The sequence below is a fragment of the Anastrepha ludens genome, chromosome 3 (assembly GCF_028408465.1).
Source record: "Anastrepha ludens isolate Willacy chromosome 3, idAnaLude1.1, whole genome shotgun sequence".
NCBI classification, from domain to species: domain Eukaryota; kingdom Metazoa; phylum Arthropoda; class Insecta; order Diptera; family Tephritidae; genus Anastrepha; species Anastrepha ludens.
This window is the reverse complement of record NC_071499.1, coordinates 4,587,669-4,659,757: the sequence shown is the minus strand read 5'-3', so window position 1 is coordinate 4,659,757 and position 72,089 is coordinate 4,587,669.

Here is a 72,089-nt window from a genome sequence, read left to right as displayed (position 1 = left end):
AACGTATTTAGAGCCTTAGTAGGTGTTGTACATACTTAAGCATCCTGTTATCAGGAGGCAGGCTGTTCTTTGGACTCGATCAATTGTGGCTGCTCTACACCATTTTTCGAATATGTCTCTTAATACAACAAAGCTCAAAACTCACCATAAGCACCAGAAATTAGTCAAAATGACAAATTTGAGAAGGTTGGTTTCGTTAGTGGGTATTGAAGAAATTGTTTTGCATATAAGAACATACATATGTACAGTCTATGCAATGGAGACGTAACTGGAAAAATGCAAACTTAGAGTTCTGTTAAATAAAAAAATATCAATGCTGTTAAAACAGCGTAACCTTTTTGCAATACGCAAATTTAGAAAGAGTACGTTGTTTTTACTAAATGAGTTCCGCGTGTAAAAAACGATTTGAAGCAGTGTTCTTATGTACACGCCTTATAGGTTAAAAAATGTCACGCACATCTGCAGTTTAATATGGTTTGGAGAAAAATAAATCCATTAGTTTACCGGTAGATGACAGTGATCGATAAAGTACCGATCAAACAAAGTTTATGCTCGTTGCCAAGGGGACATTTCACACCGAAAAAATTCTTTTGCTGTTTCTTTTGCTTTGTTTGTTCCATTCAATTGAGAGTTACAGGGTGTTAACAATGGAAGTCAACGAAGAGAAAATTCTGTACATTTTACAGTTTCTGTGTTTCATAAAGACTAAAATGCAAGCCAGGCCGCTAAGATTACGAATGGTGTTTATGGGGTCGATACTGTAACAGTAAATTACGTGCAATTTTGGTTTCGTCGACTCCGTTCAGGCATTTTTGATGTTAAAGAAAATGTGGATAATGTTGATAAAATCACAGAAATTATCGAAGTTCACCAGGATGTTAGTAGTCGTAGCATGGCACAGGGGCTGACTATTATTTGAAGACGTTCATAAATAAAAGGGTGAAACGGTTAACCAAAGTTAGAAACGATGATGGCCTTCACGGACGAGGCTCAAAAAGAATGTACCTCTCGAAAGCAAGATCAGAAGATCACTGATTTGTTTGTGACAAAGTCGAACTTACCATTGGATGATGCTGAAGCAGAAAAGTGGTTTTAATATATCCAGAGACTACATTCAAGGACGCTTATGTGCAAAAGAGACCTAAAATACGGAGCGCTTTCATTAACGTACATTAAAAAATACTTACGTGGGGTAGGGAAAATTTAGAACGATCGGGCAAAAGTCATATTCACGGATAAATCCTTCTTTTAGGCAAAAAGTTGCATATTTTGGTACTGCCGCGTAACATTGGTACAATTACGTCCCGGATACTGTAGCAGGTTAAACTCCTACCTGTTTAGAATTGACCTCGACGTACTAAACCTATATCCAGCATGTGAAGGCACCCCGCACGACACTAACCACCTTCTCACATGCCCCAACAAACCCAGTCATCTAACACTCCTGGACCCAACCTTTCGAAACAGCAAGTTTCCTGAGCCTACCGTTAGACGAGCTAGCCTAAGACGACCGGTGATTTACACTACACTGACAGGGCAAAGTTACTGCTACAACAACAACAACTTTAATGAACTCCTAAGCATTCAGTTAAGGTTCAGGTTTGGGGCTCCAAAAAGGAGCCTACGAAGATCTGGTCTGGTGGTCAATCCTTGATAAGAAAACGTCAGTCAAGAGGTTAGATGCTATTCAAAGGGCGGCAAGTTTCTGTATTACTGGGGTGCTCAAAACAACGCCAATTTCGGCTCTAAATGTTATTTATTTATTTATTTGCATTTATTGTTAATTCACCTGTTTTGTAGACAACGCGTCGCCAAAGTGGCGCTAAGGTTGAGGAAATCATCGATGCTTAAGGCAAAAAACCAGGGACACTCACGCATATTTGGGATGTTTGGTATTCCTAATACCACCGATTTTTGTGACTCAATGAATACATGTCCAGACAGGTTCTATATCAACCATTTTCATTCCATAGGCGACTGGAAAATGGTGTAGTAAACAATGCAAGTGGGGTCAGTTTATATACAGATGGCTGAAAACTCAGTGATCAGGAGGTGGTGTATATACGCCAAATTACAGGCACCAATATATCCATTCACTTGCCCGATCATTACAGCCTACTCCAAGCCGAAATCTAATCACAGAAGGCCTTTTAGCGGTAAATAAAAGCGCTGTGGCAGGTACAGAAATCTGCATATACTCCGATAGTCAGGCAGCTCTGAAATCGATCCTATCATGGAAATAGTCATCTGAGATAGTAAAAGAGTGTTACAAATTATTAAAAACACTCGCACAGTATTTTTCTATTAATTCACTTTGGTTGGACACCGTAACATTAAAGGTAACTGTAAGGCAGATAAGTTAGCTAGATTGGGCTCCTCGCTCCACATTAGCCAGCACAATGTTGACATACCTATGTCCTTGGCAAGATGAACTTATAAACTTCTAATAGACAGGCGCACCATTAGTGTTGCTGATACCAACTGGAAATAGTTAAACACCTGCGCTATCAGTAGACAAAGGTTGTTGGAATGAACCCATGTGTCGCACTGAGAGTCTAATTGAATTAAGTAGGCGGGATCTAAGAATCATAGTAAGTGTCGTAACTGGGCACTGTCTAATAGGAAGATTACAGCTTCTTCAAAAATCTTCTATACGGGTGCATAGCTCTGCGTAGAAGATAGTTGAGATTGCTCTGCCTCGATTTTCTGGACAACATTGCCGATGTTGCGAATCTCAAACTAGCTAATAAAGGCACAATGGTTTAGAGTGGACCAAGTAGAGCAAGTATGCGATAGTTTCGGTGGCATCACAAGGGACCCCTAACTGTTTTAGGTGCATCGAAGGACAGCCACTTTACCCAATCTAACCTAACCTTAGTTGTAGTAACTACACATTTTGTTATTATAGATAGATAGAGGAGCTGTGGGTATGCGTAATTCCTCATTACTAAACTCGTATGCTCACACATGCCGATTACGAAACAATGAATCTATATGATCAGCATAAAAATCGAAACAGGCGATGTTAAGAAGCCACCCTCTAATAAAGGGTTTTTCAATAAGGGCGGGTAGATGTTGAAATGGAATAAAACAAGCTGTGTGTGAGTTATTGACAAAATTATTTTTTTATTTGAAAGGCGCATATATGCCATTAAGTGTGGAAAATGTGCCTCGTCACTAAAGATGATTTTTCGCCCAAAACTGGGGTTCTCTTCCAAACGATTCGAAGCCCAGTCAGCGAACAAACGGCGTTGTCTATGGTCATCAACTTTGAGCTCCTGGGTCAGTTGGATCTTTTACGGGTGTAGGCCCAAGTCCCAACGCAAAATTCGCCAAGTTGAAGTCTGCGAAAGGCCAAGTTCTTGTGCACGGCGAGGAATAGACTGCCTCGGATTCTGCTGTACACTTTCACGGACCGCGGCAATGTTCTCGGCTGATCTTGCGTTCCTTGAACGTACGGGTGTTGGCTGATTGTTTACTGACCCGGTCGCCTCAAATTTGGCCACCAAACGTTGAAGAGTCGACTTTGAAGGGCCACCACGTCTACAGAAAAATGGGCGCAATGCGCGCAACGTTTGCATTAATGAACACTCGTTTTGATTATAAAGTTTTATCATTTGAACGTGCTGTTCAATCGTGTAACTTGCCATGATGATTTGGCATACACAACTGAATAATAAACAAAAGATTTGACAGATGTCACCAAAACAAAATGGCTGCCACAGGGCGCCAAAATTGACTCGCGCCAATTGAAAAACCCTTTACAAAAATTATAGAATGTATGCAGTGAAGGAATATCTTACGTGCATTGCTCTTAATTTAGTACAAGAACAAATATTGGTGCCTTAAAAGTAGAAATTCTCTCTCTTATACAATACCTAAAGCTTACATATCTTACTGTTCAGATATGGCATTTCTACTTACACAAATTTGGAAATTGGCATCAGTACACGTGCGTACTAGCGGTGGGAGCGGGCGTGCAAGTTTTAGTAAGTACTCCACTTGTGCATCAAGTGAATAATGGCAAAAATATGTGCTCAGGCAAGAAATGCACTTACGCTGCTGCCCACGGAAATGTAATTTTGGAGGAACGGTGTGCGCGCCCTCACAAATTGTTTAAATAAACCAGATCCGCACATGCTTAAATAGAACTCACATCCATACATGTAAATATTTATGTGTTAAATGCTCAGTGCTACAAACATTAAGCAACAGTAAATTGTTCTTGGCAAAATGCAATATTCAGGCATAAAATGCATTTCGTAAGCAACAATCGGCGTGAGACATTTCATATTATACTGCACCGCGAATAGAAACTAAAATATACCAACGTAATATGTAATATGTGTGTATGAATATCTAAATATTGTTAGCTACAATTGCGAAGAATAGTTGCAGTTGCGTCAGCCTTTCGTGCTGAAACTACAAATTTGATTTCGCCTGCTGACGGTGGCAATGTGGTACTCCTAAAGTTTTTATCTAAATCATCTTAACAAGTACATAAATATATTTCCATATCTGAAGGAATTAGTTTCGCAACATCAGTAGAAACTCTAGGGAAGGTATTCTTAATGCATTTTTACTGCCGATTTATTTAATTTATCTATACTAATATTATAAAGAGGAGAACTTTGTTTGTTTGTAATGAATAGGCTCAAAAACTACTGGACCGATTTTAAAAATTCTTTCACCATTCGAAAGCTACATCATCCACGAGTAACATGGATTATATTTTATTTTGGAAATAGGGCTCGAGATATAGGTCAAAACGTGGACCCGGGTAACCTTCGGATGTGTATGTACAATATGGGTATCAAATGGAAGCTGTTGGTGAATGCTTTAGTTCAGAGTATTTCCATCCGCTCCGTGACTAGGGTCTCAAGATAGAGACCAAAACGTGGACCCTAGAATGTGTTTGTACAATATGGATATCAAATGAAAGCTGTTGATAAGTGCTTTAATACGGGGTAATTTTCATACCTATTGATGACTAGGGTCTCGAAATATATGCCAAAACGTGGACCCGCCGTGTCTTTGCACCGAATTAAACCAAACTTACGCACATTGTTAAGTAAGTATTGAAAATGGGTTTCGTAAAGTTTGGTTGTAATTCGGAGCACTGGCAACGGGTACAGCGTTCTTTTGAACCAGCCATAATGTCGCTTACTTTTTTAACGCTTGGGGCGGAACTGAACTGTCAAATTGACAGTGTGAGTTACAATGTGTCAATATTTCTTTCTGATTTGGATGGCATAAGGAAAAAACGTAAGTGCAACATGTAAAAATTGTTTTTGAATTTTTTTGGAGTGGATTTTGGAACAGTGAATAATTTCTTACGAAATTTGAGAATTTAATGTGAAATCCGAATGAAATTATGTGTTCGTGGAAACAAAATTTTTTTTCGTTTTTTTTTTGAAAAATATAAATGGATAATGGTTAAAAAAGCTCCAATGCTTAATAAAACATATAAATTGAAACGAAAAATTCATGGATGATCAGGAAAAAAGACGATTGTTTATTCATATGCGTTGATTTGAAATTTAAAAACAATCTTCTTTTTTCCCGATTTTCAATTTATATTTTATATTTACTCAAAAACAAATAGAAAAACAAAAAATATTGTTTATGCCAAAGCGCTTGAATAAAGAATAAAGAAATAAATAATATGAAAATCATATATTTTCTGTTCTAAACCATATCTATTCTATTTTAGTGTGCCCAGCGAAGGGGGCCGGGTTTGCTAGTTTAATAATATAGTAAAAAAGACACAGAGATAGTTAATCAGTGTTGATCGCTAAGTTATAGTATGTTAATATCTGATTCTTCTGCCTCATACACAACATTGGCTTACCTTTTTAATCACTCTGGTCAATTGTCTCTTATGCAGAGAAAGAAAGAAATTATTGACGTCGAAACCTCTGGTACCAGAGTAAATACTTAAGTATAAGCACCCGCCGTAGCCGAATGGGTTGGTGCATGACAGCCAATAGATAAGGTCTGGGATATGGGGCATGAAATCTCCCCTACAACGCCGTTCTCTTGTGCGTATATTTTTACGTCACAGCCAGAGCTGCTCCCACGGCTGAGACAATCATGTAATCTATAATTTCTGTTTAATATTCATTTGGTGCTGAGTGCTTGAGTAGTCTGAGTAAAACTAAGTAAAAAAATCCTTTCTGAATTTAATAGTGAGTACTTGAAACCAATGCTCGAAATACAAGGAGTCGATTATTCTCCTGTTCTGCAATGAGTTTAGGCTAATGCAAAATGTAGGAATGCTTTCTGGATTTGTTCAGCTCTATCAGCATGGATATTAAATGAAGGATTATATTTAGATTTATGGGATGTTTGCACTTGGACCTTGAAGGATGCGTTAGGATGCGATAGACAACACCTTCAGCGTATAGGGGTCGGAGGTGTCGGAGCAATGACGCCTAACAAATACAAGCATGGCATGGAAATAATAAAATTTATATCATTAGACAAAGTAAGCTTCGTATCGAATATTACACACAAGGCTTTAATTTCCCTAACCCGTGACAGAGGCGCGCTAGACATATGTTAAAAGGCGTCAATACAATTTACACGCTTAAAGAATGTATTTTTGAAAGACCTAATTCTGTTCAGGAATAGACGCAATTTTAAAGTATTCCGAATGGCGAAGTATTCTAAAGGAAATATTAAAAACAATATTTTCTAAAAGAGGAGGACAGTCAACAGAGCTAGTTATGATGTTAGTAACAAATGAGCACCTCAAAATAGATATTCTGTCCTCGAGTGTAAGAAGACCAATTAGTTGGCAACGAGAATAGTAAGAAGGTAGTTAGAGAAAAATATTGGAACATTTTTCTGAACTCACAGTTAGATTGAATTTTTGTGTAAGGCCTGCATACTCTAGTTTGTACCTATGTAATGCAAAATATAGAGATTTAAGTGTGTAGGTGTTCGTAATCGCCTGACAGTTTCGGCGGATAAAAGCTATCATCGAATACGAGCGCGAAAGAATATAATCGACATGGCTATTATATGTCAGCCTGGAATCAAATACAACGCTAAAGTCTTTCATTTGGCCATTTGATCACAGATTGCAAGGCATAGCCAGCAGCAGGTACTATAAGAAGTGGGCGAAGTGTTGGTATGCCTACTATTTATATGTCACATGAAACCTTCATTGGTATTAACCATCAACGGAGGATGGCATGAATGGTATTGAAACAACAGCTACAAGGCAACATCTCTCGGTTAAGTCGGGCTAATCCAGGACTAAAATGGTGAATGAAAATGAAAGAGAGCAATTTCAGCAGAAGCAAACGATGTGATAGCTTTCGCGAAGCCAATGTAGATAGTATCCATCTGAGACTTATTTTCAAAAACGAAAAACAAACGTGTCTGAAAATAGACAGATTTGTGACCATTAAGTAATTGGCGAATAACTCATTTTAACTTGCAGAAATGAGATTTTTAACGGCAAAGGGCAATTTACAATTTACAACCATCTCAAATAATTTGGAAATCGAAGATGGCCTTGAGGTCGGCCTGTACCTCAGGACATAATTTGTATTGCCCCTTTTAAAGACAGGGGTTGCAGACGTTTGTTTCCAAGTGTCAGTAAATATACTTGAGGTCAGGGAGTAATTGAAGAGAAAGGTAAGAACCTCAGTTAGGCATAATCAGTTTCTTAACAAAAACGAAACAAAGGTGCTAAGATTACCAGTACCTTCAATTACGTCCTTAGTTGAAATGTTTAATGACCCAAAGTTTAGCGATTATTCGATGGAGGAGCAGAACCGACTAAATTGCAATCCTGGTCATTTACAAAATTGGTGCAGATCTCGACGAAAGGTTTGCCGAATCAGAGGCAGAACTCGCAAGATAACCACTGTAGAAGACATTGAGGATTAAAATTTCATAGAGTCAATGAAACGCCAGAAAGGCACAAGCTTTAAAGCTTAAAATGAGATCTAGGTATAGAAATTTGTTTAAACAGTTACACTCTTTTCGAAAGTACCAAAAGTTAAGAAGGCGTCATTTAGGAGTCACTGGATGTTTTATTTTTATTTTTTCCTTGTTCTCTGCTCTCGGGAACATAGGTCCTCAACAAGACTATTCCATCGTACACGGTTCTGTGCTGTTGTTTTTGCAACAACCCATAAGATGTCGGCATCTGCTAGTTCGCGCAACATCGACTTTCTCCAAGTGTTTTTTGGTCGACGCCGTCCTCTGCTTCCTTGCGGGTTCCAGTCCAGTGCCATTCTCTTGATACTATCTGGTGGTTTTCTAAGCCTGTGACCTATTCATCGCCACTTTCTGGGTGTGATTTGCCTTAGGATGCCTTCCTCGTTCGTTAATATCCACAGTGCCTCGTTACTGATGGTGTTTGGCCAGAATATTCTGCAGATGATGATCAAAATTTAATAAAACGCAACTGAGTGAAGAAAAGTCACACTCTTTATAGCAGGTTTATTAATTCTCCGATCATCTGGTAATATACCAAAGTTATAAAATTCCAACTCAAGAGTGAAAGACTCATAATGCATTACATAAAATTTGCATTAATTTGATGCATTAAATAAAATTTAGACAATGTATGATTTTAAGATTTGTCTGTATTAACAAGTATGTCATTTTTAAAATCAGTTTCTTCGGAAAACCGGAATTTTTTTTAAATATAATATTGGCATCCTAGTATGTATGCATGTATATATGTAGGATTTGCGGTACTTTACTAACTTAGTACTAAAATCCAACTTCTTACTGTTGCATCGCAGAACATACTTTCATATCACAGGTTTGAGTAGATCATCAGGATCTCCGCAATATGTAAAGTGCGTTGTTAAAATAGCTTAATTAGTAGGAGTAAGAGAGATAGCATAGTATAGCATAGTAATGTTAGAATAATAATGGAAAGTAGAATGAAAGATACCTTAACCCTTAGTTGAATGCATACAAGTAAACTTAATATAATATTAACCTTTAGGTAAAAAGTTTGGTATATAAATATATTGTATAAATTATTATTATTATTATTATATAAATCAATATATTATATAAATTGTTTAATGTGGGTGTCTCCACATATATATATATAACTGGCGCGTACACCCTTTTTGGGTATTTGGCCGATCTCCTCCTTCTATTTGTGGTGTGTGTCTTGATGTTGTTCCAGAAATGGAGGGACCAACAGTTTCAAGCCGACTCCGAACGGCAGATATTTTTATGAGGAGCTTTTTCATGGCAGAAATACACTCGGAGGTTTGCCATTGCCTGCCGAGGGGCTACCGCTATTAGAAAAATGTTTTTCTTAATTTTGGTGTTTCACCGAGATTCGGAGCTACATTCTCTCTGTGAATTCCGAATGGTAGTCACGCACCAACCGATTCGGCTACGGCGGCCGCGTGCATGTAGGTATTGAATCCGAATCACCGTTTTGAGCTCACAGCACTTTTCTTCAACATTAAAACGATATCAAGATCAATTTAATACTTCAAGCAGCGAAAAGCAAAAATATATATTAATAACTTTGTCGTTAAAAAACTGTTTTCATTAAATCGACTTTTTTCGTAGCTCGAACTACGCTGAAATATTATTCAAACGAAAAAAGACAGCGGATGATGCCTTGGAGGCAGTTCCGACTGCCATAGTTGAAATTACTATATTATAAACACCTTAAGTATCAAACGGAATTTGCATAGTAATATAGAGCAACAAAATAAAATACAACAAATTTATGCAAAATGAGTGCTAAGCTACCCTGCGGGTTATTTGCCAAGCGAAAGGCAAACGCAGTTAGGTGAGCAGATAGTCAGACAGTCAGGCAGTCAGACAATCAGGCAGTGAGTTTGAAATATAATACGAAAACGAGCAATGCGAGTAGCAGAAAAGTGCAAATGTTGCCAACCTCGTTGGTTGTTATTCCATTATTTGGTGATTCAGTGCGCGAACGCATGTGGCCTTGTTGCATGTTCATCGGCAGACTGCAGCGCGAAAACGCAGAAAAAAACAAAAGTGGAGTGGTGGTTCTGCCGCAGCCCTGCACATTTTTCGCTAAAGCGCCTTTTTCGCCAAGGTTTTCGCAACTCCGCGGTTGGTACCCCATTGCGAGCTTTTGCATGCCTCTTCGATGGCATTGTATTTGTTTTTTATATTAAATTTTAGAATGTGTGATGTGTTGACACAAAGGACGTCTGAACGCTACTGCCATCTCTTTCAAAGCGAAGAAATTGAGTTAAATTTTATACGTGAGAATATTTCTGCTAGGAATTTTATGCGGGTGGAACATATGAGCATGTGGATGCGTATGGTAATGAGTGTAACTATAATCATGTAAATGTAATCCAACAAAGCGAATTTAAAGTTAATTTTTGAGTAGTTGAAGCAGTTGGTAACACACATGAGCGAAGTAAATTTCTTCTTTTTTTTTTTACTATAAGTCAAATGCCAAAACTTGCTCACCTTTGTACACTGCATACTGAAACTCGCTACAGTAGTAAAAAAAAATTTAATTTTAATTCAATGAAAGTATTTTAGTTTAAAGCTGAAGGCATGAAATATCTGAAAAAACGTGGCTTTGAAATATGTGTGTATATCTTTTAATTATAAATTCTGCTCAAAATTAAAAAATTGTAATCACCTTGTAAAATTGTTTCGTGCGAGTCTTCCGGAGAGTGGAACTTGCGAAATTCGTTCGTATTCAAGCTAATCTTCATTTTGCTTTTTAATGTCATTCACTGTGATTGCAAATGTACAGAATCAGCTGCTACCTTCTGCAAATTTTAATGATATTCAACGTTTTAGAAACAGTGTCGGCTACCAAACGAGTCTTCTTTGTAATATGGCGCGATGAGGAAATGTCTTCAAATTTTTTTTAGCCACGCAGTAATTTATATATGCTAATATGAACAATATGAGTAAACATAATGAGAATTAATGCCGAAATATAGGCATAAGATTAGAAAATTTCAACAGCAAATTAGTAGAGAAGTGGAACAGTGGAAATGTAGCCATAAAATTCACCAAAAATTGAAGAAACAAACAAGGAGTGGTTAGATAAAACCTCTTATATGCTAGTTGATTTGACAATCAACACATGAACTTGAAAGACCAGGGCCTAACAAAGAAAACACGTATTTTTGTTCAAAATTAGTTTTATTCGTCAATGGAATTTCCATCAAGAACAACGCAATCATTCCAGCGCCGCTCTAACATTTCTATACTACTTTTGTAGAACGATTTATCTTTTCCATCAAAAAAGGTCTCAGTTTCAGCAACCTCTTCATTCGAGCGAAATTTCTTACCACCGGATTTTTTTTAGGTCTGCAAACAGTCACTAATTGCTGGAAGCCGAATTTGGCGAATACGGTGAATGTGGGAACAATTCAAAGTTCAATTCATGTGGCTTTGCCATTGTTTTTATTGACTTGGGGCAAGGTGGATTATGTTGACGAAACAAAACAGTGAGCAAACGCGCCACCCACTTTCTCATAGTGAAATGCTCATGCAATATAAAGCCAACCCATTCTTCTGATATCTTTACGATGTTAGCTAACTCACGTAACTTCACTTTTTGATCATTCAAAATTATTTTGTGTATTTTTTTTTTGATGTTTTCTGGTGTAATCGCCTCATTTGGGCGTTTACTGCGTTGTGCATCGTTTTATTGCTGTCCCTGATAGAACGGAGTCCCCATAACACTTCTCAAACCATTGCTTTGCTTGAACGGAGTTTTTAACGAAACAGTGTAAAATTAAAAAACCCAATTCTTCTTGATCCTTTGTTTTGAAAATAACAAAAGTAGCATAACTTTTAACACAATAATTTACGAACTAATGAATAGAATATTACGAATTCTTAACAGCTATCTTTGTAAGGTTAGAACTAACAGAAAAGGAGGTGAATGCAATAAAACATCACGCATCACGTGATCTTGTAATATACAAAAACAATGTGGTAACTAAATTTAACTTGTTGGCAAAACTTTTAATTCTTTAGTCGTTTGAATTGGTTACTCAATTCGACTTGACGTTCCAAAAATATCTAGTTGAAAACCTCTTTCTCTCTCGCTATCTATTTCAATTTACATTCCTTGCCGGAAGCAATTTTCAGAATTAAGTAAAAGTTAAATGCCATATATAACTGGTTTATGCAAAAAGGTGGAATAACGGACCCATTTTACGCAGAAATCTTCCTTCTCATATGCTCGAACTAACATAGTTTTTGTATGTAGTATCTCCGCTCCAGTATCACCCAGTGAGCTAAGATCTTAATCGCTATGTGCTACCCTCCCCCAATTTCTTCCATAATTACGCTGACTGTTTAGTATCTGATCGACCAGATCGAGGTCTTCCTCTTTTATGTCCGTCAGCGCCATCTGACCGCCATAGCGGAATGTGTTGGTGCGTAACTACCATTCGGTAGTTCCTAGATACGAAACCCCGGGAAATTGCAACCCTCCGAGTGTATTTCTTCCATGAAAAAACTTCTTATAACAAACCATCTACCGTTCGGAAGCGATATAAAAGTGTAGGCCCCTATGTTTGAGAAAAACGGCAAGGCGCACGCCACGAAAAGTAATGGGAGCTCGGCCAAGCACCAAATAAAAGGAGATATTTAGCATTTTATAGTTTTTAATATCAATGAGTACTTCTTACCAGATAGGATTACTAGCTTATTGCTTACCAATATTTAATACACAGCGCTTTTATAAGTATAATCACCATCGGCTTGTATTAGAAACAATAACCATTATTTATATAGTAACCCTATAGGGAAATCCATTAGTACCATTTCCAGCGAATTCTTCTACTACTGCCACTCCTTCTCTATAACTTAAAAGAAACTACAAAAATTTCACAAAGCAATTAATAAGAAATGTTACCTGTGTCCTTCGCTGGTTGGGAACGAGTTAGTTGGTTTAAGTGGTGGTGATTCTTCGAGTAGTCAAGTACGTAGTCATGGGACGGTCTTTCCCTTAACCCTCAAACTCCTTCTCACCATAGTTTCTTTTGGTGTTTCCTCTTAAGATTTAGCTGGTTGGAGCAGAATTAAGTGGTTCAGCCGCTAGATATAAGACATACGCTGTTTTGGACCAAATGCTTGTTGAAAGGCTGCACTTTCTCGCATGTAGCCCACTGTGCAATGTTTTATGCGAACAAAGCCGGTGCTCTGTGGGCTAATAATAATAAAAATAATATTTAAGATGTATAGCCATTTATGTGGCCTAAGTTAAATTATCAAATGCAAATTGCTTATTGTTGTCCATTGGAGCACTCTAAATGGGTCAAAGTGGGATTTTTCGTTCGACCCAAATTGGGGGACATCAGAATTCGTTTTAGAGGTATGGTTCCTTCGGCAAAGTTTCTTACTTTGATCCCTAGAATACGATTTTCACAGAACAATGAGCGATTTTTAAATCGACCCGCCCTAATAAGAATAGTAAGTGCAATTTCACAACCCGTTAAAGGAAATAAAAATCGTTAATAAAAAAAAAAATTTTATCGAAATTAAAAAAAAAAACCAAAAAAAATTAGATATTATTACAGGTGTTCCACATCGCCATCGAAAAAAAAACTTTGGAAAATTTGAAAAATTATTAAATTATAAGAAAAAATCAAAATTAAAAAAACGAATGACTAATGACTAGAAAACTCCTTCCATTATACTTGGATGTGCCCATAATTATGAAACTTGCCTAAGTCATTTACAGGGTTGCCAATATCGACGGACCCATCTGGCAACCCTGTATCTTTTGACAGAGACGTCAGATCGCTTAATGACATACCGCGTTGAAAGTCAGTTCAAGCAAATTTTTACCATGGAACATTACACGCCACGCGAGCGCTCCCAAATTGTTGAAATTTACATTCAACAAAAGAAGTCAATTGAGAAAACTCAACGTGCGTATAAAAAATTAAATAATGTGAAAAGTGGGCCTTCTAAGAACACCATTAAACGTTTGTACGAAAGGTTTTCGACTGGTGATGCTCTTCAAAAACAAAACCGACCAAGACGTCGCCAAGGACATCCCAAAATCGCCGTTTTCAGCAGTTGGGCATTGCTCGGACCACTTTACAACGAATTATCCGCATTGATTTGCATTTATTCCCGTATAAGATTCAATTGACGCAAAGATTGTTACCTGCGGACAAGCCTCGTCGATTGGAATGGGCCCAAAGAGTCATCGAAATCCATCGGGTCCGTCGAATATGGGCAACCCTGTATTTCTTTTTTCGAGATATTTATTGTAGCAAATTACATTTGGATAGAACAAAAAATGTTTTTACATTATGCGACCTTTATTAGTCTTGATTAACCGAAATTTATTATGCAAAACAATTTTTTTTTTTAATTTCAAAATTAACTGAATGTCCTTTAAATGACCTAAATCAATAAAGGACTATGGGTTTTACTTGAAGCAATAAATATAGTGAAATAATTCATGAAAATTTATTAACTATTTTAAAATGGTAATCCATTTTTATCATTTCGAGTTTTTTAAATTCTTAAAATATATCTGAACAATTGTAGGGATGTATGTTGGTATGTTGATGTTTTTCTTCCGCTACTGGTCTAGTGGAGGTGTATAGTGAAATCAGCTTATCAGGTGAAAGTTCCGAAACGAGGAATTTAGAATCATCTAAAGAAATTTTATAGAACATTTTATAAAGTTGTGTTTTTTATAAATTAATTTCTTTACTCTTCTTGTTGTTGATTATTTTAATGATTTCGTTGCAATATAATCCTTTAATGCTCTGGATTGCATAAGTAATTTGCTTATTTATTTTCATTTCCATCTACCCAAAATCACGGTTACACGGTAAAAACGAATGACCTGACGCATTGGTCGACAGGTTAAAGTACATATTGGGAGGGATGTTTGGGAGATACCAAGAGATACATTTTATTCAAAATCCAAATATGACGCCTTGGTCTTTTTGTGCGACAAGGATTACTGATTTTGTATACCTCTCTGCTTTGATGCTGTTAAACTTTGAGACCATAAGTACCGAACTGGTGAGCAATTGGCAAAATCGTACAAGTTTTGAACCAGAAACTCCTTCTTTCACTAGTCAGCTGTTCTCTACAGAAAATAACCGGGCTCTTAATTCAGTTAATCTACACATCGACCACACAAACAATGAAATTCGATTCAATTTAATTCGAACTCGATTAGTGTTGATTGGCGGGTGCGATTTCGTAAACGTTGCCAGCGGCAGTTGAGCTGTGTTTGTGTGTGTGCTTATTTACGCACTTGTGTGAGTTCAATTATTATAATTGATAAGCCAAATTGCACATTTTGGTAATGCGAGACGATTTCGCAATAAATTTTTAAGTGCTTATGTAGTGGTGGGTCATTGATACATTTCAAATACCATTGACCCTGCTACATTTGTGTTTGCCGAGCTACGGTGTTGGTGTGATATGAAGAGGTATGTAAATACAAGTAGGTAGCTTAAATGTGGCATGTGCTTATGCCATGTGCTATTATTTGTATTTACGGCTGCGTCTTTGTGTGTTTTCACAGCTCACAACTAGCACTTAACAAATAAAGCGAAAAAATATACAAATTAAATGAAAGTTCAGTGAAAAAAGACAATAAATTTCATTAATTTTTTTGCTTATTTTTTTGTGTACTCACTAGCAATTGATAAAAGCCAGCTTTTGGTCAGAAAATTAAAAAGCAATTGAAATTTATTTAAAATACTTAAACTATCATATTTTGAGTGATAAATAACGAAAAATATAAATTTTAAAGAGAGCTCACCTCTACAACTCCAAAATGAATCACTCTTTCGGAAGATTTGTAATATTTGCAAATGGCTTCGTACGTCAATCACATTTGACACTTCTGAACTAGACAGCTACCGTACACAAACAGGCAAGCAATGAAGCGCGAAAAGGTCAAAATAAAGATTTCCATCAATCAAATTAATTTTTTTTTTGTTTAGTAAAAAAAATATTCAATAACAACATTGGTTGATTAATTTTGGATTTAAACAAAAAAGGCAATACAAAAGAATCTGTATCTGAAGCTTTGATTCAAATTCTGAAAAAAAATTTAATGATATAAATCGACGATAATTGAGATCCGAGTGCGATTTGGAATACTCTGCTGATATTCCTTTGCTGTCACATTCACCTTTGAATTTTGTTCGCTTCCGCCCAAACCATTCGCGGCCCAAGGTAACGGAGACTTGTAGTCGTCGCTTGTTTAGGGTCAACGGCAGACCAGCAGACAACTGGCAATGAGCCAAAGTTGATGAAATGTGATACTCCAGCAAATTGACCTGCTTGAGTTAGAGTCGAATCATCGATTGGTTTGAAGTTTTTGGAATTACATAAATACTGATTGTTAGGGGTTAGGCCAATCTAAGATAAAATCAATAATTTTTGCTTAAATATACCCCAAGCCTTAGAAAAAGCTTACTCAAATAATTAAGGAACAAAAAATCTCTTAATACTTCTGCTTGGGTCGAAAAAATCTGCTGTATTTTCTTTACTCGCGTTTAAAATTGAAAAAAATTTATGTTCGCTGTACCTTGAAAATTATATGACTCTTGGTCCACCGCGCACCCGTTCAAAAACAAAGAGTTGTGTCGAAATATTTTTGTAAATACACACACACACCTATTTCAGGAATCGAAAAGCTTGACCCACGTTTAGTCGATAGATTTGGATTCAACTCAGTTTATTCTTTTTCTTTGAAGACTCATTAAATGATTTTGGCCACCTTTAAAAAAACGCGTCAGTAATTTCTATAGCCAACACCAAAGCAAGCAAAGCCCCTTTCTGATTGTTACCGTTGTTTTTAGCATCACATCTTCATTCTCAGCATCCGCTGGTACTCCTGGATACGACTTGTCTTAGCTTGCTTATCAAAGATTATTATACTTCTCTACCTGCCCTTTTTGCCGCCGAGTGGCGTTTTTGCTATTATGAATCATCCTGAAATTTAAGCAGCAGACTTGTTTGCCCCATCAGCTTGAGATTAAATCCACGGTGAGCTGCAGATCGGTGGTTCAATTCATTCGACTGCACAATATTAGTAACCCATCAGAAACACCAACAAAAACCAAACATCTATTACATACTTTCGTTGTGTTTTGGAAGAAATATTTTCGCTTATTCATTAGCTTCACTTTCGCTGATAAGCAAGTAAACTCAGTAAAATGGTCTGCCTCGCAATTGTGTCACAAATCTTAACCTCCCGAACGTTGATGAATTTATGAGTTCAGTTTTGTTTTGCCACGCGCGCACACAAGGCGTCACTCTGGAAGGCGTTGGTAATTTCGCAAGCGAAACCGACGATTTAGACACAACCACAAATCATAGAGATATCATTATTTCCAACAACAATAATTCGTAGGCAGTACATTTTCGTGCAGACTCGAATTTGCATGCTTGCTTAACTTTTTGTACTTAATCATATTTTCTTTCTTTTTTGTTGCTTCAATTTTCTACTTAATTCAGGGGTAGGGGAAAACCTCAGAACGAGGTGCTGTTGACAAGCTTCTTTTGGCAATTGTTTACTGGATGGCCGCATAAGATTAATGACTTTGTGGGAGTATTTATGTGAATGCGTGGTTTTGAGTTATAAATCGAAGGGGAGGAGTTGCAAAATGTGGTTCTCTCTAATAGGTGTTGGACAATTTCTTAGAATTCAATAAACAAATAATTCATTTCTGCCATTCTTACATTTCGCCGATTTATTACACACAGATTGTATAACGAAGATAAGAGGATGAAGAGAGTAAATAAAGTTTATATGTATGTATGAATGTAACTTTATACATACATATATATAATATTGACCTGGGGATATCCCCTGAAAAATGATTGCATATTCGCATATAATGCGTATATCGCTCACGTATCTTGACAATAGGAAGAGGCGCGCGTGACTATCGCGAGAGAGGATTTTTTCCTACATATAAAGTAATGCTTTTCACATTTCTATATATTCTGATAAAATAAATTAATAATTAAAACTACAAAAAAACAAGTACTCATTTACTCTGCATAATCGTATAGCTGCATGTGTTAAAGATTTTGCAAGGGCCGCGTTATACTTTTTATCTAAAAGTACCGGACAAGCAGATGGGCTATCATAGTGAACATATAAATATTGCACCCATTTTATGGATGATTTAATGTTGAACTCGGATCTTATATTGCCAATCCTGGTGAATGAAGTTTACTTAGGTAATTTTACAGTTGAACTGCCTTAATCTAAATCTCAAATGATCAGTCTGTAGGTCAGCTCTATACTGATAAACAGAGCCGCTTGCGAAGTGGCAATGCTGATAGACTAAAAATATTAAACCAAGCGTATTAAAATATAGTTGGGTATAAAAATAAGTTGTTTGTTGTTGTGATTTTATTTATGTTTCTGCTCTTTTTTAATGAAAAATTCGTTAAAAAGTACTTTTTTTTGTATTCTTTGATCCGGGGAAAAAGTTCGATTCGGTTCGGCCTTAAACTTCGATTATCGGTCGTTCTCTGCTTATTATCATAAATACTACGCCACGTCTAAATCTTTTTAACTTGAAGTAAATTTGGAAACCATATTATGCTTGTCCTATTAGTAGGCCCGAATGTGTCCAGAAAGCTTTTGTGCGTTATGCTTTGCGTTCTTTAAATTTCACTGATCCAATTCAATCTCATAAAAGTCGGTGCTTGCTCATAAATCTAAAATCACTAGATATTAGAAGGACTATTCTCTCCATTACTTTCCTTTTCGACTTGATAAGTACGGTTATTGACTCCCCATCGCTACTCGAGAAAATCAATTTCAATATTCCTCAGCGAAGTTTACGGAGTCATGATTTTTTCTGGTTAGGGATGGTAAGAACTAATTATGCTTCCAATGCTCCGATTTCTAGAATTCTGAGTGATTTTAATTCGCTTTCAAATCATTCTGGCCTGGATTTTTCTTCCACAAAGGATCACTTCAAATTGATTCTAAATAAATTGTTGAACTAAATTCTTAGTATTATCTAATAATCTTCCTCTGTAAATTATAAGAAATTTTATCTTTTTCTTTCACTCATAACAATTGAAACCAGTTAATTATAAGTTTAATTTTACTTTGATTAATTTATTTAGCATTAATCTGTTTTCATAGTCTGTAAGAAATACTGTATTTTTTAGACTATTAATTAATTAAATAAATAAATAAATAAATTAAAGATCCACTAGTTATTTCCCAATTTACCACCGAATATCCAAATGTGCTTATGTATTAAATATAAGTAGTGTTCACCCCTTGGTTCAGATGCCATCAGTTATATCTCTTACTTGCCTTTTGCTCTTTATCTTTACCTATATCTGTATCTTTATTTATTTACCTTTGTAAATGAGGAAAGTCTCGACGTTTTAAAAGGTATTTTGAATATAGTGTCCTGATGGTTCACTTCTAAACTTGTCTGTAACTTTTTATAATTTTTCATAGAATTTCAGTTTAGCTTCGTGTTGGGCTGCAGTTTTTTAAAAATATGTGCATATTTTATGTAAGTAAAGCATCTTTTCGTCCACTGCCCCTATTCAAATTAATTTTCTAGCTTTCATACCATAAAAACCGCTATTTTTCCCTGCATTCACTTTCTAACAGCTAACTTTATTCATACATACGGCGAGAATAATGTACTCGTAGCGGCAAAAAGTGATTACTCTATTCAGTTGGTTAGTGCTACGTTGCGTATACGTAACCACCGAAAGCGCTTCTTTGGTAAAAAATTGTTTCGTTTTCCAGTTTTGTTCGTTTCTTTTTTGGTTGCAATGTGAATGCAAAAAGGTCGAATGATCATGAACTGAGTTGAAAGCTGCGTAAATCGTGCTTGTTTGACATACAAATTTCGACACACACACACACACGCACACACCGCATGAAATATGGCACAAGAATGAAAGAGCTGCGTTTTTGTAATGGATTCTTCACAAACGGCTTTTCAGTGGAATTTTTGTTAGCACAAAAACTAAATTTGGCTTCGTTATGTTGTCTATTTCCAGTTATTTGTACCTCTTTACTTTTTCAAACTGTTCAATTATCCGAATTTTACAGTACAATCTGAGCGAATGCTGCCTTTACAAGTTATACATATGCAAGTACGTACGTACATTAGGCCATTATTATGACTATATGCAGGTTCAATTAGGATTTTATATTTTATCGCACCAAAATTTTACTACTAGTACATTTTCTGTGTTTGGAAGAAGTACGCGCAGTCATACAGCAACGAATACATACATACCAATATTGAAAAACAAGTCTCCGAGTCTCAAATTAAAATCAGATTTAATTTCATTCTAATTGAAAATAACAAAAAAATGTGGTAAACATTTTACAACAATAGCCGTGATTCATTATTCATTCAACTGAAGTTCTTAAATTCTTTAGGATCATATAAAAGTCGAGAGTAATAATGGACTTCTGCTTACAGGTGCACTCGGCGAAATAAGCCCTTTGCTTTTAACAGAGCAGTTTATGAATTTTTTAGCGCAATCAATATCCGGTAATTTTTTTCACCATCCCCCTAATCTTGCCCATGCCTTGAGAAAATCATGAGGTTTTCAAAGACAATTTTTATATAATATTTGTTGCCTCTTCATGATGTTAAAATCATAAGAGGCAGTTTTAGCGCCAGCATAAAAAATTAGCCTCTAGGCTTACAAGGCGTTCGAAGTGCTGAACTCGATAGAATGAGGGGATGTATTCCAACATAAAAGTTTCCATGAACGAAAAACCGAGACGATTGTGTTGCTATGGAGGGGAAACATTCTTTGGAATTTCAAATGCCTTTAGATTTACTTGCGACCTGATATCGACTTAGTTCTCTATTTTGTCCTAACCAAGTTTGGACCCTACTTCGTATTCCTCCATCCGTGTAACTACCGTTGGGGATTCCTTCGCTGATGGGGAGTGACCAAATGCCTTTCAATGAAATTTTGTGTAGCTGTTCCCCACGGCCCAGCTGAGTTAGAATAGTAATTTCTAAACAACGACAAATTTTCGATCGATCCATCTTGAGGATTTTCTACCTTAAGTGGGTTTCATCTTAGTGCTTGAGTCGTCCCTTTCGGTTGCAAACTTCGGACAGAAAAATATAGAAACAATGTTTCGCACCATCAAAAAGATCCTCTGCACAGAATATGCAGTATGGAACGTCCTCATACTTGAACTTGTATAAGTATGATGTAAATCATTCAAGCCCCGTCAGTACTTGGGCCAGGTGGAGATCCACTTACCCACTGTTGGCTGCGTGATTACATCGCTCTTGCCACAGCATGCAACGAGCCATTCCTCACAACTCGTCTTAGTTGCTGTTCCACTCGCCAGCATATAAAGTCCTTCGGAGGAGCTTCTTCTCTTAGTGAGTTAACTTTTCAGCCTACTAATTTTGTTGAACAAAAATTCCGTCCCTGCCTCTCGTAGGTTGAAAATATAAAGCTTAGTGGTCGCTATAGGTGTATTAATTGCTGACGTCTTGCTGTATTTGACCACTACAGGGTCCAACACTCGAAGTGTAACCAATTAAGAAGGTCATAAATTAAGTTTGAAAAATTACGTTTATTCAATTCAAAGTAAAAAATATGTGAAAATAATACAAAATTAAGAATCCATTTACTTTTGCACGATATGACTACCTTTTGTCTTAACTATGGCCTTCAGCCATAGGGACGGTTACAACGTCCCAAACGATTACTTGTGGCGGGTGCTTTCTCCTGCTGGCCACTAGATGACTAAAATTCTCGCATGACCAGTCGGTCAAACAAACCCTATCGTTTTGGGAGCTTACGAGCTGCTCAATACGAAAAATTTTTTCGTCAGAAATTGACCCCTTTCGGCCAAGCGAAGCAACTCCTACGCTCTCACAAACATGACTTATTGCTGCGCGTTTCCTTGTAATGCTTGACTTTGAAATCATTTTTCAGTATGCAGCGGATGCTACTATCAGGTATTTTCAGTTCTTTCGCCCTTTGCTTGGCACTTCGTCGGGGATTTCGCTCAAGTCGCTTTTTCACTTTTCGAACCATTTCACGTGACGTGAACGTGAAACGTGACGTTTGATGGCTACCTCCATGACGTTTCGCGATGCTCCCAGGTAATGGTGCAATAAACGGAAACTTTATTTACCTTAAGGTGCTCGAGCTCACAAACAATCGTTGGTTGTGATTTTCCAGCCAAATATAATGCAATCACGCAATTACGTTTGAAATCCATTACTGATTTTCTTTTTTCGCGTTTACTCTCGGCCAAAGGCTTCCGCGCGCATGTAAATTAGACCAAACGCGCAAAATCAAGTTATATTATTATAGGTATAATTAAGAAGCTTAAAAAAATCGGTTCTTAGAAGAAACAAAGGCATGTCCGAATAGATTTGTGAATAGCATTTAATTCGATCTGAGCCCACATGACGGGTGCACTCCTTGCATACAGAGTTCTTATAAAGCCAATGGGGAAAAAATTTAAATTACAAAGCGCTCTCTATTGAGTGTTAAGATAGATTCGGTCTAGAAGGGGTGGGCTATCCACAACGCCATTAATAACATCAAACACGAGGGATAAAGATAAAATAGAGCGCCGAGATCGCAGAGATTTCAAATTGATAAGTAGGCATCTAGAAGGGTGTGAGGGTATGGGGTCATGAAAACGAACGAAACGCAGAGCAAAGCCAATGAAAACTATTTTGATACATACAATTCGAGTTATGTGATAGGCATGATAAGATCTCCATATAAGGGATGCGTATTATACTTTAGCCAGACGCACTAAACTACGAATATTCCGTATTGTTGTACTGAAACGAAACATGGCTGGTATCTAACACAATCACACAGAGGCTACAATCCTTCATCAACAAATGCCTCCGCATCATTTGCAGAATATTCTGGCCAAACACCATCAGTAACAACGCACTGTGGAGATTAACGAACGGCGATCCCATCCCATATAGCATCACGAGAATGGCACTGGACTGGAACCCGCAATGGAGCAGAGGTCACGGTCGACCAAAAGCATTTGGAGAAGGTCGATGTTGCGTGAACTAGCAGATGCCAACATCTCATGGGACGGTGCAAAAACAACAGCACAGAACCGTATACGATGGAAGTGGCCCTATGCTTTAAAGAGGAGTGAATAAGGGGGGAAAAAATTATACTTTAGAATGAATAATTAAGAGTAAAAGGCCCTATAAATTCTCTACTGTAGCACCTTATGAACGCTAATATAGCATATGACTTCGAAATAAATTAATTGATATAACTGCAAAAGTGAACTTTGCATCAAAAATAACTCCAAAGTCCAATATTTCACTGACCGATATAAGACAATAATTAGAGATAAAATAAGATGTCTTTAAAGAAGAAAACATTGAAAGAAGTAATGCGGTAGCATAACGAAGTATTTAAAACTAATTAATTATTATTACACCAAGAAAAAGTTGTATCAAACTTATTTTTGAACATTTGTGAATCGGATGAGTTTCTTTCATTGGAATAGACTTTACAGTTGTCAGTGTAAAGTAAAAACTGGGAATTTGAAAAACAGTATTTTATGTGGTTGATAATCAAGGCCAATAGCGAACGCCCCAGAATAATACCTTGGAGGACTTCAGGTGCTGCAAAAGAAGTATATGATTGATGATTGCTAACAACCACCGCCCACCTACGATTCAATAGGTAGGACTTTTGGCCCAAGCAATCGTAGATGGAAAATCCAAATATTACGTAATTATTCAATTGCAAAACTACGTAGAGTTCCTCGAATTGGCATGGGTGTGATTACAATTCTATTTATTTTTATTTGAAATTCCTGTACAATTTCGTCTTCGTATGTGCACTAAAATCATTATGAAGCATCAAAAATCAATTGTGGCTTATTATAGCCCGCAAACAAATTGCTGTCGAATAGTTTGTTTAAAAATCATATGAACAACAAATAATTTTAATTGTTTTGCGGTTACTGCAAACGCCCATTTTAATTGAATGTTTATGTTTCTACTTATATGTGTGGCTGTTCATAATTAAAAAGTTTTTTGTTTCCATATAAATTTGCAGATTCGTGTTAGATAATGAACGAATTATAATGAATTATACGAATTATAATTGTGGATATGCAAGTAGGGCAGCGCTAGCTTACACGTTTTATACTATTATTATTATGTTTAATATACTGTTCATTATTATATAATTAATATACTGTTCAGCCCTTGGGGGAACCTGTTATCCCTATAGGGCGCGTCCCCAGGTGGTGGATAGGGGAACGCCTCCCAGATATGGAAGGTAGGAGAGTAGGTCTCCCGCGAACCACACAGGTCGAAGACGTAAACTTCGTTAAAAAAACTCCCTTAACCCAAGGTGTGATGCGACCCGTGCCTATTGGGTGGGTTTGGCAGCCGGGGGATAAAACTAGGCTGTCTTTTAACGGAGCCCTCCTGACACCAGGCCGCCTCAGGTTGTAACGGTGGCCTTACCATGGTATGGGGCGCTGCCATGGCGGACCGTTTATTTCCCCTAAATCCTCATTGGTCACCGCACATGGCGACATGTGCAGCCTTCTGGAAGGGCAGGTGACCGTACGAAACAGTATGAACAAACAACAAAAACAAACAAAAACTTCGGATAACGCTACAAAGAAGACGGACAAACGGACGGACACAAACCCACAACGAACGGATATACGGACGCACCCATTGACACAACAGATTGGCAAATGGACAACACGGACCGACACTAACGAACTGAGGAAGTTGGGAACTTCCTCAGAGGACGAACTCTTGGCCTCCAGCCAAGAGACGGTTGATGGCAAAGCTGTGGGCCACAGCACGCCATCAACCCTAAATCAACCATCTACATCCGCTGATGCCAAGGGGCAAAAGCGCCAAAACGCTAAAAAAGGCCCGTCCAGGTATAAGCTTTACCAGAGGTCTCTGACTATTCTCGGAAGAATAAGAAAAAATGAGGCCGAAGGGAAAACTCATCCAAAGTACGCGGCCGATAAGGCAAGGTGCCAAAAGGTGGTCGATGAGTACCTGGCGTTCCAGGCCACCCAGAAGGCAGAAGCCGTGAAACGCAATCGTTCGCAGGACGAAAGCGACAAACCAACGAAGAAGCACAAAGTGTCGGTTCACACAGCTTCAATAGCAAAACCAACCAAACGCTCATTTAATGAGGTGGCACGGGATCACCTGCAAATAGCGTTGGTTGACGAAATAACTAACCGCGGTAAACCTGCATCGGATAAGTGGTCCGAAATCGAGGCACGGCTGTCACGCATTGTCGTCGATCACGTCATGGCAAACCCGGAGGGTCATGTGCCAGGATTTGATTCAATGGAGGTGGTCCGCGGATACAGGGTGATCAAGTGCGATGATCAACTCTCCCTTAACTTCCTGCAAACAGTTGTGGGCAAAATCCAGAGCGACTGGGAAGGTTTGAGGCTCAAACTAATCCCGGCCAGCGAAATCCCTCGACGGCCAAGGGCTCGCATCTGGATTCCGAACATGGAATTCGAAGCTAGGCAACTTATTCCATACCTGCAGGCACACAACCGCACTGTTCCGATGGATGACTGGAGCATCATCAAAGCGGAGGCTCCGCAAAAGAACAGTGTGTCCTTCCTTCTCCAAATATCGGAGGAGAGTATCGAGCCACTGGGAAAAGTGGACAATAAACTTCGGTTCGGCGTCAGGAAAACGCAACTGAAGATATTCCGATCTGCAAATCCGGAGGATGAACAGGACGAGGTGGACGGCGCCAACGAGTTGCTCACAGGCATGCAACTTGACGACGCCGCATCTACCAAAAACGATGGCGCTAATGAGCAGCACCCAGGAGTGCAGCTTGGCGACGCCGTCAAATTGTAAAGCGACCAGCTGCATGGGTCTCAAGGTTGTCCAAATAAACCTGCAGCACTCGCGGACTGCAACGGACAACCTAACCGTTCTCCTGGCGGAGGAGGACGTCGCCATCGCTTTAATCCAGGAGCCCTGGGTGCGGAGCACCGAGGTGAAGGGGTTTACTGGGAACAACCACAACCTTTTCTACAAACGGACTGAAGGTAACCCCAGATCTTGTATTGTAGCTAAGAAACATTTGAACATATTTTTAATCCCATCATACTGTTCACAGGATGTGACGGCTGTGGAGGTAGAAGCCGCTGACGGTGTCGGCATCATATTGGCTTCCATCTACATGGCACATGATCGGCCAGCACCACCCGAGGAGGCTCGTCGGCTCGTGCGTGAAACCAGAAACAAGAACCTGCTGCTCGGATGCGATGCCAACGCGAGGCATGCGTTGTGGGGAAGCTCCGAGACAAGCAACCGAGGTGAGTCTTTACATAATTTTATTATTAATACTAACTTATCGGTATACAACAGGGGTAACACTCCCACTTTCATCTTTCCTAGTACGGAGTACTTCAGAGGATGGGACGAAGTGATTGATGTTACTCTGCTGTCTGAAAATAGCTCAGTAAGGGTAGATAATTGGAGGGTATCCAATAAAAGGTCCTTTTCTGATCATAGTTGGATCCTGTACGATTTGGATCTTAAGGTAGATCCACCCCTACCGTATCGAAATCCTTTACGAACCAACTGGAAGAGGTTCAAAAATGTAGTAAACAAGAGGATAGGACAGACTCCTATCCCTCAAATCACTCTCACGGAAAACCTTGAGAGTAGGGTCATAACACTGGAAATGGCATTTAGTAGGGCCTACAAAACGTCCTGCCCCATAAAATTTAGCAAAAAAACTCACCCTCCTTGGTGGAGCAGTAAGCTCTTAAAACTAAGGGAAAAATCTAGATCAACGTTTAACCTCAGCTACTCGACGGGAAATTGGGAATTGTATAGAGAAAGTCTGAGACAGTACAAGAAGGCAATCAGGGCCGCCAAAAAAGAGAGCTGGAGGGAATTTTGTTCGTCAATCGAATCCACCAGGGATTCTGCTAGGCTCAGCCGTGTTCTTTCCAAAGACCACTCAATGGCTTCTTGGGTCAAGAAACCTGATGGAACTTGGACTGCTACAGCAGAAGAATCGCTAGAGCTTCTGCTAAACACGCATTTTCCGGGATGCAGCGCTTACGAAAGTGAGAGGGGAAACATTAGGCGGAGCCTACACACAGCATCTTGCAAATGAAATTATTACGAAAGAAAAAGTTGCATGGGCAATCAAATCTTTCTCACCCTTTAAATCTCCGGGGCCAGATGGGATCATTCCAAAGATGTTACAGGAAACCTTGGACTGTATCCTACCATGGCTAGAGGAAATTTTTAAAGCGTGTTTAAACTTAGGCCATATTCCAGATAGCTGGAAACTAGTCAAGGTCGTCTTCATACCAAAAGTAGGTAGAAGAGGACATGAATCAGCGAAGGACTTCAGGCCAATCAGTCTTTCGTCTTTCCTGTTAAAAACTTTTGAAAGACTTTTGGATACGCACCTCAGAAGCTCTTTGGAGAGCTCTGGTATATCAACTGCACAATACGCATACCTCAAAGGCAAATCTACGGAGACAGCGCTTCACGAGGTAATCGGAACAATAGAGGGCTCTCTAGAGACCAAACATTATAACATGGCGGCGTTCTTAGATATCGAAGGCGCCTTTAACAATGTTAGCACAGATGCCATCCAACGGGCGTTGATAGACCTGGAGGTGGACAGTTGCATCAGTAACTGGGTCATCTCCATGCTAGAAACCAGGATCATCAAAGCTAATATGGGTAATATCAACATAACCAAGAAGGTCCACGGGGGCACTCCACAAGGGGGAGTATTATCTCCACTTCTTTGGCTATGGGTGATTAGCAAAATCTTAATAAAACTTGACGGAGGTGGGGTAAAAGTGGTGGCGTACGCTGATGATGTGGTGGTAATGGTGTCAGGACTGTGTCCAAATACGATCAGTGGGATCATCCAAAGGGCGTTAGGCGAGCTTAACTCTTGGGCCACAGGATGTGGGCTAAGTTTAAACCCGCGTAAAACAGAACTTATGCTTTTTACCACCAGATACAAGGTACCAACTTTTACCCTACCAAATATCAACGGACAAACTCTGTCTTTATCAACCAGTGCAAAGTACTTAGGGGTAATTTTGGACTCCAAACTTAGCTGGAAGTTAAACATCGAAGAACGGGTAAGGAAAGCAGAAATTGCTTTATATGCCTGCAAACGTATGCTTGGAAGAAGATGGGGTCTTCAACCTAAGCATACATTATGGCTGTATAAGGCGGTTATACGACCCATTTTAAAGTATGGTTCGGTAGTTTGGTGGAAAGCTCTAGGGAGAGAGTACAATACCAAATTACTCGGCAGAATACAAAGATCAGCCTGTGCAATAACGGTCGGTGCAATTAGATCATGTCCTAGAGAGGCTCTCAATGCACTGACACACGTTATTCCAATAGACCTACATATAAAGAAGACGGCAACCATAAGTGCATTTAGGTTAAATGAAGCGGGTCGCTGGAAAGGAAAAACTTATGGTCACGCTAGTCTGTTATCGCGACAAACTCAGTTAACCTCGGTGAAGACTGACTACATCGTCCCGATGGTAACGTTCAATAGGAATTTTGCCACTCTCTTTCCATCTAAAAAAGAATGGAATAAGGGATTCTCTCTAAACAACTTCGATACCACAGTCTATACAGATGGCAGTAAAAAGGACTGTGGTGTTGGAGCTGGTATATATTCTCATAGACTTGGAATTGAAAAATCTGTGCGTCTCCCTAATACCAGCAGCGATTGGGGAAGCCTGTAGGTTACTAATCGCAGATTTCTCTTTTAAGGGCAATATCGCTATTCTTTCGGATAGCCAAGCCGCAATCCAGGCGCTGGACGCGACTATAACAACCTCTAAAGTGGTGGAGCAAAGTAGGAATAGCCTCACCAACTTGAGTGAAAACCATAGAGTAACCTTGATTTGGGTCCCGGGACACCGGAACATAGAAGGTAACGAAAAAGCTGATGAACTGGCAAGAGGGGGATCTGCCATGAATAGCGCTCTTGCAGTACCAGTATTCTCTCCACTAGGTGCGGTCAAGAATGCAATTTCCCTAAAATACCTCCGAATTGCAGATTGTAGATGGAGAGGCCAGACGAAATGCAAAATCAGCAGAACGTTATGGCCCACCTACAACCTCAAGCAATCGTTGACATTAATAAACATGAAACGACGGGACACCTGCAGACTTACGGCAGTCATAACTGGCTTCTGGTCTATCGGAGAACAGGCATCCAAAATGGGCATCCCTCACAACACATACTGTCATAGTTGCAAACAACCGGAGGAAAAAGAAACAATCTTCCATTTCCTCTGTGAATGCCCTGCCCTATGGAAGGACAGAATGTTAACCCTGGGCAAACCGCTGTTCGAGAGTCTCGAGCAACTGTCTGGCGTAGACGTCAACAACCTAATAAGGTTCCTAAACCGCACAGACTGGATATAGTCCTGCTGCAAATAACTGTTAAACAATTTGGTAACGAGGATGTGGCAACAAAATGGTGCGGAAGCGCTAGTTGGATTCTGGATGAATCACCACTCTAACCAACCAACCAACCAATACTGTTCAGAAGCCACTCTAAACCACGAGTCCAACGTTGCTCCCGCTATTGAAAACTTCCTTGGCATTCCACTTAATTCATTCAACACAGTGGTTACACCTTCCCCTTTCATATGCCACTTCAATGAGCTCTCTTGCGGAACGACTTCGTCCAGGGAAATGAGAATATTTCGCAACGGGCGAGAAGTATGCAGTAGCAAATGGAAAATCACCAATATTTCTTTCAGTCAGGACTCGGACATCCCTGCCACTTCCCTCTTATTCCATTTATTGCCGACATTGTTTAAGGATCTCAGTGTCATATTCAACTATCAAAGTTTCACCTCCTGTGACTCATCCAATTTCCGCCATCATTATGAAGGTGCAACAACTAATCTCCGAAGAATGTGAGTCACTCATTTCCACGACTAAAAAAGTTACCTTCGGTACGCCCATCAAAAGTCGTACAAGAATGGCTATGGACTTCAAACTTGTAGAACTACAGCTCTGGAACAAAAGGAATATTGGAAAGACGAGATGTATTTATCTTCGTAAATGACACATTGCTGGCAGTTCTTGGCTTTTAACTCGTAATCAGTGCATATTTTTTCAAAAACAAGAAAATGCAGATATGGTTGATAAAATCGGTCAATACCCATTGTGATATGCTTAATAGTTTTTTCGTGAGGGATCCCTATTTTTCGCTCTTGTAGCTTGGTCTACTAGCACATTACACAGATCCTATTATTATTATTATTAGAAGGCCATTACGCACTGCGATCTACTGTGCAAGGTCTATTTTTGTAACCCTAAAGCTTTAGGCTTTTTTTAAATCTTAGCACAATTTTGGGCTTGTTCCTCCAAAGATTGCATGGAGATATTACAGTACCACCAAGGTAGTGAAGTCTTTGTCTGCTTAATGCAGGACATTCATAAAGCACATGTTCTGAGCTTTCTATGTCCCTTTCGCAAAAGCGGCAGACATTGGTTTCAGGTAGACCAATATTATTTAAATGATACCTCAGTCTGCAGTGACCTATAAAATACCTTGTAAAAAGACGCAGATATACTCTCTTTAGTGAGAGTAGCTTGTCAGATATTTCTTTGCTACGAGTTAGAAATTGTTTGGTCTAACGCTGACCGGCACAGTTTAGCCAATGTGCAGCAAATTTCCTTTCCTCCCGTTTCCTAAGAAATTCGTTAATACGTTTTTGTGAGTCCACAGAAAGGCTCGAGACCAATAAGTTGCATATTTGCTCCTTGTTTTGCAAGGTTATCAGCCATTTAATTTCCCTCATGTCCTTCATGTCCCGGAATCCAGCCTAGTGTTACTGTATTGAGATTCCCTAACGTTTTGAGAAGGGTTATGCAATCATTTGCCAATTTAGAGGTGACAGTTGTTGATAGAAGGTCTTTTAGAGTCGCTTGGCTATCTGGAAGTATGCAAATGTGAGTATCTCTTATTTTTCTGCGAAGGCCTTCTCTCACACATGTTTCAATGGCATGTATTTCTGTCTGGAATATTGTTGGGTAGAGTTCCACCGGAATCGATTATTTAAATGTATGCCAATTAATTCCTGCCCCTGCTCTACCATTTTTCAATTTTGACCCGTCAGGGAAACATATCTGAGATTCAGGTTTGAAATTGATAGAATTAGTTCTCCAGGCTGTATGCTCGTTAATATCATAATACCTTGGAAGTTCCTGAATAGTATTTGTTTGGGTGACAGTATGTCATCCCTATGAAGAATGGGATTATGTGGGAAGCCTTCTAGGATATTTAAATGTCCTTTCACATCCTCACTTTTAAGCTCAGATATACCTTTTAATCTTAAGGCACTCGAGCTTACAAAATATATTTGTAAGAAGTTATTATTAGTTCTCGGTAGAGCTGATGCCCAGCATTAGTGCCACCGTTTGGAAGAACATTCTGGTGACCTGACAATGTCTTGTATATCGAATATTTCTCTGACTTCTTCATTACGTAATGCTGCGTTGTCGTAATGGGAAAGGAAAATCTATCGTCCTCTTCAATCCGAACGAATGCGAAACACAAAGAAATAAACCGATTTGACTGAGACTTGGTGGGCATTTTTGCTGAAAAGCCCCAGCCGTCAGTGAAGACAGAGGAAACAGCTTTGGCGCAGATTTTCCCGTCGTTCTATTCCTGCCTACTTGGAAAGATTACCCTGGTACGACCTTCAAATTCCCCTTTGTGGATAGAGAGATCAAATCACGACCTGTGGTATATTGAATTAAAAGTAATTAAATTTGCAGGCTTTTGCTTCCACCCCATTTTTCATCCAACTTAAAAGTTCTGGCACATTTATGAAGCTAAAACTTTTTCTTTTTTTGCAAAGATATGAAAATTTTGATTTATAGTTCAAAAAATTTTAATTTTAATTTAAAAAATTTCTCATGCCTAACTCATCTAGGAAAATAATATAGTAAAACATTCTACATGTAAATTGAATGGAATTCCCTTGATAATTAAAAGTTCATCGCATGAGACTAAAATGCGTGAGGGAGTAAATATTCACAAGCTATGTGTAAACAAGTGTAATCAATACTAATATAAAAGAAGTGCCCTACTAGTCGTTGAGCATCATTTTTGGATTATTATTCGAGGCCTTGGCGGCTTTAGAACTAAAAACAACAGAAAATCTATGGATGTCAGTAAAACCAAAATACGGAGGTTAGTGAACACCTGCAGAGCGTTGATAAATTGTCCGAATATGTTAATAATTGCATATGACTTAAACGCGAACTCAATTGCGTAAAGGAGGTAATATTTTGCTGAAAAATCTACAAAGTTTCATCTATTGAAATTCACTTTGTTTTTATTGTTTTCCCATATGCACACACAAACTCGTTGTAAGCTACTTCTCAAACTCTTCAGTGTTGAACTTGACACGAAGGTTTGCCACAAGCAATGCATTAATGTGCACCATCAGCACTTTTTACTCACTTTGCCACATTTTCTGCCAATCACTGGCGCATAAATGCTGTCATTTGACAAACCAAGAGACTGAATTAGATGTATGCTGCTATTAAAAGCAGACAGTGAAGTGAAAAGTACGCATTGCACTCTAACTTGTTGAACTATAATGGCTGTGGCATCGTGAAATGCTGAAATGTGGAAATGCTGCATCAACACAAAATGCGCTAATACACCCGTAGCAAAAAATTACTTTTAAACTACAACTCAGACGCATGTAAGTACTATGTATGGAGAAGATTATTTGCAGTGAATGTTGCTACAAGTTCACGGCTTCTTCGATTGGCGCTAAATCGCTAACATAAATTTCATTATAACTGACACTTTTGCGCTTCGCACTTTTTAGTTTACTTGCCGCAGTGCATTTGACAGCATATCTCTGCGTCTTACATAGGTAAGTAGCAGTTGCATGCACATGCAGGGTTGCACCGGAAACACATGCATACATATGCATTTTAAGTTTCTGCATCGCAGCTTTCACATTAGCGCTGTTGAGGGGAGCCGAGGTCTGCCAAAGCAAAAGTTTCGAAGAATTAAAATTCTGCTTGCGCTCATAATGAACTCGTCGATTTGTGTGCGTGTGTGCCTATGTTAAGTGACTACCTTAAACTTGGCAAAATATTAATGAAAGTCTGTGAAAGGTCGTCGTGTAAAATACCCGCTGTGAGGCAGCAAAGTTCATCGCTGAACTTGGCAGGACACGACAAAGTTTATTGCTGAGATAGCCTTTGCAATCTTTTGCAGAACTTCTGTGCAAATGTTTGCGATGTGATAAAGTGACAAAAGCGGCGATTGCTCTTAAAACGGGTAGCATTGGACATTTAAAGGGTTCGAAAAAACTGAAAATTATGTTTGAGAAATTTCAATGAACGCTGCTATGCAGTGATTAACAGTTGGGAAAGGTTTTAACTTTAAAAAGAAAATTTCAAACAATTTTAGGAAGAGCAAGCATTGCGACTTGTCTCATAATCCGCTGGTGTATTGGTTTTATGACTTCTTTCTATTTGTACTTTATTACATTTTATTTTTATTTCATTTCGTTTTTATTGACTGACTTTCATGAACTGCTTGGCCCAAAGCACTTATCCTTTATTATTATTGCAATATATTTCTGGAGTGGATTTATGCGCCTTCTAAATTCGCTTCTAGTTGCCGTTACTGGCTTAAGTGATAACGGTGCAAGTGAAAAGCAAATCACTAACGGCAATTTATTTGTTGCTAAATCTCTCCGTTTGCACAGTTTCAAGGTGCTTGTGTCAACCATGCAATATGTTATTGCTGTCCTTTTCTGACAATTGTGTAATTTTAGAAATTTCCTCAACCAAGCAAAGTAATGCGGGTAAGAGAAGCTTCAAGAGTTTATTATTTCTCCATCTGCGCATTAGGTTTATTGCTTTTCTTGAGTTGTTGAGCTAATAAAAAATTGGGGTGTACAGCCGTACCAAGTTAAGAAGCTATGCGGCCTTAGAAATTTAAAAAAATATTGATTTTATATATAAAAGTACAAAGTGAAGTCCAAAATAAACAATACTAGCGTCATAAACATGTGTTTGATGGCGCCACCTTCTTAATGAGTTAGTGCGATGGAAGTTACATCCCGAGCTGACTTCCGGTGAAAGCTTGGACACATTCGGTTCAGGGGAAGCGAAATAATTCCGTCTAAATTGTCAGTATGTTTGTGTCATCGATACAAAAATGAGTTTCAAACAAAGACCTAATATCAAGTTTTCTTTTAAAATCGGTAAAACGTATACCGAAACTTTTGAATGGATAAAAAAATTTATGGCGATCATTTTCTATCTCGTGCCAAAGTTCATTAGTGGTTTACACGTTTCAGAGATGGTTGTGAGGACATAAATGACAATGAACATACGGGCTGCCCAAAGATAGTAATCACCAAAAACTCCATCGAAATTGTTCGTAAATTCATCAATGAAATTCATGGAATCGGAGTTGAATATCTCCAAAACATCGATTTATTATATTTTAACTGATCATTTGGACTTACGAAGGGTCTGTGCACGTTTCATTCCGCACAAGTTAACTGAGGACCAAAAATTTGGTCAGAATTCAACATTCGAAAGACTTCATTAAAGAGGCGTGAAAAGACGAGAACTTCCCTTACAACATTGTAGCTGGTGATGAAACGTGGTGTTTCCAACATGAACCTGAAACTAGGCGTCAAAGTGCCGAATGCAATGCCCCAACCGAGCAACCACCCAAAAAATCGCGTTTGGAGAAGTCAAAAATCAAGTGAATGCTCATTTGTTTTTACGATTCGAAGGGAATTGTCCACAAGGAGTTCGTGCTAATGGGCCAAACCATCAATGAAATTTTCTATCTTGGCGTTTTGAAGCGTTTGTTGCATCGCATTCGTCGAATTCGCCCTGACTACCGGATGATAATGCACCATCTCATCGATCCACTCTTGTGACTGATTTTTTGATGTAACCATCAATGACTCGCCGCCTTCGCCTGATATGGCTACCTGTGACTTCTACCTTTTCGGAAAACTGCATTTGGCTATGAAAGGAAAAGGCCATCCAAAAGGCGTGTACCGACATCTTGAAGGACGTTCTGGTCAATGACCTGAAATACTCACGGCTTTTAGATCTCGCAAAGTAGTGCATCGGGGCCAGAAGAGACTATTTAAAAAAACTTAAACTCGAAGTTATCAGAACAAAGCTCCGTCGTTTCTATTTTATCTCAGTCTTGCTTATGTATATATATATATTTTTTTTTTTGCCGGAAGTCCAAGTAGCCTTTCTTAGTTGATTAGTTTTTTTAAATTAAAAGTAAAGTAAATAAATAAATAATTGGCGCCGACACTTTTCTTAGGTGTATGGCTGACAACATTCCCAACATTTTTCCACAAATGATGGGACCTACTAAGTCGACTCCAAGCGGCAGTGTTCTTTTTTTTTATGAGGAGTAATTGGGGAGGTTTTTTACTGGGAGGTTTGGCGTTCCCTGGCGAGAGACGATTTCTATTAGCTGCCATTCCGCCACCTTCTAAGTAAAACAAAATATGTTTTTTCTCAATAAAAGGTATAGGAGGTATACGACCTCCTTAAGAAGAACATATTTAAGAGGTTATGGTGGGAAAATTACATAAATATTTATCCTTTTAACTTTGCCCCAACCCCTTTCAGTGCGGTGTTTACTACACCAATATCCTTAAATATACTTTTGCTGAAGCTATATTTGTCAAGTCAGCTCGCCTCATCATTGGGCCAAGTCTTCATTGAACGACATTTTCAACGTATATGCACAATTAAATTTTTTATGAAAGTACAATCAAATTGTTTTTGTTATTTAGATCTCTTCATTTATGGGAAAACGTCAATACTCACACTATAAACAGGAAGAGGAGCTCGGTCAAATACACAACAAAGGGTGTAAGCGCCAATTATATTTATATATGCACATACGGTTGTTAAAATAGATACTCCCATACAAGGTTTTTCAATTAACAAAAGTAGAATTTGTATTGTATGTGGTTTTTATTTCATAGATTAATATAACAAATACAAATAAGAGTTCAAAGATCTTTTTTAAAACTTAAACTGGTGACAATAGGAACAATAAGGAAATATTCAAGTGATCATTAAAATAATGCAAAATGGAAATATATACGAGGCCTAATGATATTTAAAATGTTTTTTTTTTTTTTAATGATCGAAGTTTAAGAATAACCCGCAAAATCGATTAAGCGGTCATCGCGCCAATTAAGAAGAAGAATCAATAATCACTGCGTTCTCCATGATTGTCAATGATTTTTTGTATTCGATTTGACATGGGTTCCTGGCTTTTGAGATATTGAAGGTAACTGCAGAGCCGATGAACTAGCGAGACTCGGCACCAAATTGACCAATGAGTACGTAGACAATGACCCAAGCATGCCCTTGCAAATATGTGCGCTCCTTATGCTTGAGGAAATCGTAAGAGCAACGAATGGAAAGATGGCCTAATGAAGCCGCGTACAGAATTGCCCGACAATTGTGGCCGACTCTCAATGATAAACGCACGGAATATCTGCTAAGCCAAAATAAACACAAAGAAACACAGTTTTGGCACACTGATTTCAGTTATAATGGGGCTTTGCTTAATGGGCAGGATTTCCCAGAGAATGGGAGTGCAAACAAATGAATTTTGTTTAAGTTGTCTAGATGGAAGAAGAGGAAGAGACGATCCCGCTCCTTCTGTGCCTTTATTTCTCTATTCAGACGTAGGTTTACCATTATAGGGAGACAACTCTTTAATGAATTGGAAGATCTCAGTTCTGCAGAAAACAGTGATATTCTAAGATTTGTAAGAAGAACACACTGGTTTCAGCAGAGAAAGGATAAGTTTCCTTCGAGGCACCACTTCAAAACTCCCATAAAGAGTTCAATGGGGTTAAGTCGGGCGACTGGTTTAGCCAATTCATAAATGGAACATTATTTTGCAAAAACTCACGTATCAACATCGAGGTGTTTTTTGGGTCGTCATTTTGCATAAAAATCCACCAAAGTAGCATATTCTCCCCAACAACTGGCAGCATCTCTTCTTGAAGTCTGTCGCTGACTAGTTTTTTGACGTGAACAGTGGTGAGAACCTTCGTCCTTTAGGACATTTGAAGTTTCTCCCAGCAGCATTTCCAAAGAAATTAATTTTTTGTTTCAGCGCTCCAAAGTATGTTATACCATTTATTCACATTTTTAGTCCACACTGTTACTTCTGCTCTTGAGCAAAACTTTTCCTCTACCTTATATTTCTTGTGTATCTATCGCGTTCGACAGCGCGAGTTATGAGTTATATGCACCCTGTAATTAATTTCAAAACTATATAAAGGTATGTACGTAAGTATGTATGCAATGTAATTTATTTCCAATCTAACTTAGGCATTCACATTTTTTCCCCCTGTTCACTCCTCTCGGAAGCATAGGGTCTTGACGAGACCCAGTCTTTCGTTGGCTTCGTTTATCTATTTTAATTTCTGACAGGGTAAGTGATTAGCCTGCCGGTAGCAGTCCTAAGCAATGGGAATGCCCACCTGTCGCCGCTTAAGAAGAACGCCTTGTTATTGCTTGAAGCGCCATCTGTGTTTCACATTTTTCTGGCAGAAGGTTCGCACAGATGATTGATGACTTCGCTAAATTTCGTGTGTCTGCGGTATTACAGCGATCGTCCGCTTCCACTTGCTGGTGCCACTGGTGCAACGCCACTGATTTTGCTTGTTTTAGCAAGCACAATGCAAATAATGCGCTAACTATTGTGCGGGAGTAAGGATGAAAAGGATAAGTTTTGGGGTTAAGGAATGATTTTTTTTTCTTCTAAAACAGGGAAAGTAGGTAAATCAGAAAAGTTCAAGGACCATGCTTTACGTGGGATTCGAGCCCACAACCTTTGGGATGGCAGGCTAGTGCACATACGCTACCGTACGCACTACCGAGACCATAAATGAAAAGAAATAACCCAACTTGTTTTACCATTTTCGCTTCTGCTTTAGACAAGTTAGCATTGCTCTTTATAACAATACGCATTCTATTGGTGAGTTCAGTTCTTAAAATTAATTGGTAATATGGTTTTTCTTTAAAGAAAAGGATCAATTCATTCAAGTTACGCTCTTCTTCAGAGAAAAGGCTTGGTCGAAGAAAAGCGTTTCAGGAACCATTAAAAAAATTATGCAGCTTATGGCATCTGCATTAAAGGATTGTTTTCCATAATTGAGCATTATTTCATTGTCGCACTAAAAATATGACATTTTGTAATTTTTATTAGCTCTTATAGAGCCAGCATTTCATTGCCATGATACTACAAATAAATTATTCCAAACATTTCCATACACCATCACTCCACCCTAATGCATATTTATAAGCATTAGAAATTATACCAAGTAAATAAAATGGCATAACCATTAAATGACTATTACCAACAACGATTAGAGGTATAAATCAAGTGGGAGGAAAGTAGAAGAAAATGGTTAAAACAACCAACGTGGTTTATTTTGGCGTTTATTACGGTAATTATAGCGGTATTTAAGCTAAGCAGAAGGTATGAACAACACAATAGCGGCTTATCTGTATTACCCATCTGAAGTCAGTTTGACAATGTAACGAGCCAGACTACACAAAACTGTTTTTGCTTAGCTCTCAGTCTGTGGTGTTTTGCTGCTGAATTGCAGCCTTTTGTGTGCTCCCTCAAAAAATAGTTACCTTTAAATAAACAGAATGAGAGCTGAACTCAAATCTACAAATGGGAAATGATAAAGAGAATAAGAAAAAAGTTTTTATACGTTTTATAAGTGAGAGAGCTAAGCAGCTAAGGAATCCGAGCAAGAGCTCTGGATCGCTGTGCATATTGTTTTTCCAGCAGCCAAGTAGCATTTGATAAAAGGTATGTCGGCGATGTTTTCCTTACTATTGTCGCGCTGACAGCTGAGGATAAAAAACGAATCACATGAAGGATGCCTTTTATGATTTGCGCCCAATAGTTAAAACGCAGGAATAAGTATAGGAAGACTAAAGGAAATGCTTTTATTGTTTTTATCTAATATTTCTTACGCTCTGAATACCATTTAAGCAGCTTCAATATTTCCCGACTCTTGGAAGAGGATCACGATTATACCTACAAAGAAACCGAATGGTAACTACCACCCGATTCCAATATTGCCTTTTCTACCTAAAGTTCTTGAGCGTATCATACATCGCCAGATAAACACATTTCCGAATAGCAACGCTTTGATGAATACATTGCAGTTGGGGCATACATAGATCCAGCCGGAGCTGTACCACCGCACTCTTAAAACTGTTGGATGACAAAAATCGTGTGGCTCTTCTTAATTTACTCGATCATTGTAAAGCATTTAACTTAACACTAATTTAATTGTCCAACATTGGCTTGTAGAAATATAGCTCAGTGACCAATTACAAGCAGTGTATCGAGGTAACACCAAATACCTACTAATGTATGCTTGACTTCAACTAAATAAAAATAAGTAAATAAAATAAAATATTCCCCTTGGAAGTCAATATACTTCTGCATTTGCTTGAAATAATTTTCAAAATACTTTCGCCACTCAGAAGTGAATACGAACTGTTTCATGACTGCGCCAGCTTATTCAGGCGTTAGAAAACTTTGATCTCGAATTTTATCTTTATCTTAAGATGACCGACCTTTTAATTCGATTTTTGAATGTTCTAAACCTCTCTTGTATGAGCCCATACGTGAGATTTCGCATTGTAATAATTCGTTTTCGCGATGGGTTTTCCTTAATTCTCTGAAAGCTTCTGGCAAACAAATGGTTGCGTACCACTTGAAGTAATCCTAGATAGTAAGCTTACCTGGAAGAAGCACATCGTGCAGAAGGTCTCTCGAACACTAAAAATCTTCTGGCAGTGTAAGAGAACCTGCGGTGTTGCACTGGCTGTACATCACCCTGATTATACCCATTATTACACACGCCTTTGTAGTATGGTGGAAAGCCACAATGGTCAATATGTGTGCTTGGGTATCACAGGTACCATGAGTACGACATCTGGTGATACCCTGAATGCCATTCTGAACTTGCAACCTCTAGATCTTCAAATTTGAAAGGAAGTAATGAAGGCGGCGTACAGGCTCAAGTTAAACGGAGTATGGGGAAATAAAGTAAGCACTGGCCACTGTCAGATATACCACCAGTTGTCGGAGCGGTGCACACTGTTCCCGATGCCAATGACAATCGGGTGCTTGTCGTTGGCTTCGGTAGGAAGTATGATGTTTTGATCACAGATAGAGATCAATGGTTAGGTCCAGAGAACCTATTAACGGGATATCAGCACACTTCTACACCAACGGATACAAAACTTGTGATGAAAGTGGATCTGGATGGTACTTAGACGAAGACACTAAGTACTCCTATGCCACAGGACAGATGACCACGGTATTCCTTACGGAAGTCTATGCTATCTTGAATTTGGCGTACTGGCTAATTGAGAAAAAGTGGCGGAGCAACAGTGTTGGAATTTTTAGTGACAGTCAAGCTGCACTGAAAGACCTTGCTAACGCACGCTGCTCTTCGAAGTTAGTCGGTGAATGTAAGACAAAACTGCACAGTGTTGCAACACGCAACAGAGTTAGTCTTATTTGGCAGTCTGGACATTGTGGCATTGCAGGGAACGAGTTAGCTGATAAATTGACTAATGAAGGCTCTGCAAGTATGCCACTAGGTCCTGAACCCTTTCTAGGATGCACAGCATCGATTGATTATGACACAGCATCCATTTTTGGGTGGCCTTTACGAAATTCATCCTACAATAATCAACGTTTCACAGTCGCTAAGTGGAAGGAAGTTGATCAATCGCACGAACTTTATCGAATTACTTCCATTTTTTGGGGGTGATGAGTTTTTAAATTCTCGGGGAAAAAATAAAGCTCATTTAATGCTTTCCTAATAGCATCCGTACTTTCACTGCATAAATCGGCCAAACATAATTTCGCCTGCACAGTTTCACCATTTTTCCAGTATATGCCAGTATTCGTCCAGCTACTCAACCTGATATTCCCAGCCAGATCGCTAGAGGTTACTGGACATGATTGTTGCTCATAAGTCGAACGGGTAAAAGTTTCTATTAAAAACTGTAGGAGAAGAAACTATTTGTACGTCAAAGAATCTAGTGGAATTCTGAATCCAAAGTGTCTATTCAGTTCAACTTCCAAGCCAACGGCTAGCCCTGACAACATACTTGAATACCTAGGGAAATACTCAGTGATCGCAAACGAACTCTTACATTGCTATAAGGTTTTTAAAAGTGTGATCGGGTATCATTTCAAAGGTCAATAACGACACTGATTTATTAAGAAATTATAGTTGAAATAATAAAACACTTAAATTCAAACGTGGGGTCGCTTGAACTTCTGTTTCAAAACTGAATTGTCCAATCTCCGCCTGCGTTGGTTCTTAGTAAGTAGTAAGTGTCGTAGTGTTGCCAACAGTATTTGACAAAAGTACGTCCCAACCGACTTTCTAAAATGAGGTGCCGTTATTTGCATGTATCTAAGATCTAGCCCGCTAATGCCACTATGCATCCATTTATTTTTTTTTCTCAACAAAAGTAAAATCATGAGAAAATATTAAACAAACTCCTAATACTATTTTAAACATGAACACAAACATATCGACGTGAGCTTGTCGCTGCGAGAAATCAGTGAACTCATTGAGCGAAAGCGTTCAGTCATCATTGCACACTACAACACCTTTGCTGATTAAATTTTCGCTGGCGGGAACAATGGAAACCAAAAGTGCGCAAAATATGGGTAAATGGCGCAATGAATGAACGACAGCTAAAAACAGTTCGATGCACTCACAAAAGGCGCGTCGAGAGCGTGGAGTTGATTACCATTTGCAGGTAGCAATGGCCGTACAAGGTAATGGAAATGTGTCAAAGGGCTGGAAAGGAAGTGAAATCAGCTACCCCACATGCCACTTGTTAACACATTCGTGATAATAAAAAGCAATAAAATTTGCTAGCGGGATGTTAAACATGCTGTCGAGAGGAGGATTGCTCGTGCGCAGAGTTTTGAAGGGCAAGTAAAGTGGTAATTAGTAAGTTTTGTACAAATTTGTTGTTATAAAAAAATATCAGCGAAATTTGCACTCATAAACGAAAGTAGAAAAGTTTTAGACAGGAATAAAAAAGGGAAGCGATAGAAGTAGACTGGGTAAGCTTCAGGACTAGATTTGGCAATGTCAGCGTAATTTTTGCGAAAGCTTCCCGTTTAAGTCAAATCGGAGTATGAGAAACGATAACTTTTTTTTTATTATTTCTCTGTTAATACTTTTTGATTAAATAACGCTGAGGCAACAAGCAAACGTATGTTTCTACGTCAAAACTAATTTCCATTTCGCTTAAAAAGAGCAGCTGTCAATATGTTTGTCAGGGAAGTGAGTTGTACTATGAGCTGTAAAAATCTTGTTTCTTTAGTGAGTGAAGAGGAAAAGGAGTGATTAGTTGATTGATTGATGTTAAAGAGTCAAATTCAGACATGGGGGGAAAATAATACGTTTTCTTTTCAGAATTTTTCGAGGAAAAATATTTATAACCGAAAAATATATATAAAATATATATACCCTATTGTCAGAAACGAACCACACACGTGGGAACCGATCCACATTTTTTTCTCATATTGGTAGGGCTGTAAGACACACAACTGTCACTTTTTCGCGCCATCGGATTATTAGTGTCTGCCTGGCCTGCCGGAAATGTGGGCAAACAATTCTTGGACTTTGCATGAGGATAACGCGCCATCGCACCGATCCCAAATTGTGCTGGATTATAATAACTATTTGACCAAACACCAAGTAAATACCATCGTGCAAGCAGAGCATTCACTTGATATAGCCGCGTGCGACTAATTTTTTGTTTCCCAAGTTGATGTTACCACTTCGTGGAAGGAGATTTCAGTCGATAGAGGAGATCAAAGAGAATACGACGAAGGCGCTGAAGGCCATCCCTTCGTCGGCCTACCAGGGGTGCATGGACGACTGGGTTAAACTTTGTCACATGTGTGTTGCTTCAGACGGGTCATAATTTGAAGGAGATAAAATAAATTTGCCTGAAATTTAACTCTGTTTCGTTTTATTTAAACATTCCCGGTACTTTCAGATCATTGCGTATGTGTATGGTATATATCGTTTACGTGGATTGTTTATGATGGATTTTCGAAAATAAAAAACGTTTATTATATAATACATATTTGTAAAGAACCCTTTAGGCCTCGACGTTGACTTAAAACAAAAAATATAACAATTTTGATTACTTTATATTACACTATTTTTATTCAAATTAAAGATAAAAACAAACAAACTTTACTGGCTACTAGGACCAAAATCAACACTTAATCTAAATAACAAAATATTAATATATAAGGCTATACTAAAGCCAGTATGGACCTACGCGGTACAACTGTGGGGAACTGCTTGCAATTCTAACATAGAAATTCTGCAAAGATATTAGTCAAAAACTTTAAGGCTTATCACAAGTGCACCCTGGTTCGTCACAAATAAAGCCATACATACTGATCTAAAAATTCCCTTTATAAAAGATGAAATTAAAAAAATTACCACAAAATATTTACAGAGATTAAGTTATCACGATAACCCGCTAGCAATTGCATTACTTGATGAAACTAATGAAATTAATAGACTTAAAAGACATCATGTATTAGACATTCCATTCAGAACCTAATAGATAAATCTAATATTAAAATGTATTAAAATCTAACACATAAGTCTGAATATAAGTGTACATTAATCGTAGTATACATATATATCATTATTGACCTCAATGGAGCTCAATAATATAAGTTAAATTGTTAATAGTTAGATAATTTGCTTATTATTTTAAAAATAGATTGCAAATAAACGACAAAAAAAAAAAAAAAAAAAAAAAAAATTATGACTCTTACGAATGATATCTGAAATACGGCTTCATTTAAATGCCCACCATGAGCACGTCAAAAGGTTATCCTAAGAGAACTAAAATTTTCAAGACCTTTATCACACATTATTGCATTGAGCTCAGTAATCTTGATCTGGTTGCTGCGTTTCAGCTCTGGAATTGTTGTTGACGTTTTCGCATAAACTTAGGTTTTCAAAACACTCGAAGAAATATAGTCTGGTGGAGTAAGATCGAATGATTTAGGTGACCAGTTTATGTCACCATTACGTGAAATTAATCGGCCGAGAAATTTAAATCGGAATGATGCAATACTTTTCCGTGTTGTTCCATCCTGTTAAAAATAAAGATCGTCTGTGTCTAAAAAGTCTTTAATTAGTTATCTGTAGCGATGTCCGTTGACAGTAACAGCTCTTTCATTTTCATCTTCGAAAAATTGTTCCAATTATTCTACAAGCCCAAAAACCATACATTTCACATTTTAGTGGATGTGATGATTTTTCTGAAACTACTCACTAGACGTCGCAATTTTGTTTGTTGACAAATCCATGTGGCATGAAATGAGCTTCATCATTAAAGATGATTTTGCGTGAAAACCTAGCATCATATCCAAAGAGCCAATTCACGAAATTTTTGCGTTCATAATGCCTTGTTGGCTTCAGCTCTTGTGTTAATTGAATCATTTAAAGATGTAAATGCAAATCAAATCTGCAATACGATTCATGAATTCCTTATTGTTTAGAACGTCGAGATATCGAGGTTAAATGCTATTCGGCAACACTTTGCGCTATGTTCTCAATAGAATGTCTTGTTTTTGGTCTGTCAGTACTTTTTCTATTATCAACAAAACCAGTTTCTTGAAATTTTTTCACTAACGTTGGAATTGATGACTTATTTGGACAATTATTTCCACCAAAAAAGGTACGAATTTTGCGATATGTTGTTTTTAAAGACGAGCATTTCCTTCATAAGTTTCAATAATTTTAACGCGTTGTTCTGTCGTCTGTCTACTTGACAAATGTCGAGGATGACGGTGCCGGCTAGGAGTTATCCACTACCGATATCTTGGCGTCACTAAGATTCCAAATGTCCAGTTATTCACATAATTTTTTTGATTTTCTGTGTTGATAGAGAATGTTGAGCTGTTAACACTAAACCTACCATGGACCGGTCAAATGACCCATTTTAAACTTTTTGTCAGAAGTTCTTAGAAATAACATTATTAAATCGTCATTTGCCTTCACGACTTTTATTAAAAAATACATCGAATGTATTTTTCAAGATTTACTCTTCTCTTGCTAATTGTTTTACCGAGAAATATATGTGATCTTAATAATATATATAATACTTTAAAGACGGGTCATTTGACCCACATTGGTATGAATAGGAATACATAAAATACCGGTAGGTTTAGTGTTAAAAAGTGCTTCGATCGTCGATTTGCTATCAGTGCATATAAAAAAGTTTGCTTGCTCTTTGGAGGCAAATATTACTGCAGTTGATTCGGCGATAAAAATTGAGCAGTGGGCATATATTCGATGATAATATGATAGTTGCACCCAAGGATGATAGATTTAAAGGCTTCGCTCTTTAACTGTGGTGAAAAAGTATATTGTGATTGATTTGGCAGCCAAATTATCTACGATTAGTTCACACGTATTCACACACTCGTCAGATCAGTCATTATTCAGACGGCAACAAAGCAACATGAGCGAAGACTGTATTGATTTTTCGTGTTATAAGATTTCGGATCTTTTCTTTGCAATACTTTTGGTGTCATCATCATATTATCGTATATAACTCTATCTTGGGTCTTCAGGTGGGAACTTGCACTAATGGTTCTTCTGACGGCAGTATGGTAAGATTATTGTACAAGTTTGAGATGAGCCTCTTCGCAATATCCGTAAATGGCTAGTCTAAAGTTAATTTTTCCTAATATTAAGGCTCTAGTTGCATTTAAAAAAGTACTTGTTTGGGCCAATGAATGTCTGTGTTTTAATGTGTGCCAATTTTGGAATATAGGAATATATATTTTTGAAATTATACTAGAGCTCCGAGAAAGCTGACACCTCAGAAATTCGCTTCAAAAATGTAGATATTTGATGAAATAACAACTTCTCCACGTGCTTTTATTTTATTTTTTTTTTCATACTATAAACTAAAGAAAGATACTTATTTATTTATTTATTTGAAATATAACTATAAATAAAAAAAAATAATAATTGGCGCGTACACTTCTGTTAGGTGCTTGGCCGAGCTCCTCCTCCTATTTGTGGTGTGCGTCTTGATGTTGTTCCACAAATGGAGGGACCTACAGTTTCAAGCCGACTCCGAACGGCAGATATTTTTATGAGGAGCTTTTTCATGGCAGAAATACACTCGAAGGTTTGCAATTGGTTCCACAGGATATAGAATGTGTGCTCACATGCCGCTCGGGCAGAACGATTTCAATAATTTCATGAACGTTGTTCTTTCTTGTCTTACCACAACAGAATTGCTGGAATTATCCTTTTATTTTTTTTTTTTTATTTCTTAATAAAGTCAAAAAACAGCAAATGTTCTTAAGGACTAAAACGATAGCTAAAAACAGTAAAATAAAATGCAATTAAAAAATTTAGAAAACACACATTTTAGAAAACACACTCTTTGGAAAAAATAAAATCAAGCAAAATACGAGATCAAGTATCTTGAATTCAAAATCTCGTTTCTTTCTTGCGTAATTCGTACTGAGGGTCTTCACATAAAAAGGAAAATTAAAACGAATTATTCTTGCAGGAATACCAAACTGAATAGCTCGCAGTAATGCGGAGCAATTGATTACGCGACATACTAAATTATGCACAAAATACACGCAAAGAATGGCCCTTCTGCTTTCGATGGACTTAGGGTAAATCAAAATTAGGCGAGAATTATACGGAGGGTGGGAGTAGAGCAATTCAGGAAACAAAGGGCATATTTAAAGAAAACCTTTTGAATACCTCAACACTATCAACAGTAAATTTGTGATGCGGGCTCCAGATGAATGCAACCTTTTGAAGCCTTGGACGAACAAAAGACGTATAGAGTAATTTCAGGGTGTAGGGATCTTTGAAATTAGAGCTATTTCGACGAACAAAGCCCAAGGCAGCATATGATTTATTTATATATGTATTTGATATTGAAATGATAAAATTGATGTGGTTAATCATCAAGTGACATCGAAGATTAAATCAAGGTATTTGATCATGTCCCACTGTTACTATACCACGTTTGTACTAAGTTAAGTATGATAGATAGTTTGGAGAGCGGGACGTAATAGCACTTATTGATATTGAGCTGTAAGTGAGACCGAAAACGCATAAGTACAATCTATTGATCTCTAATGGACCCCTAGAAACATATTTAGAGCTATTAAATGAAGAGAAATTTTGTAGGTCGTTCGCGTACAGCAAGAATATAGAAAACCAAAATCAACTGCGTATATCACTTATAAAAGGGATAAAGTGTAAAAGTCTTAAGATATTTCCCTGAGGTAAGCCAGACGATTCAAAAAAGAGAATAGAAGAAACCTAGTTGATTGGGACCACACAGCACCTTTTACTCAGAAATATAAAGAAGAAGCGAAACGTGACTAGCTTTCAAAAGCAGTGTACTCTGCCCAGCTTGTGAAAAGGAGGATGAACGGCGGACCACTTCCTGTGCGTCTGTCCGCCTTCGCTCAAATCAAGTGTGAGGTCTTTGGCACTGATGTGTTAAGAAGCGCTCATCTTGGCTCCGGCACCACAAGATCTACTCAGATTTCTTCGGAGATCGGGTAGATTTAAAGAAAATTAAAAGGGAATCCAAGTTTAGTACAATGGCCTTAATTAATGTCTGAGTGCTGCGCTTGCTAGTTGTCCCAACCAAAAAAAACAAAGCTTTCGAAATAGAATGCAATGATACATTTTGTCGAATGCTTTAGAAAAATTCTTGTAAATACTGAAACGTGCCAATGCAGTATTCACTAAAGACCACTAGGATAGCGCTAGGATAGTATGCGTGACCATCCAGCGCCACAGCTATGCTAGTGAGGTGAGATTGAACTCTAAACGGCGAAATATATTTTTTCTTTCTCTATACTCTCGAAAAGTGTAGAAATTGGGGACGGCTTGGATATTGGCTTGTAGTTAAGAATATTGTTCTTTTTGCCACTCTTGAAAATTGGGGTAATTCATGTCAGGTATCTAGAAATACTCTTATACTTAATGATGTGTTGAAAATAAATTTCAGCGGTGTTATTATATTATAGAGCTGGACTTTTTTTTCGAAAGGCGGGGTGAAGACGATCAATGTCAGTTCGTGCTTCGTATTTTCATCTTGGTCGCAGTGATGCTGAATAATGCTTTTTATAATTTATAAATAGTGCACTTTTATAATGAAACGCCGCAGCGAATGCTGTAATATTGTAACTTCGCCAAAAAAGAAATTAGTTTGAAGGGTACTACCACCTTTAAATCGCTTTATCAAAATAAACGGTTCTCTATATAAATCTAGCCGAAAAGATTCAGAACTTTTCACTTCAGCTATTACTATTTTTAAGTCTTGCAATTAGGAAATGCCATCATTCTGATTTTCCCCTTATCTTATCTTATTACATTACTTCAACTTTTTCTTTTATTTTTTTATTTATTTATTACAAAAAAAAAGTGTTTATTTTTTACTTTCGTTGAGTTGGAAACGGGAGATGTTGAAAAGGTAGCTGAAAAACAGTTCATTTTGCAAAGATGCCAGCGATTTACTCAAAAAGTCAAAAACATGAGCCGACAGCGAAGCAACATAAATTATTGTCTATAGCGCACTTGAGCTGGGCGATGTTGCATACACCTACTCATATTCATACCGTGGAAACCATAGAAGAGAATATCGGCAAGCATCGCTTTGCATCCCTTCCAGTGCTCACTACTCTCGCAGATTCTGGTGCATATTTTTCAAGTGAAGTTTTATTTTCATATCCGCTGTACATTTTCTGCCAACCGCTTCGTTGACATACAAATGCGAGATATTGCCTTTTTAGCGACGTCAATGTGTTGGTGAGCTAACCGACAACTGCCTCAATTATAATTCACGTTCCTCGCAATACATTCACCTTCTCGCAGCTGTCGCCTACTTTTTTAATACGCAATTTGTTTCGGTCTCTGATTTTTTTTGTCAGTTTTCAATGTTTTTTTTTAATTCTTATTGCATTTCAGTTCTGTTGAAATTGTGCCACACTTTTGGTATCCAACTTAATAATTACTGCTGTAGTTAATTTTCTTTTTTCTTCTTTATTTTCTTATTTCTGTAGTTGCATTCATGTAATTGCTGTCTTGTTCATTTGCAACAGCTCTGCCCCCACTAAAGTCAATGTCCTCTGAAAATGGCTTGTGTGCCGAGTGCATCATTGTATGCTAGCAAATCATCAACTGTCCAGATTTTCTGTCCGTATATAGGCGTGTATGTAAATATATTCATTAAAGCAATGTTTTGGAAAAAATATTCTTCATTAGTTATTTGACTGCTTTTTTCAACACCAAAGCAAAAAATTAAAAAGAAAGTATGGCAGGCAAATATAACAGTACATTGGCAGTTCCTCTAGCCATGCGGCAGCGTTGTGTCGAGTGACTGGTTGAGTTGTCCCACATATTTTATCGACCCATTTTGGTTACAGGTCCTCCACTCCCGCACGCTTGAGCGTACACCCCAGTGGATAATAATAGTAGTTATTACTATTGTAACAGTTTCATTGCTTCTGTGTTATTTTTTATGTTTTCTTTTCATTGCTCTCACCCTTTCTCATCCCTTTCATTTCATGATTCAAAGTTTGCTTGTATTGCTGTTTTATTAGTTTGTTTTCGGTATTTCTTTCATTTGAAATTAATACCATTTCGCTGGTTTTTTTGTTTTTTTTTTTCTTTTGTTTTTGGTTTATTATTGCTATTGCTGCACTTTTCTTTGTAATTACTTTCGCGCAGACTGCAGTTTTGGTCACCGGATAAGTTCGAAGACTTTCAAGGGGCGCAACTGGTGCGACACTATTGCAAATCGTAATTTTTTTCTTCAGAAATCAAAAGTAATGCTTTATAATAAATTTACAATGATTTACAATAGTTAAATCAAAACTTTTGCTTATTTTTTTAAATGATATTTTTAAAATTGCCCAATTCCCAATCAACTTGAATCATTCTTAGCTTATTTAGTATTTCTTTCTCATGAATTTCGTGTTTTTGAATTGGAGGAAAGCGACGTGAACTGCCTGATTTTTAAATGTAATTGAATTTCTTTCCACAAAATCCTGGTTTGTTAAGACTCTAATTTTTCTTCCCTATCGCGACTTCTTAACAAGCAAATGTCTTCTACTTTAAAAAAACATTTTTTTTTTTCATAATTTTAGGCAGTATGAGAGCCGCAATCATAGTACGTTAGGTTGGGTTGTAGCGGTTGTTCACTATGGGACACACTCAGGCTTATAGCCCATGGAAACACCGCGTGGGGAAATTGTCCCTATCTCTCCTAAAACCAGTTTTCAAAAAACTTATAAGATTCCTGATTTCAACAAAACTAAGATCTACAAATTCATTAAAGAATTGTCTTCCTTAAAATGTAAGTCTGGATAGATCAGGACAGTGACACAAAAAATACGGGATCGTCTCTTCCTCTTCGTCATCTAGGCAACTTCTGCTAAAGTCATGTGTTTTCGAACCCATCCTCTGGGCGTAACTGCCGATTAAATAATGCCCCATTATAACTGAAATCATTGTGCGAAGACTGTGCATATCTCGTCTTAGCAGAGATTCTGCGCATTTAGCATTAAGAGTCGGCCACAATTGTCAAGCGAGTTTTTCATTTGCTGCTCTTACAATTTCCTCAAAGATGAGTAGCTAACATGTGTACAAGGGGATGCCTATATCACTGTGTACGTAGAATAGATTGGATTCGATTTGCGGGGGGTTGGACAGGTCCAAGCACTTAGTCAAGAAGACTATTGTACTACAACTGGATAGATTACAGTAGAAGGAATAGAGAGACAGATATTGTATGGATGGTACCGACTGAAAAATTGGTGTGAGATCATTGTTCCGCGAATCTTTTGGATTCATTGATGAATCTTAAGAGGTCCGGAAGGGGAGGGTATAAACTTTAACCATACTCAATCAATCGCAAACAAGAAGCTAAATTCTGATTCTAGAAAACGCCTGACAGCTACAGGTTATAGGATATTAGCATATTAGGTCGTCAATGATTCCCATGGTAGCAACATGCTGACCACAGGCGTTGTGCCCTGTGATTACACCCCCTAGTCCTTTCGGGTTCTTCCTACTAAGTTTCAATGTAAAGAGAAAGATCGATAGGTTCCTGTTTGGTTCTTTCAGAAAGCACTTGGCTACTCTGCAGACCTAATAAAGTCGTCATAGTTCAAGCGATGCAGAATTAACTCCTACAAAGGGTCCAGGACCTAGTGGTATGCTTGCAGAGCCTTCATTAGCCAGCAATTGTCTATGTACTCATCGATTAATTTAATGCCGAGTTTCACTAGTTTATCGGCTCTGCAGTTACCCTCAATGTCACAATGGCCAGAACCCACGCAAGAGTGCAGCATTTCGTGGCTTCTTTGGAGGTTCTCGACTGCTTTGTCAGGGACTCTATCGCCTCCTGGCTATTAGTGAAAATGTCGATATCATCTCGAGGAAAAACAATATTCAAAACATTTACACCTCGCTCTATTACTAAGCTTGTTCGCTGATTGTCATACAACGTGTATGCTTTGCTTTTATTCGAATATCCAACAGAAACTAATATAGCATCGTATATTGGATGGATCCATACGGCTATGATAATACCTATTATCACCTATGCATCAGTGGTCTGGATGAGTAGACTCCCTCTCGTAGGAGCCAGGAGCTACAATGCGTTGTGGCCATCTATTGCATCGGAGCTTTTCCGATGACTTCAGGCCCGGCATTACCAACCAGAGTCGTGCTTGACAAGAGATACAGTATGGTGCTGTCAGAGGCTCAACTATGGTCAAACTCAGAAAATGAGCCTGGCAAACATTGTTTTCGCATTTTCTCGGATGGCTCCATGACCGAGCACGGCTCCGCTTTGGGGTCTACGTGATATCCAGCGGGAAAAAACTGTAATTTGCTCTTGGAATGCATGCATCTGTGTTTCAAGCGGAGGTGTATGTAGTTCAAGAAGCGATGAACTTTGTTGTAGAGTGTGTGTCCATCTGTTGACAGGCAGATCTATATATGTCTGCAGCGACAGCCAAGCTGCGCTCATGGCCTTAGACAGCCTCCAATCACTTACAGGCTAGTCGAGTCCTGTAAATCCAGGCTGAACTATGTCGGTAGATATAATAGCCTGATACTAACATAGATCCCGGTACACGTGGGTATCGCAGGTAACGAGATCTCTGACTCTTTAGCCAGAATGGGCTTTGAGGCTAACTTTTTCGGCCCGGAGCCCGTTCTGCCCCTCCCTTCTGCAGCCATCAAAGCCACGGTTAGCAAACGGGTTACTCTAACCCACAAGCGAGCTTGGCAGGCGGAGAGGCCTGTCATGTCCGACCGACTGTCGCAGTTCCTCCTATCACTAAGCAGAGGGGCCTGCAGGAGGCTGGTTAGACTGATGACGGGCCACTTTCTGTTGGCAAAACACATGGAAAAGGTTGGCATCTCAGACAGTGTACTTTGCCCAGCATGTGGAGAGAAGGATGAGACGGCGGACCACTTTCTGTGCGTCTGCCCGCCTTCGCTCGGACTAGGATTGAGGTCTTTGGAACTGATGTGTTAAGAAGCGACCACCTTGGCTCCTTGGCACCACAAGACCTACTCAGATTTCTCCGGAGGTCGAGTATATTTAGAGAAAATTAAAAAGGGAGCCCGAGTGCAGTACAAGGGATGTAATTGTGTCTGAGTGCTGCACCTGCTAGTCTGTCCCGACAAAAAACGATCCTTTGGCATCAACTTTTACTAATTTTCTTGTTTTTTTGTGCTTTGGCTGCGCGCCCAAAAGTGTTTAAGTGGGAAACTGAACGCTTTCCACCGAACCCGCATTCGTATCGTGTTTGACGATCAAGTATATTTGTATGTGCACGATTTCGTTAATAATTTGCCGTATTTATAGCCTCAGAGCACAAGCTTATTGCCATTTTCGACTAATGTGGCATACAACGCCCCATTTTGACCAATACCCTATTTGCCCTTACAGCAACTCCATTTTGCCGAGGCGCGTAAGCTACTGATGGACTATTCCCGTGAATACACGAGATACCGACCGAAATTCTCCAACGCGTTATTAAAAATTTATGTTTACGGCGCAGTTGCGACCAATACTTGAAGGGGACTATCTTTAAAAAATAAATGTAATAAATTTTAATACACAAAAATAATAAAGATTTTTCAATCAATTTGAATTTGCGTTGTTTTGTTTCAATTCCGATGCCTCAAAATTTATCACCTTTTACTAGAATTCATTTTTTTTTAATTTTTGTAACTCCCATTCTGTAGATGTATTATACAAGTTTTAAAGGCTCACAGATACACATATATACCTTAGATAAATAAAATATTATAAAATTCTAAATACTAAACGAGGCTTCTGATGCACTAGGAAATGTAAAAAGGGGATATAAAGCTTTTTTGTGCAGTATGCAGTTCAAGAACTTTTACTTTATTACAAAATCTCTGCACTCTCTATCCAGTGCTATCTTTGCACTTTTCAGTAATTGAACTTTCATGTATCGAGTACACTTTTTAATTGTTGCTCCGCTCCGCCATTAACTGGCATTAATGCTTGCACCTCCGTCACTCCAAATGCATTGAAAAGCCGTTAAAAGTTTCGACACGCTTTTGTCACTTCGTTATTTGTACAACAAACTGCTGGCAAGTTGTATATAAACAACCGTTAGGTAATGGACCGCTCATCGTGCTTGCACTTGTGTGCGTTGTCGTAGTTTCATCTCAGTCTAGAAGCCCGAAGCAACAGCAACAGCAGCCGCAGTAGCTATGAAGAAGATGCGAAAATGGCTCAATAGCAAAGTTGCAAAGCGAGTTTTCGTTTTATTTTCGACTTTGACTTCCCATAGCATGTTCCTCAAAATTTGTGGTGATTGCCTTATCAGTAATGAAAATAGCTCGAAACTTTGGCAATTTCTTCAATGTTCGATGAAGTTCGTCAGCTGTACAATGGGGCGTATGAGTAACTTTATTGATTGTAAGAGGGAAGAGTAAAATTGATTTTGCGTCGTCATATCAAAGTGCTGTAGAGTAATTTATTTATAGCAGGTGCAGAGCTCGGCATTTCTGCATTGCAAAATTGAAACTTTGTGCTGTGGAATTTCAGTTCCAAAACTGAATTATCATTCAAATTTTATTGCCTTGTGAAGCGACAATTTCAACTGCAATTTACATTCACTTCGAACATCAATAAAAGCAATGAGGAAAGCGTAGCCGTAATCACAGCTCTGTTTCTATGCGCACTCCAAGGCTGCCACATTGTTTGAGCGCTTGCTCAATCATACGATTTTGCTTTGATCTCTCGGGTGCAGTCAGTAATATTTCATACGTTTTGTGTTTGCCACAACGCTCACCATATTCTCCACATTCTGCCACACACCCTCCAGCCGTCGGCATCCATTTTGAATATTCCACTGACCTTTTAATCGGCGACCATTCAATCGAATCGAATTCAAAATCGTTGCAATATGCTATCGCATTGCATTGCCTATCACTCTATCGCCGTGCAGCGTTGGTGAAAGGCAAATAAAACGAAATGAAATTTTCAACAATGCGCAATTTAACAGTGAAAAGGCAAAAATATTCAGTCAACTAGCCGCATAGACAGCCATCTACATATGTATGTGAAATGAAATGGAAGCTGCAGAGAATAAATGGTATGAATTGGCGAAAGTGTGATGGCCGAAGCGATGTCAGAGTAGTGGACAATGATGCAGGAGGGCTGAGAAGAGGGAGGGAAGCTGCAGGGTAAAGCAGAATTTCGACGAACTTTTAATAGCGGAAAGTTGCAAAGAATTTTTCAGTTACTCTTAAATTTATTCTGTTCAATCGGCTGGACGACAACGGCATCTCATCCATGGACAGCTGCGCATAGATCAATGGCAAGTCGACGGGCGCTGGAGCTATGCTGTCAACATTGTAACTGCGCAAATGTGAGTCAAAGATTTTAAATAAAGTTTGTTCCAAAGCTACAACAAAGAATGGAAGTGTTAGAATTTTGTGTAATTGAATTTGTAACCAAGTTTGCATTAAATAAAAACCTTCTAAAGTTGATATCTAAACAGAACTGACACCGCATAGAAATTCAAGAGCGAAAACGAAAGGGCAGGATTTAACAATTAACCCATTTGTGGCACCGATCGAAATGCTCGATGTTCTTAAAATACCTTGCGTCCACAATATCTTGAGTTGGAAGGCTTTTACTGTTTTTGTAATGGAAAAAAATGTTACAGGATTACCAAAACAATTTAATAGGACTATGAATAAGTTCGTTTCGGTTTTACAACAGATGGCGCAACTTGATTATTATTCCATCGATCCACATTTCCAAACATTCATTGGAGAGCTACTGTCGTAAGGCACAAACGTCAGTATAAGTTTTTTATTTGAAGCGTAAACAACAATATTTTTACCACACTTGAAAATGTCGAATTTCGTGCCAAATAATGTGTTTTTGCGGGGAATTCTTCTTCATTATTTTAATATGAAGAAAAAAGCAGCCGAAAGTCATCGTATCTTGGTGGAAGTTTATGGTGAGCATGCTCTATCTGAGCGAACGTGCCAGAAGTGGTTTGCACGCTTTAAAAGTGCCAAGTTCCGCCAAAGTTCATGGATACCGAATTGGAGGAATTGCTCGATCAAGATCCGGCTCAAACGCAAGAAGAGGTTGCAAAAACTTTGGGAGTTGATCAATCAACCATTTCCAAACGTTTAAAAGCCATGGGAATGATCCGAAAGGTAGGCCATTGGGTGCCGTATGAATTGAAGCCAAGAGACGTTGAACGCCGTTTTATGGCATGCGAACAACTGCTTCAACGGCACAAAAGAAAGGGTTTTTTGAATCGAATTGTGACTGGCGATGAAAAGTGGGTCCATTACGACAATCCAAAACGTCGGGCAACGTATGGATACCCTGGCCATGCTTCAACATCGACGTCGGCGCAGAATATTCATGGCCTGAAGGTTATGCTGTGTATCTGGTGGGACCAGCTGGGTGTTGTGTATTATGAGCTACTGAAACCGAATGAAACGATTACGGGGGATGTCTACCGACGACAATTGATGCGTTTGAGCCGAGCACTGCGAGAAAAACGGCCGCAATACGCCGATAGACACGACAAAGTTATTTTGCAACATGACAATGCTCGGCCACATGTTGCACAAGTGGTCAAAACATACTTAGAAACGCTCAAATGGGATGTCCTACCCCACCCGCCGTATAGTCCAGACCTTGCGCCATCCGATTACTATCTCTTCCGATCGATGCAACATGGCCTGGCTGACCAGCACTTCCGTAATTACGATGAAGTCAAAAAATGGATCGATTCGTGGATTGCGGCAAAACCGACCGAATTTTTCACAAAGGGAATCCGTGAATTGCCAGAAAGATGGGAAAAAGTAGTAGTAAGCGATGGACAATATTTTGAATATTAAATTTGTAACCATTTTACGTCAATAAAGTTTCAAATTTCGAAAAAAAACGCACGAACTTATTCATAGTCCTATTACTTTCCTCAGATTTAACAAAAAAAATAATTTATTGTGGATAGTTCCGTTCTTCGTGATCAGCGAGAGTTTTTGTTCGCGAATTATTCCGTCGAATGATGCAAAAACCTTCAAAAAGCACGCGCCGATAGCAGCAGATATTCTGATATTCCTTTATGTAAATGCAAAAGTAATCGAAATCGAGCATGACCCCAGAAACCATAAAATCAGACCGACGCCAAGAGGTACCTCAAGAAGTTAAAGCTAACCACCCAAAATTGGAGACAATCGTAAAGTCAGCCGAACGCAAAATAAGGTGCCCATTAATCAGCAGTGCACTTCTACAAAGTACACACATACACACACACAGAACGAAATCAAAGCTATTGGAGTGCCTGTTTGCTGATTTTATATCACTATAATTCCCTAAATCGCAGTTTGTTTATTTTTTGATTTTTTTTCGTTTCCTGCTGTTTGCTGGTCTCCACAATTCCACAATTAGAGCGCACGAAACTGAGCTGCAGCTGATCTTCCAATGTATTTGTTGCACCGCCAGCACAAACCTGCATAAATCAAAGGAGAACAGGTCAGCTTTGACAGAGAGAAATGCAGTGACAAATGGGCGTGGGAGAGTGGGAACCAGTTTGCTTAAGTGATTTAAAGCTGGAGCTGCAGTATTCGTGGATTTGCGCTTGCAAGCTTTTGTATGTGGATTTGCCAAGCGGACGTGGATGGTTAAGTGTTTCAAGTTAAATCGTTAAGTTTAGTTAAAGTCTGTACAAAGCGCTAGGAATTTGTTTTTAACTCTTTGCATTTATCACAAGCCCTTAAGTGTTTAGTGAGTCTTGCATGTGGGTAGTGCTTATAGCTGGCAGGCATCTGCATATTGATTTATTCGAAATTATATCGGAAGTTTATTAGACTTAAATTGAAGGGCAGCGCTTATTTCAGCACAAATGCGGCTAGACCAATATTTCGGTAAGCACAAAATATGCAATAATTTGAGCGATAGTTCTTGCACTCTCTCTCTCTCCCTCTGAACTCACTTCTGTTGTACTGTGTATGGTTGTATGTATGTATTAAATTTTCAGAAATCTTCGAATGTCGTTGAAAATCAATTACTAAAGTCATGCTGCAATCCTTGAATAACAAATTCATTAACAATAACGTTAAAAAGCCGCATTCCACGAAAAAATAGTGCCATAAAAATGTCTTACCCGCCATAAAGAAGTAATAAAATGTACCAAAGTCAACAGACCTTTCCAAATTGCCATAGCAAGTGCCCACAAAATGTAAACAAAAATAATCATCAACAAGTCAAATAGGGAACATTAAACTCACAATGGCCGGTAGTCGTAAATTTCATGAACCACAGCAATTTAATGCAAATTATTCTTTGACAAACTCCAATAAAAATCCAGGACAACACGCAGACTGCTTGGTCTTACAATATTAATGCCAATGAAGAATCGTTCATCGGCAGGCACATATATACATACATACTTTCAAGAAAACACTCAAGTAAACATACAAAGCGTCATCGTTAAGGAATATCAATAAATAAGCATTCACTGCGGCTGGAGTGCGCAGTCTACTGCTCATAAGGTTTGTCTCGGCTATCGACGTCGAAGCTATAAACAGCGCATAAACACCTGGTTAATGACATTCGGTCAGACTACTGCATGGCGAACGAAAGTCAGCAGTGAAGCAAAAATCTGCAAGGAGTGCCGAAGCAGTTGGCAGATGTAGCATTGCAACCAAAAACCGTAAAAACGCCGCAAGAAAAAAAAGGAACGTAAGGAAGAGGCGGGGATATGTAGGAGGGTATTTATTATACTCAAGAGCTTTTGGTACGCGCAGGCAGCAAACGAAGAAGTAGTTGAGCTTTAACTTTTTTAGAGATATCCAATATAACGCGCATGTTGTCTCAAAATTTTTAAATTTTAGATTGTTGGGGCAGAAATAAACGTTGAAATTTTACTCCCATTTTTGCGACGGAAAAAAGTTAAAATTTCATTTTCATTTTCCAGTCAAAAATAAATGTTAAAAGGACATAATCACGCAATCGGTCCATATTGGCTCAAACCGGGTATTGTAACAATAGAAGAGTTGTTAAAAACTTACTTTAATAAAAAAATGCTATATCGTTATAAAAATCTAAGCTGCTATTTTTAATAAAAACAAAATAAAAGTAAAATTTTAACCGTTATATTTTGCCGAAAAAATATTATGTAAGTAAAATTTTAGTGGTTTGCAACTTATTGTAGGTATATCACCACTTAGCTTTTATCCAAAGATGCCAGATTTGTCAAGTGTGGCTATTAACTAAGCTGAAAAAGAAAATTGTGAGAGTAACTTCGGCTGCGACGTCACCGGGTACTCGGCTGTCCAATTCTAGCCACTCATTTCGAACGTATTCAAACATCTGTCCAATCAACTGTTGTTAAAAAGGAAACAAATCAGGCTAAGTGGCGACTGAGTTGATGTGTTTCATATATCACCAACAGAATTGGTGTTTCGGAAACACGCAGCATCATAACCCCAGTTACGTTAACCCATCAGCTGATTCAGTCAAATTCACTGAGAGCTGGTTAACGGTCAGATCTGGATCACACCTATAAGAATCGTTTTCTTATGGCTTTTACTCCCACTAGAAGATCCACTGAAAGCACAAGCAGGACATTCTTAAAGGGCGATCCTATGTGTGCCCGACCTATTTTTTTGGAAGCTATGCACATAGAGCTTAGTTTCGAATCTCGAGCTATTTTGTATTAATAACTATTAAATTTATTCATACAGTCTGTTTCAGTAACAAACACCGCGATTATTCATGAAGTATAAAATATATATTTCAAATTAAATTTTTTATATGAAGGTATGTATGTACAAAACTACGAGTCGCAATTACTCAATAAGCAGTGTAGTCTCCATCGTTGTCGAGTATCGCCTGGCATCTTCTCGGCATGCTTTGAACCGGCTTTTCTGCGTAGCTCGTCAACAAAGAGGACCCGATTTTGCTAACTTGGCGCACGAGTTGCTTTAAATCATGCCCTGGCTTTCTGGCAAGATGCGTTTTCATAGTTCCCACACATTTGCAATGGGGTTGGCGTCTGGAGGCTGGGAAGGGACGTCCAATACTGTGACGGCATTTTCTTGTTTTGTTGTTTTTCAATGTGTTTTTCTGAGAGCAGTGGTTTTGATGATGTGGGACAGGATATGTTCGCCTCCTTCAATCGACGTTCGATGGTGTTGACACCCACATCTATTCACTTTTTTGCGAGAATTGTGCGTGCTTGGCGTAGCCCCAAAGAAAGCGTATCACTTAAACAGTTGGACGACAACTTTATCCTGCTTTATTGTCATCACTCCCTTCAAGCCGCGCTCGAAAAAGTCAAGTTTTAATTTTTTAATCACTCTTGCAGCCGCGGCGTAAGATAAGTCCGGTTTTTCGAATGCGTGTATAAAAACCGTCTCGAAATGCTTTGGATACTTCTCACTCATTTTTGTTTGGTTGCGTTTACGGGAAAGTTTCGATCGAAATTAACCTGAGTTATCATTGGCGAAGCCCTTGAGTGGAAAAAAGCAGAACGAAATATATCTTGAAGTTATAAGAAAAAACCGGTTCTCTTCTTCTGACACAGACTGTAAATAAAATACGAAAACTCTGTACACATTGAAAGTCTTATTTTTGATCAGAAAATATCGGTACAAACGGTTAAAAAAAGTCAAAGAATTGAACTAAAATTTAATATTCCTTGGGTAACAAGCATCACATCGGTATATATAAATGTTAAATAGGCAAATTGAATTTGAAATTTTTAAAATTCCTATTATTTGCCATCGCTGCTCAAAAGCTGTAAGTTCCCTACCAGAATATTATTTCAGTGATCCTATGATATATAGTATGCGGCCTCGGTAGTCTAGCGTAAGTGCACAAGCCTGCCATCCCAGAGGTAGTGGGTTCGAATCCCACGTAAAGCACGGTCCTTGCACTTTTCCCAAGGGGAGTCAACAAGGAAAAAAAATCAAAGGATATATAGACTTTCGATTTTCGACATTCGATTTTAAAGCAAAAACTCGTACTTAAAATGCATGTGCCAGTGGAGGGTATACGTAAGAAGTAGTTTCGTTGACCACATTGAAAGAAAATTCCCTTTGGCGACTTCAGTAATTGGGTGAAACGTTGGCAACGCGGTATCGGTGCTTACAAAAAACTTTGAAACTCATTTTATCGAATTTGATTTACTTAACTTCTCTGAAGCAAACTAATAAATCTTATTTGAGACTAAATTTTCTTATACTAAAATCATAAGTTGTAATTATAATAATTATATTTTTTTCTGAAAAGCACATTTTTCTTTTCAAGCATCCCAAGAGTTGAATGTTTGGGGTACCTTCCGTGTTTAGCTAAAGCAGAAGAAAAAATCATAGCAATTCTTTTTTTATTTTTATTTTTTTAGATAACAATTGTGAATTGATAACTAATTTCCGTGCCAACCGAATGTTTCAACATATTTTAACCGACAAAAAAATTGTTTGTACTTCACAACTTAAAACACCCAAAAGATGTAGCAGAGCTCAACTAAATTTTCCCTCCCAAAAAAGATCGGAAATAAAAACAATTTTGCGGTTCTTCCATTATTATAAGCCCTAGAAACCCTGAAGTTTTTATATATTTTCTACTGAACAGATAATCAGATAGTTCTTACCCTTCACCAGCACTGATTTTTTTAAGGTTAATAAACTAAAACGTATTTTCAAGCAAAATTCTGAAAAACTCATGTTTTACGGTCTAACTAATTGCATACAGCCTTTTGAACCCAACCTCTTTCACCTGCATAACCCCGATACAAAATTTATTGAACTGCATTTTCTCTAGTATACTGTATACTAAATAAATGTAAAGCAAGCAAGCCACTCACACATTCACACACTCACAAATGGACAGTGTATATCAGGGCTTTGCTCGAAATCAACCAGATTTATAGCTTTAAAATGATGTATTTCTTATGCAGCTAGCAGGGCTTGACAACCCTGACAACATAGCCAAACCGAACTACACACCGCAATTTCCCATAATTTCCTGTTTATTTATTACTACAAAGTGCAATAAAGCGAAGGACTGCTTGCACTATTGCTTTGTTTTTGTTTCTCTTTGTTTTGCAATTTTGTCTTTGCCCGATGCTGGCTTTTAACCTGCCAAGCTGCTTCATTTTGCATATCTTTTGCTTAATTTACCGCAATACCTCCTCGATCTGCTTTTGCCTTGCACCACAGCGCCTGCTCGCCTGTGGAATGCGTAGATTTATAAGCGTTGGGGAAAATGTTTCATCATTTTAATAAAATTACTGTGGATAATGAAGTAATTTACTGCTTCCCGACGTGTGTTACTATTAGTGTTGGGGCTGTTGTTGGTGTTGTTGCTTTTACATTGTCCTCCTAGCTCTCTTGCTTTTGACCATTTGCTTATGCCGCTATCTCTGCTGCTCTTATTACACCATAAGCACATCCACACACACACTGTTGCGCGCTCGCTGCCAGTGCGAAGCATTTTAATTAAAAGTAATCTTTGATTTATATAGTCATAAAGCTGTATTATCCCAATGCAAATAAGCGACAAATTGAAAATAAACGAGTTTTCACATTAAGCTCACGTGAACATGAAAAGTACTGAGCAAAAGCGAATATGCACATGTTCCGCATACGCCGTGGCATACACACCAGAGAATTCTTTCGAAATATGATCATACTCGTCTACATATGCCTGTGCACTATATATATATATGTGCGCGTGTGTGTATCAAAATTGATGTTCCAAATATGCGTGGAACCTAATTAATCATAGAAGAGGTTGGGAAGGTGCCAACAAAACTCAACTCAACGCACAATTCAGTCATGAGTAATTGCCAATATGCCTGTAATAAACTTCTGTTCGACTGATTGGCATTGTTTTGGTCTCGGCATGAATGCAACACGCAATTACAATAGGATTTCAGGTAATTGAGCAGTTGAAGCAAGTTGTCAGCACCATTTAACAACAACATGCAATGATCGCACTCATCGTTAACAAAGCTCCGGAGGTTAATTAGCACACCGCAATCGCGTAAAGAGCAGCAGTTTGAAATCATTTTCAATTGAATGCGGATTGATGTGCACGCAAATGACACACTCACATAAATGCCACTTTGAATATGGAAACAAGTACGTTTGAGTGCTACGTTTCAGAAAATTACTTTGATGAAGTTTTTGAATGGATAAAAGTTGTCCTCCGGTAAATGACTAAGGGTAAAAATTCAGTATTAACAAATAGCAGTCCCTTTATGCAACTGACAAAGTTGCCTAGTAGAAAGTGTAGGTTAAGAACTCTTAAGTCGAGCGCGTCTGAATACAAAAGTGCATTCCACAGTGACGGATGGTTGCGACAGCATGCACTTTATAAATAAAAACCTGTCCGTCATAACCAATGGAATTACATGTTTTGAAGGAAGTTTTGAATAAGAGGATACTCGTGACATGATCTTTAATGTAGTTTTATTTATTAATTAATTTTATTTATTTTATTTACTTAATTTATTTATTTTATTTCTATTCTATTCTAAGTTCTAAAAAAGTGTTTATTGTAGAGCTACCCCAACTCAAGCGCTCAATGCTGTCGTTGCACGTGCCGCAATCTAACTGAGCCTTGACCTCACTTACAGACACTCACGTATTCTTATAAACTTGCCCCGCTAAGCGAAACATTCTCCAGTCACATTCCATGAAGGGAGTAGTAGGAGGTGTGCCTTTGGGGATAGGGACTGATGAATTTGTTTACGCTTCAAGTGTAATGGAAAAGTTGAAGGAGAAGTATTCTGTGCTGAGCTGACCATCAGACTCATGTTCAGGTTGCCGGACCACTGCAGTGTGTTCCAAGCAGAGCTAACCTCAATCAAAGAATCAGCTGACTGAGTGCTCATTTGTGTAATTACTGTCAAGGAAGTACATATCTACTCCGACAGCCAAGTGGCAATTAAGACCCTGAACTCGATGACGGTGCACTTGAAATTGGTCGTGGAATGCTTAACTTCACTTTCGATGGATCCGAGTTCCTTGATATTATATATGGCTCACCTCGGTACCTGGTCATAGCAACATTGCAGGAAATTGTGAAGGGAATTTGCTGGCCACACAAGAGACCTCTGAGGTAATTTCTCCGCGAAAGGACAGGATTGGAATGCCCTTTGATTACCTCTGGTCTTCTCCTGGAAGGGTGGGTCTCAGCGAGCGCTGGGCAAGTACACGAACTTGTAAGATTGGGAAATCTTTCTGGTCATGTATGGAACGGTTACATCCGAGGCATCTTGAGATTGAGGTCGAGGTTGACCAAACCCGAACTCTCGAGATTTATTTGATTTTAAATTGGAAGGTGCCCTTATCGCGATGCATGAATGCTGTGAGCCTCGGTAAGTGCAAATGATTTGAGTATTTTAGTATGTCAAAATATTTTCTTGCAATACTGCATATGTGGAAATTTAGTATTTCTTAAATTTTCATTCAGACAAAGAAGCGGATTTGTAAAGTAAACTAAAAGTAGATGAAAAATGTATAGCTATGCGGGTCAACTTCACGATTGACTGCCTTAATGTCCCGCACACACTCACTAGATCATGGCGATCGTCTCTTCCTTTACTTACGCCAACATAAATGAATTGAACAGCAACATTTGCAAACAAACATCACATCACTGATTACGTCTCATTAGGAGCGTAAAGTCTTTTGAATCATTACAAAAAATTAAATAAAAAGCCTGCAACCTGAGAATTACAAATGCACTTTAGTGCCATATCATCACCTGCCTCAGCAGATAAGTGTGCAAGTGCACTGAAAGGAAAAATCGCAGCAGCAAAAACAGCAGCATTAGTGCTAACAAACTGCTGTCTTTTCTTTTCAGCCTTAACTCGCTCAAATGCTGCCAACAAAGTGGGAGGCCTAAATTATTCAGAGACGTTGCAACACAAAACAGCCGCTGGCTCCTAATGGTGTTTACATTGCTGATTATAATGCCACGAATGGCGCCGATAATACGTTTAGACATACACAAGGGCCAACTGCGGAGCTGCCTGCAGTCTGATGGCCTTCCACCAACATAGGGGCACAGCAACTGCCGCTGGTTGGCAGAAAAAAGTATACGAAATCACGTTTGTGCTATGAAAGACGAGTTGAAGATAAAAAAGCCCTGCAGCATAAATTATGTAAAAGACTTGCTAACATTCACAATCTCTTCCACCGCCCACATTTACAACGCTTCGCCCGCTGAGTGTGTGGTCAGATGCTGTCTGGGGCATTTGTGTTTGGACACTCACTGCACTAGCAAAGGAAACAGCGGCAGTGTGGCAAATCTGAAAACGAACTCAAAGAAGCATGTGGCATGCATCGTGCGCTTTTATTCACATGGATGTGCTGCAAATTGCGCAGTTACTAGATATCCTCTGAAAGACGCTGTGCTCATGTAGTGGTAGGAGTGAAACTGGAATACGTGTCCGCGCCCAGCTTCACTGAATTTGGAAAAATATATCTGCTTTTGCTGTACAACATGTGATTGTGTGGGTATGCTTGAGAAAGAGTGTATGAATAGAAAATCAAATTTTCACCTTAGTGGCTGGTTTATGACTACAACTGTTTGTTTTCATGGTGAAAACAATTCAGAAGGTGTGGTAAATATCATACAATTAACCGACCCTCTGCGATTTTGTAGGAATCAGCTGATTGGCTGACGCAACCGGGGTCATGATAGTAGTTTGTTTACGAAAAAACTAAGATTATATTGGTCATTTATAAAAAGAAATCAACGCAATCTCCACCTTTCCTGCCTCGTTGCCGTCTGAACAACTATTAACTGAAGGAGTGTGTGAATACCTGTGGAATGAGCGGACAGAATTTTCCTGCCAAGTACCGGTGTCGTGGCAGCCCAAATCACTCGCTCAATTTCGTTTTTCACCATAGCTGAAGACGAAAGATTACCAGGAGTCTATCATCCTTGGTTGGCTAGACTATTTTCCTGTGAGCCAGAGGCTCTTATATCTTCTAGCCGCTAACCGTATAATGTATTTACACTGATTTTTCTACAGAATCGACAAAGTATCCTATTGCATTCTATAGAAGGCTGTATATTTCCAAATTGGCTTAATTCATTTTTAAGTAATAGGTGCTGTGTGCGCTCAATTGACGGTGTTTCTTCTATTCACTTTAGGGCAGTTGGTTTTGGTTTCCCATATACTTGCTTTACGCAGACGACCTACAAGTTTTGTCTTCATTTAATAGCTCTGAATATGTTTCTAGGGTTAAATTTGAGATCAATAGATTGTACTTATGGTGTTTTCAGGTCATCTAGATATCAATATCAGTAAGTGTTATAACATTCCGTACTCTAAACAATGTACGTAATGTAGTACGACGACGTATAGTAAATGTGGTACTCCCCTTCAGTCCTTGGGCAAGATCAAAGACCTTAGTCTTCGATGTCAATTTTTTACTCAACGACATCAATCGTATTATATCTAAATCATATACTGTCTTGGGTTTTGTTCGGCGAAATAGCTCAAATTTCACAGACCTCTGCCGCCTGAAATTACTCTATAAGTCTTTTGTTCTTCCAAATCTTCAAGAGGCTGCATTCATCCGGAGCTAACATTACAAATTTTCTATTGATAGTATTGGGGTATTCAAAAGGTTTTCCTTAAATATTTCTTTCTTAAATTTCTCCTATCCACCCGCATAATTCTCGCCTCCTTTTGATTAACTCTTAAAAGCAAAAATACTATTATTTTCTTGGCTTTTGTGCATGACTTGGTAAGTCGTGTAATCGATTGATCCACATTACTGCTACCTATCCAATACCTTATTCCTCCGAGACCACTTCGTCTTAATTTTCCTTTTCACGAAAGGGACCTTGCGCCATTATTCCGTTCACTTGCTTGACTTTTCTTTGTCCAAGAATATGTTTTCTAAATTATTCACTTCAATTTTATTTGACTTTTTTCTTTACTTATTATTTTTTCTTTACTCTTATTATTTTAGTCAGTTAGAATCATTGTAGTTTATTGAACTTTTTCAAAGTAAATTTAAAAAAATCAATAATTAAAAAAAATATAAAAAAAAAATCAATAAATAAATCCTTACTTTCAAAAATTATCTGAAACCTCACTTTTGCACGAACCGCCTCCGAAATATTTTGGAAATTATATGTTTTTCCAGTTTAGTGCAAGCCAACATAACATTTTTGACGCAACAAAACTGTTTTGGTCGGACCAAAAATTACCGAAGATATTATTACCGAGAGCGAGACATGGAGTCAAATCACTTCAATTGTACCCTGCATCACGACAATGCGCCGGCGCACACCGCCTTACTCTGCACCTCTGCATTGGCCAAGATGGGGGTTCCGGTGCTTCCCCACCCTCCCTATCTATCCCTATAGCCCAGACCTGTCCCCTCCGGACTTCTTCTTGTTCCCGCGATTGAAAAGGAAGCTGAAGGGGAGGCGTTTCGACTCCATGGAGGCGATCCATAAAACTGTGACAGCCGAATCCAACGCGATTCCGGCGGATGACTTTAAAAAATGTTTCCTGTAGTAGAAGAACCGTTACTAGCTGTGTATTGACGCTCAAGGGCCCTATTTTGGAGAATATTAGTTGTATAAGCCAAAAGGTTTAATAAAACTGCTTAAAAAAAATAAGACTCAATATCGAAGTAGCATTGCCCGGACAAGCTAAGCCTCAAAGAGCCGCAACAGAGTCGGCCTGAAATCTAAATTTATTTATCATTTTATTTGATTTTAGAGGTTATCCAACTCTACGTTTCTGTTGCAAAACATGAGAGTTTAAGATTGTATACCTAATTGACTGAGAGTAATCGACCCAAGGAGCAAGACAATGCCCTGGCTCCAACAACTCACCTTGTAGACGACTATTCGAAAAAAATGTCAAACTAATAATTCAAGTTTTAAAAATTTATTCTTGACCTTTTCTTTTTTCATGCGGAAAGTCTTTCTAACAGAATTGAGTTGGAGCAAAAGGAGCTGAAAGAGCAAAATGTGATTTTAAAGTCTGATGGTGAAATGTGTTTCGCGCAAAACGCGCAAAGAGGTTTTCTAAATAAATCGTGTGGATTCTTTTAGGTAATATTCAGATATTCGAAAACTTACATCACTTAAATGTTCACCATTAGCATGTCTACGGGCTGTCATAGTAGAATTAAAATTTTCAAGGAATCGTTCATACATTATCGTACTGAGTTCAGCAATCTCGATCCGAATGTCGTATTTCAGCTCTGGAACTACTGTTGACTTATTGACATATACTTTGCTTTAAAAACAAAGCCAGTCTGGTTTGTTAGTTTTTTTCTATCCTCAACGGAACCAGTTTCTTGAAATTTTTTCACCAAACTTTGTATTGTCGACTCATTCCGACAATAAAAAAACTACGAATTTTGTGATATGTGGATCTAAAAGATCGACCATTTTCATAATAAATTTCAATAATTTTAATGCGTTGTTCTATGGGCCAAAATTGTACATCTGTTTACTTGAAAAATGACCAAGATGACATAAAAAAGGTACGTATAGGAGTTGCTTACATAATCTAGACATCTACGCGTCACTTTGGAATAAAATAAAACAAATATCAACGAGTAGTTAATATCTTTCATCTTTTTGATATACAAGTATTTTGGGTTCCGCTTGATTAGAAAGTAAGCCAGTGCTAGGATCGCAATATTTAGTAAAAGCTTCTACTTTTCGAGTAAATAAAACAATCGTCATTTGGAAAAAGCAGAGAGGTTCTAAGTGGAGGACTTTCAAAACTATGTGTACCCTACCAGTGATGGTGGGTAATCTGTAGGCTCAAAATCGGATTAAGTTACACTATGCGGCAGCCGTTAACAAGAAAATTCAAGAATCTTTACCACGAGGGTTATAGCTTTCTGAGACACTTTCGTTCACTCGTATTATAAACTGAATTAAAATCACACAAGGAGAATTAAAATTAACTTTTTTCTTATTCGGTAGATAATTTTGTTGCATTAATGACAGCAAGTAATATAAATAAATCTGACTGCTATAAAAACTATTGAGATACGTCTTACTGCCCAAACAATTTTTGTCTACTTTTAATTTCACTCTAACTTTTAGACTCTGCTTCATTCGAAAATTTCAAATTCTCTAATTATCTGTGATAGTTTCAGATCTCTCTCCATTGCAAAAAAGGTCATAAAAACACACTGTATTATTATCTTGCAAATACACCAACTAACTGAATGCGCTGATGTTTGCTTATTACAGCTTATGCGCTTCGCTGCAACACTGAGTAAGTGTCTGAATGACTGTGATAAAATTGTCAATTAGTCAGCTGTCCGTAGTGGTGTCAATATTTACGTCCAGCATCTCGCAATACAAGAATAATTTAAGCGGCGAAGGGTTAGTGGAAAATGCAACCATATTTCAAGCTATGTGGTTGTTATTAGTGCTGTTAGTGCTGCAGCGTAGTCAACAACAATGACTTTGCGCTTGACTCTGGTAATAAGTTGGAGTGGCGAGCAGCAGCAAAAAGCAACAGCATGTCCGCATTAGTGTCACAACTTTCAAGCTAAATTCAGCGAAATGCTTCTATAACTAAATCCAAACACTTTAAATGAGCACAAATATTTAAATATGCAACTGAGTAATCAATCAAAATTATCTAATTATAATCCATACGAGCGTCGATATGCGAGTAAGTAAAACACATCGCAAAACTTCCTTATATTTACTACTCACTCGAGTGGAAATGAACATTTGCTGTAATCCAAAATTAGAAGCCCTTTAGTTGTAGTTATTGCAAGAATTAGTCACATTTGTTGGCTTAACTTCAGTAAAAGTTTCGTTTAATTGTGCAAAAGTTACTCATTCGCCCCGTGGCATGTAAATGCAAATTCCACCACCTCATAAGTTGCTACAAGTAGTAGCTTTACCGGAACACAATGCATTTGTGTGTGTGTTAGTTATTGTGATGGCCCACATTGAACATTTGCATGCGTCGCATATTCAAATTTGAATATTTATCAACCTAAGATTTACAATAACCGAAAATCGACTGGCAGTGCATTATTTACTTAACTGTATTTATGACATCTAAGCACATGCACGGGTGTGTAATGGTAAGTTCAATATCTATTGCCTTGGGTGTAGATGGAATTTCAATTGGCTGTAGTAAAAGTTTAATCATAAAATATTAGGAACTTAGATGAAGTTACTTGCACACTCTAACCACTGCTGGATAAGTCTGATATATTTCATATTCAATTTCTTGCCTTAAGCGCATAAAAGCCAATTACATACACTCTTCGAAACTATATAGGAATGGCATTTTTTCTGGCAAAGCATTAAGCAGTGAAAAATCAACTTTTAAATGCTTTAAAGATAAAACTGAGTAATATGCACAGCGACCGCGGTGCCACATTAATATTCCCACCAAAATTGTATCTACATTTGCATGTGTTTTCGATTTTTTGCACTTGAGAAATAGATTTAAATTTACCACAATGAGTTTGTGTTAAATTTTGCTTGAAAAGAGGAAAAGGGGGGGCGCGAAAATCTTAGGGATATTGAGGAAATGTTTCCGTACTGATACACTAAAGAAAACACCCATCTACGAGTGGCATGAGAGCTACAAAAGAGATCGTGAGTCCATCAAGAATGACGAAAAGAGAACCTAGAGGCAGGTCATCGCCATCGAAAACTGATTAAGACATCAATTAAGTGAAATAAAAATTGATCGAAAACCGCAAATCAATCAATACTCGTCAGACAGCTGGCAGAGAACTTCAATATTGCTTATGGATCCATTCGGGTAGTTAATGATTTGAATTTGCGCCGTATTGCTGGAAAATTGGTCCCAAAGGACATGAATTTTATGTAAAACAGAACCCGCTTTAATGCAGCCAAAAACGGGATTTCCAAGGCTGAACGTTCATCAAACCCAACATTCATCAAACCCGTCATTACTGGAGGCGACGGATAGGTTTATGAGTACGGCATGCAATCCAGATATCAGGTAATGGGAGAACCAAGACCAAACCGTTTTTTTTTTTTCAGTTAAAAAAGAAAGTGATGCTTGCGTGTTTTATGTACCACAACTGCTTTCTTCCACAGCCTGGGGCAGTGCACCAATCTAAATCCAAACAGCTCTGACTGGCTGTAGATATCTGAATGTTGGAGGTCTCATAATGGTATCAAAACGTTGAGGAGTGCCAGACCGGCACTTCAACCATTTCACCTACCAACCTACGGTATTGTGGATCACAAACTTTTGCCAGAAGATCAGATATTTAATAAAGAATGTTATTTGGGCGTTATGTGACGTTTACGTGAAGCAAATTGAATTTCATCGGCATGAAAATCGCAATCATTAAGTACCTCAAGAAAGTCATTAACATATAGAAGAGAGTAACAGTGGACGAAGAACAGACCCTTCGGAGCAGTTGCAGGTAAAGAGATGAAATAAATACGGAAAATAATTATTAATATAAACAGCCTTCGCAAGCTTCAAGACGATATAAAGGGCAATCAGGTACTTTTTGCAATAGGGTTTTTCTAACAGATCACGCGAGACTATTGTCACACTAAATACATAATTTTTATCAGTATTCATTGGCATTTTATCATCGAAAGTCTCTTACAATCGAATTATAAAAATCGACGCCTGTGAAAGGTGTTCATCGTGCGCTCTGGCCAACTTATGGTGATCAGTGATGAGGCCCAGTTTCTGCATAGACGAGGCTGGGACCAGGGTTACAGTGAATGGCAAATGCTCTCGTGCCAAGATAAATGACTTTTGGATGCCAGAAATTCTAGCTCGAAATCTCCACAATATTTGGTTCCAACAAGACAGCACTACTTACCGTACAGCTCGTGAAACAATGGATTTACTGCGTCGTCGTTTCGGTGAGCATTTATTTCTATTATCTGGCACCAGTGGGTTGGCTGCCAAGACCCTGTGATATTGCTCTTTGGACCTTTGTTTGTGAGGGTACGTAAAGTCTAAATGCTTCGTGGATAAACCAGCTTTGATTGAGGCAATGGAAGCTAACATTATACAATATGTATATATAATTGACGCGCACACCCTTTTTGGGTGTTTGGCCGAGCATCTCCTCCTATTTGAGGTGTGCGCCTTGATGTTGTTACATAAATGGAGGGGCCTACAGTTTCAAGCCGACTCCGAACGGCAAATATTTTTTATGAGGAGATTTTTCTTGGCAGAAATACACTCAGAGGTTTGCCATTGCCTACCATTCGGCTACGGCGGCCGCTAACATTACTTTATTAATGAGGTACCAACCGAAGTCCTCTAGCGAGTCACTTAAAATTAGTGTTGACGAATGGTCGAATATTCTTCACAAAAAT